We start from the raw sequence: 71,020 nt of genomic DNA on the forward strand, positions 1-71,020 counted from the left end.
TGAGCCGATTATACATCGCTTGCGGCTCTTCTCCTTTGTTGAGGACGAAACGACCGAGCTCCCCCTCGATCGTCTCCCGCTTGCTGATCTTGGTCACCTCGTCCCCTTCGTGCGTCGTTTTAAGGACGTCCCAAATTTCTTTGGCACTCTTTAACCCTTGCACCTTATTATACTCCTCTCGACACAAGGAAGCGAGGAGTATAGTTGTGGCTTGGGAGTTAAAGTGCCTAATTTGGGTGACCTCGTCCGAATCGTAGTCCTTGTCCCCCTCCTTAGGTACCTACGCTCCAAACTCAACAATTTCCCATATGCTTTCGTGGAGTGAGGTTAGGTGATGCCTCATTTTATCACTCCACATACAATAATCTTCACCATCAAAATATGGTGGTTTGCCTAAGGAACTGAAAGTAGAGGAGTGCGCTTAGAAATGCGGGGATAGCAAAGGGACATCTTACTATACTTCTTGCGCTTATGACGCTTAGAAGTAGTGGACGACGAGTCGGTCTCGTAGTAGACCACTTTCTTCATCTTCTTCTTCTTGTCGCCTCTCCGATGGGACTTGATGGAGGAAGAGGATTCCTCCTTGTGCTTGTTGCCGGACTCCCTTAAGAGAGTCCTCCCCGAGCTTGCGGGCTTGTCGCCGGTCACGATCTCTCTCTTGGCGTGATCTCCCGACATCACTTCGAGTTGTTAGACTCTAATGAAGCACCAGGCTCCGATACCAATTGAAAGTTGCCTAGAGGGGGGTGAATAGGCGAAACCTGAAATTTATAACTTAAACACACACTACAAGCCGGGGTTAGCATTAGAATTAAAACTCAAGTCTGGGAGAGAGAGAGGGAAAACAAATCAAGCGAATGAACACGGTGATTTGTTTTACCGAGGTTCGGTTCCAAAAAACCTAGTCCTCGTTGAGGTGGTCACAAAGACCGGGTCTGTTTCAACCTTTTTCCTCTCTCAAGCGGTCACTTAGACCGAGTGAGCCTTTTCCTTAATCAAACGGGTCACTTAGACCCCACAAGGACCACCACACACTTAGGTGTCTCTTGCTTTGATTACAAGTCACTTGGGAACAAGAATGAGAAAGGAAGAAAGCGATCCAAGCAACAAGAGCACAAATGAACACGAACACACACTCTCTCAAGTCACTAGATGGTTGGAATTAATTTGGGGCTTGGAGAGATTTGATCTTTGGAAATGTGTCTTGGAGTGAATGCACTAGCTCTTGTATTGAATGAGAACTTCAGAAAACTTAGATGCTTGGAGTTGTGGTGGTTGGGGGGTATTTATAGCCCTCAACCACCAAGGTAGCTGAGGCTGCTGGCGATGGGCGCACTGGAAAGTCCGGTGCACCACTGGACAGGTCCTGTTCACTGTCCGGTGAGCCGCCACGTCACCCAACCGTTAGGGTTTGGAGCTCAGTTGACCGTTGGAGCTTTGTCTTCTTGTGGCACCGGACACTGTTTGGTGCCCCTCTGACTCTGCGGCTCTGACTCTGCGCGCACTGTTCTTCACTGTTCCTCTATCAGCGACTTTTGCAGTCGACCGTTGAGCGCAGATAGCCATTGCTCCGCTGGCTCACCGGATAGTCTGGTGGCACACCGGACAGTCCGATGAATCATAGCGGAGTGCACATTCGTTTTCCCGAGAGTGGCTGGTTCAGTCTTGTACGGTCTTTGGCTCGTGAAAGCCGAAGCAAGGATACACCTAAAACAACTTGTCGCAATGTCCACTTAGTTTATTGTGACCAAAGTAGTTCAGATAATGAGCCACAAGAGGTGTATGATATTGAGCTAGTTTGGTCGACCAAGGCCAAACCCCCAACTCGCTCCTCTTTACAGCCGATTCAAAAGAATCAGCAAGAAGATGTTAAATTTACTTTTAATATTACTAACTGTGACAAGATATTTGATGAATTAATAAAAGTGGCAACAATAAATGTGACAAGATATGTTGTGGACTCATGGATGGAGAGAGAAGAAAACATTCTCTCAATGACGATACGAGAGAAAGACCATAAAAGAAGTGCTGCCTCACATCAGTAGGGTTGTCGGGATGTTGTGGAGATGGGTTGTTAAGTGAGTTGGTGAAGATTTCAAAGTTCGGACTCCACTTAAGATCTATATTAGAATAGAGAGTGAGAGGCTACAATATAAAGGAAGGTGCAAATGGGAGAGTGAAGGGTGTGAATGAATCCAACCACTCTATCTATTTACAGGGCAAATTTTAGTTTTTTTAGTTTTTTTTAAAATTTTTAAACTTCAAACGACCAAAAGCGCATACCAATCATAAAGAAACACGTGACAACAGACGTTCGATACCGATCGATTCTAACCAGTAACGACCAGGAACCTCCAAGACAACGATCGATACTGGCCGGTCCAGCTCCAACATGGTTAATATCGACCGACCAATCTAAACGACCATTGTTGGGACCTTTTGGGTTAATGGTGATCATCGACTAGGCTACGTCAACAACCGATATCGATCCTAGTTGGAACCAACCAGGTTTGTATTTTCGATCAGCATAACTTTTCAATTTTATATTGGCCTACTGTCGTTATATGTCTCATTTTTTCTTCTGCCTTGCAGATGATAAACACTAAACATATATTCAACTGAACACCAATATTTTGCAACTTTAGCTTTAACCCAACTACAACATAAAAATCTTTAGAAAGTAAATTGTAGAATGCAAAGCGAATACTAGAAAACCTTGTTTTATGAGATATTGAAGTGTGCTAGTCTTTATTATTGGAGCACGGAAAACAGTTTTTAACGAATATCTTTTTTAAGCGTAACAATGTTTCTGCTTCACAGAAATCACTGTTCCAGCATAAAAATATTTCATGTTCACTTCAAAAACCATGATAAACGTTTCTACTTAAGGAAAATATTATTATGGCTTTATGCCAATTTTTTTGGCTTGTGAAATTATATGTTACTGTAAAAATGCTTCCGATTTAATAGAAAAATGGTCGACCTCAATAAAACATATAAAAAATTATGTTTTTACTACTCTCTCTATCCTAAATTAAAATTTATATTATTTTTCACCGGATTCATACATTAGTTATATATATGTCTAGGTTCGTAATCATCCATATAAATATGAACATAGAAATATAGAGCTCAAACTACTTTTATTTAAGGGGCTGAGGGAGTATATTTTAATTTCGTTATTATCTAAAATCAATGTTGTACTGACTTCCAAGAAGAACTATAAAAATTTAAAAATAAAAAAATAAAAAATAAATTTCCGAAGAAATGAAACAAACCGGCCTGTAGAGCCCGTGCGGGTGCGCCCAACAACCCCTTCCGCTGCCTTCCCACTTCCGTCCGCAGTCCGCTGCATTGCTCGCGTGTGTTCTGTCTGTCACTCTCGCCCAGTCGCCCTCCTCTTGCTCTCCGACGACTGGTGGGCCGCCGCTGCCGCCGCCGCCGCCGCCGCCCTACGCCAGGTGCTGAGGCTTTCATCGGTCTCTTCGCCGGTGTCTTTGCCGGCGTCGAGCACCCGCCAGGTACTGCCACGGTCCTACCCCTTCTCTTCCCTTCATGCTGTGCGAGGCCGAGCATTGAAACCCTAACCTCTTTAGCTATTTGACAAGACTCCTACCTTCGAAGCTTTTGCAAAAATTATTGGGTGTACATGTGTACACCCATGCCCCTTTACTTGTTCCGCCCCCGTAAAGACTAAGCTGAAACCATGGAAACAAATTCAGGAATTTCGAGTTATATCTAATAGCATTGATGGAATTAACATCAAGTCGATCACAAGGAAGCTAATTTCTAGTTTCCCCATGCACAAGCAACCCAACCCGTCTTTGAGTAATTTCTAATCTGTATCAAACATTGAGGCTACATATCCGGTAGATCCCTTTTGTTGTGTCTGGAAGCAGATTTGAACTGGCATGGATGTAGACCGTTAAGGGTGGTACCAAGCAAAATGAACTTATTAATACATTCTTGTGTGCATAAACTTACCATTTCTTACTAGAAGGAATAGTCAAATTATATCCAATTAAACCTAATTCAAAACAATTCAATGTAATGGAGCCAACTTGTTGATTATTAAGTCACCAAATTATATAGGTGGAGATAAACTTTGGGGAGTTTTAACTGATGGCCTGTTTGGTACATGCCAATGCTCTGTATATGGTAACACACCAAGCATTTGCTAGTTGCTACTAGGATTAGCCAAATCATTATCATATTGCTTGGGATCTGTGAATTGGTTAATTAACACTGAACTGCATGCTCGAGTGTCATTTAGTGCTCTTTGCTCTTATGTTGTACCTTTTCTTGCAGGCTATCCATGATTTTTGCCTACAAAAGGTGATTGAAAAGGGGGGAGGATGGAAGGGGAGGGACACCACGGAGTTGTTTTGGCATGCAGCATCTGTGGGTTCCTCTTCGCTGTCCTTAGCCCTTTCAGCTTTTGGGTTTTATGGGCTGTGAATTGGAGGCCATGGAGGTTATACAGGTATGCTGCAGAAGTTTTATATCTTTCTCTCTCGGGCTCAACTAATATTTTACTTTTTTTTGTTGTCTGCTATCTCGTTTGTATTCTGTCGGTTCTCACTAAAACTGCATGCCTTTTCTTTGTACAATTGACTACCATAAACAAAGCAGGAAACCCATTTTTTGTTTTTGTATTAGGGATATTAGATCTTTGCTTCCTATATTTATTTGTTCACTTTTGCAAGGTCTATATCTATAATCACATACTTTTAGTTTCATAGTGAAATGATTGTGCCATTTTCATACAATCTATAAAAACTGTTTTTTTATATACAGGCGAAAGGGCCTCTAGCTGAATTGGTTAGGTGGGCTGAGTAGCACTCCTCAGGTCCTGGGTTCGACTCCCCGTGGAAGCGAATTTCAGGCTGTGGTTAAAAAAAATCCTCTTGTCTGTCCCACGTCAAAGCATAGGTCTAAGGCTTGGCCTCGGTCGTGGTCGTTCTCACATGGGCTTCGATGCCGCTGTGTATGGGTGGGGCAGGGGTTCGGGGGTTTTCTCGACCTGTGTGAAAAGGTCTTCTTCTTAATACAATACTCGGGGGCTGTCTTACCCCCGCAGGTTGAGTTTTCTTATATACAGTTATGTGAGAGACCTCTAAGTATCCATTTAGTTCTTGGATAAGTTGTTCCACAATGCAAGTCAATTGGGGAAATTAACACTTCAATAGTTCATTTATTGCAATATCTCTGTTCTATAGCCCTGTTCTATACTCGATAGAGCCATAGAGGTTGAGTTTTCATAGTATGCATCCTATTGGGACACAGGTGGTAGGATGGCCTGATTGTTACGCCCCATAGTCCGACCAGCTCAAGTGAACTACACATTTCCACCAACCCACTTACACTTTCATCCTCATTTCATGTAAAAATGGTTAAGCTAGTGTTAGTGGTATGAACTTTAGAAACCTTATATGATAATCTAATCCACCCTTACAAAGCAATGTGGGTATAAACCCCAGCAATCTCACATCAACACACAACATAGGCCACCATGGTTTAAATTCGAACTGGGCCAGTTGTCACACTGATGTTATCAACTATCCCTTTGGTTTTGTGACTGCGTGGTTTATGTGCATTGTGGACTTAACTTATATTGTGGACTGTGAAGTGGAGGGTTAGTAGGTTTGGTATGAGTAACACAGTACACCATCGTACTTTCTGGTTCTGTCAAACACTCTGTTTCATGTATAAACTTGTTACTAACCTTGGTGATTAGCGAGGATGATTTCTCCATTATAGGAGATAATCTTTTACTATATAAAGCGTCAGTTTCTATGGTTTCACGGTTCCACAGTCGTCATGTGTCCGCAACAAATCTCTACTATATAAAACACCAGTTTCCATGGTTCCACGGTTCCACAGTCGTTGTGCGTCACCCTTCCCCTTTCTGCTTTATGCAAAAATAGTGCACAAATGGGGGTTTGAACCTTGGTTGTTGGCTCCACATTCACACCCACCTAACCAACAGAACACACATATTTTTGTGTTTTATTAAAACAAAGTCTACCCATATGATATATAGAAACCGTAGCAATGCACGACATCTGACTAGTAATATATAGAGCACCTGTTGAATCGTATGACCACTTAACAGAAATATGGCTTTGAAGTTTGAACTTCTGCCGTGTTATGTGTTTACCAGAAAAATTTACCTTAAATACTGATGTTAAATTTAGCTATTGTTTTTATGCTTATTTATTTGTATTTTATTGTGATCAATTGCCCTGACTATTGGGTTGTCTCATTTCTGTCTCAATCTGTTAACTTTTTTCCTTCCGTTTTGTGACGCAGTTGGATATATGCAAGGAAATGGCCAACATATGTTCAAGGACCTCAATTGAGCACACTTTGCAGCCTTTTGACTCTTTGTGCATGGCTTGTTGTCATTTCCCCTATAGCAGTTCTGCTCGTGTGGGGAAGCGTCCTTATTGCTCTTATGGAAAGGAATATAATTGGTTTAGCTGTTATAATGGCGGGTGTTGCTTTGCTCCTGTCATTCTACTCTATAATGCTCTGGTGGAGAACACAATGGCAAAGCTCAAGTATGTTATCTTTCCTTTATCTTGATTAACCTAGTGTTTATTTCTCTTGACAACTGGAATATATATATATATATATATATATATATATATATATATATATATATATATATATATATATATATATATAGAGAGAGAGAGAGAGAGAGAGAGAGAGAGAGAGAGAGAGAGAGAGAGAGAGAGAGAGAGAGAGAGATCCACACTTAATTTCTGGTCATGGCTTCATGAATAAAAATTTTGACCGACAGAGGAGGAACTAGGTTTATGAATTAAAAATTTTGATCAACATACGAGGAGTGGCATTGTAAATAAGAAGAAATAGGCAACCAGATTCGAGCCTAAGAAGACTCGGATCTGGGTGGTGGTGGGGTTGTGCATTGAGACTTCCCACCAACTAAGGTAGGCCCAATTCTTGTGGGGTTCATGGTCTGATATTTTGAAATTTGGTGTTCACCTATAATATGCACCAAGAAATTTATTACCTCAGAAATTTGAATTATAAAGAATACTGTTACAAAACATGTTTTCCGCATGAAAGCTGTGTGCCATTTTATTAAGAAGAAGTGGAGATTTAGAAACCCTCTACCCCCACCCAAAAAAAAGTTACGTATCAGCACATCATTTAAAAATTTCTAAAATGCGATTTATAAATGTTTTCAGTAGTTGTCACTGTCATTATTGATCTTGTTGTGTTAACTAATGACATGTTTATTGCAGAGGCTGTTGCTTACCTTCTCCTCCTGGCAGTATGCCTGCTATGTGCCTACGATTTTTGTGCTATTTATGTGACAGCTGGTGCTAGTGCTTCCGAGCTTAATTCTCCATCAGGGTTCTTCTTCGGGGTGTCTGTAATATCATTGGCCATCAATATGCTTTTTATATGTAAAATACTGTTTAATGGTAAAGCTTCTGTTTTCTGTTTTTCACTTGTCTGTCAATATGTTTAACTTATCATGATTAACTTCACTTTCTTGCGCAATTTTATGCACAGTAAGTGGATTTGATGTTGATGAATATGTGCGGAGGTCATACAAATTTGCCTATTCTGACTGTGTTGAAGTGGCTCCTGTTTCATGCTCTCCTGAGCCACCGGATCCTAGTGAATTATACATGACAAAATCCAGCAGGTAAATTGACTTCTATTTTTTCCTATCATACAATATTGTAACTTGTATACCTAATTACCTATCAATACTGTTTTACTAGTAATTTTTTTGAGGAATGTTTTTTCCGCAATATATGCCCACTGGCAAAATCAGGAGTGTAGCTTTAATAAAGTTTCCAGCTACGCTCACTGGATAGATTTAGTGACTGGAATTTAAGAATAGTAGAGAAGGCCCAAAACTTATTATTTTTTCACTATTGTGTTTTTGGTCTGTGTGCATGATGTGCTTGGATTTATATGGTTATATTGTGGAATGGTGGGAGTGCTAAATTCTATCCATACTTGTGCTTCCAACTCAAATAAGTCACATGTTCTTTGTATTATATTTTTCTTTATCATTTTGAGAAAATGTTCACATCTTCTAACCTGGAAATGCAGGGTCAAGCATTTAGGGCTTCTGTACATTAGCTCTCTGCTTGTGCTTGTTGGTTATTCCATCTTGTACGGTCTTACGTCAAAAGAAGCTCGTTGGTTGGGTGCTTTAACTTCAGTTGCAGTTGTTATCCTTGGTAATGTTTTTTCTTCCTTGCATCATTGAATTTTCACTCTGTATCTGTTTCTTGACCTCTTATTTTGCTTTCTACAGACTGGAATCTGGGCTTATGTTCATTTAGATTTGAGCTTCTTAAAAGTAGGATGATAGTGTTATTTGTGGCTGGAACATCAAGGGCTTTCCTTGTATCCTTTGGAGTGCATTACTGGTTTGTATTCAATATTCATCTCTTTCTTTATATTGATAAACATTTGGGACCTAGTATTCTTCTGCCTCTTTGCTAACTAGATGTTACATTAGGTACCTTGGCCATTGCATCAGCTATGCTTTTGTAGCATCTGTGCTTTTATCTGCTGCTGTTTCTTCCTGGCTTTCTATTTCAAACCCCTCAGTTGCAAGGATAGACGCTCTAAGAAGTACGGTAATAAAGCTACGAGAGGGATTTCGAAGAAAAGGACAAAATAGTTCTTCAAATTCATCAGAAGGCTGTGGCTCTAGTGTGAAGCGTAGTAGCGGTAGTGTTGAAGCTGGTCAAAATGGTAATGCAATGGATTCTATGTACAGAAGCAACTCACAAAGCGATGGTGTCAATTGGAGCAGTATTCCTTTTGATCGATCAAACAGTTGTCAAGAAGGCCGGAGCTCCGACAAGAACATAGATAGTGCACGTGCAAGCTTAGCTCATCGGAGTAATTCATGCTTATCTGCCGTCCAAGACTCTGAAACCGCTGTTGTTTCAGTAGATAGGCATGGAGATCCCATTACTTCACTTGTTTGTTCTAGCAGTGGTTTGGAAAGTCATGGCTGTGAGCCTAGTGGATCAGCCACCACCTCAGGTAATCAACAGCTATTGGATTTGAACCTGGCAGCGATATTTCAGGACAGATTAAATGATCCAAGGATTTCATCTATGCTAAAAAAGAATGGTGGACTTGGAGATGTAGAACTGGCTAATCTTCTTCAGGATAAAGGACTAGATCCAAATTTTTCGTACATGCTGAAAGACAAAGTTATGGATCCACGTATTTTAGCTTTGCTACAGAGGAGCAGCTTGGATGCAGATAGAGAGCATCAAGATGACGTAGATGTCACAGCTACTGATTCAGATAGATTGGATACCACTATTGCAAATCAGATTTCTCTGTCAGAAGAACTAAGGAGAAGTGGTCTAGAAAAATGGTTGAACATTTCAAGGCTAATATTCCATCATTTAGCTGGATCTCCAATACGTGCTTTTATTGTTTTCACAGTAATGTTTATAATAGAGACTGCTACTGTGGCTATCTATCGGCCAGAGACCATCAAGGTGATAAATGCAACACATGAACAGGTAAATTGTTGCAGTGCAATGTAATTCCTTTGAAACTTTGGCTATTAGTTTGACCAATAGAGATTTTCTTAATTTGGCAGTTTGAATTTGGTTTCTCGATACTGCTTCTGTCACCAGTTGTCTGCTCCATTATGGCATTCATTTGGTCTCTGCGTGCTGAAGAAATGTTGATGACATCCAAGCCCCAGAAGGTGATGCACTAAAATAAAAATAGTTTCACTATTTGGCATACCTGGATATGATTGTTTTATTAATATGACAACTTTTTACCCATATCAGAACTACTGCCTCATACTGTTTTTGGTTGAACATTTACTATGACTAGCTTCTGTGTAGTGTAACATGAATATATGTCAATGGGAGAAAAAAATCATGTATCAAATGTAGTAATTCCTTACCAGTCTGCACATATAATCGGTTTGTAGTAGAAAAATAATTATTTTTTACCTGGGAGCTAGGTGCCTAGGTATGCTGAAACATCTAATCCTGTCAATAAATTTTTCTTATATTATGACATGTGCTTTATCTGCCTTTAGATACAATGCCGTATTAGTTGCTATTGTTTTAATATTACTGGTCTCAACTATAACAACATGCCTTTCTTTCAGTATGGTTTCATTGCATGGCTACTGAGCACATGTGTTGGTTTGTTTCTCTCTTTCTTAAGGTACACATACTTCTCTTGCATCTGAAACATATTTACTGTTATAGTTTTAGTTGATACTAATTAACCTTTTGTGCCTTAGTTGGTTATCTATTTACACAAAGACATAAAGTTTTATATGCATAAGCAATACATTGTTTCAATATACTCCCTCCAGTTTGCAAATAGCTGAAGTTTTTTTTACAACAACATGGTCAACATAGCTTTGATCACTACTTTGTATTAGAGTATAAATGAATATCTTAACTAAGGGATGTGTGTGTGCCTGTGTGGGTGTTCACGTGCATGTGGGTGTCTGTTGTAAGGGCTCTTAACCTACATAGCTCTCCTGCATGTTCAAGAAAAAAAGAAAGTACTTTTAAAAAATTGTATGTATAATTGTATATGATCTTCAGTTTTCTTAACTAAATATCTTTTAAAAGTTATTTGTAATGATTTTTTTAAGTTTGACTGAAACCTTGTCCAAAGCGGCAAATATTTGCAAACTGGATGCGGCATTCGTTTTATTTTATTTTGTCTTTTATGTCATAACATATTGTCATTTTTAGTATTGTACTGTTAGTTCATTTATGCAATGCTTTCTTAGTTTTTGCACAGCAAATCGTGTGACTTATTATGTGTCTAGAGTGGGCCAATGCAGTTAGTCAAAGCATGAAGATGTGTTTTTAGAGCATAAAGGTAAGCTGCGCCAAAATAGACATGAAAAGTGTCATTGAGGCAAGAAAACATAATGGATTTACCAATTTAGATATTTTAGCACATACAAGTAAGCATATTCTAACTCAGCACTAGAAACAGAAAATGTGAATATATACCATTCGTTAATTGGGAACATAAGGAACCTGTCAAGGGTGTGGTAGTTCAAGGTAGCTGGACCTCGTCTAAGGGACCTGCCAACGGAGGGCGTTCAAGGTAGCTGGCCTCGACTAAGGGACCTGTCAAGGGCGGGGGGAGGGGGGGTCAAGGTAGCTGGACCTCGGCTATGTAGTTCATAGTTTTGGTTGGTAATGGTGCGGGGTTGTTTTCCTAGACACCCTATGGTGAAGGGGTGAAATTAAGAGAGATGGGGAAGATTGGAAAACAATATGTTATTGCTTAATGTTTGATCACCACCCTTATATAGAGATAAATAGGCTATTGGCCTCTAACAACCTGAGGTGGAAACTCCTAGAATTAAGGCCAGAATTGGCCATGCAAACAACATGGCCACTTTCCTCTTGTCCAACGTGGTGATTGCGCTCGTCATGGTGCGACGCGCGGTCCCTTGTGTTGTCACTAGCGCAGGCTTGGTGAGAGTAGTGGGCCCCACAAGACATCTCTCCTCTACAAGCAGCTCTTTCTAGAGCTAAAATGAAGGATGACACTCGATGAAGTTGTCGATGTCTTCCCATCTTGTGAATAACGCAAGCTCGCCTTTCCACTGTATTAGGACCCGGTGGACAAGGTGAGCGTGTACGACGTGTTTTGGTTACCGGGCAGCGGCACCGTTGTGAATGATCGACAATGGAGGGGGTGTTTGGTGGCCTGCAGACAGACTATTGAGAAGGCCAACGTGGAAGACATCATGGAGCCGTGCCTGGTGCGGAAGAGCTAGTCGAATGGCGACATCGTTGATGAGTTTGCTGATGTGGTTTGCCCTGTAGAAGCGTGGCTTGAGCTTTCCTTTGGTCGTGGCTGGCAGGAGGCTGGTGCTCGGAGACGGAGTCACAACCACACCCAATCACCCACAACGTAGGATACTGCACAATGGAGCTTGTCATAGTGGTGCTTTTGGACGGCCTGCGCCTGCTCTAAGCGGTAGCAGACATAACATTCGCTAGAAATTCATTTCTATTTGCCATGTTCTTGGCCATCGCCACAACCTGTCTCGTTGGGTTCGTAGGAGTGGATGATGGGGTAGTTGTCGCGGTCTTAGACCGCCTTAAATGGATTGTCTAGAGGGAGGAACTGTATGTATTCTCTCAGATGTACTCGGCCCAGGGTAGCCGGCTAGCCACTGATGGGGACGATAGCCAACGAAGTGGCGCAGGTACATGACGATGACACGGTTGTCCACCTCTGTATGGGCATTGGAACTTAGTTGTCTTGTGTAGTTTGGCGCCAATCAGCCCATGAGGCGCATGAGCTCCCACCAGGATGTGGAGGTGAAGATGGGGTCAAGGTTGGAGACCATCAACTGGGGCATGCCATGCAGGCGGACCATGTTGGTGAAGAAAGCCGACGCCACAGACTGACATGTAGGGGTGAGCCAACAACATGAAGTGGTTGTAGTTACTGCAACGGTTGACCAGAGGATCACAAGCTTGCCCTTGATGCGAGGCAAGGCCTAGATGAAGTCTAGCTTGATGTCAGACCATACCAACAAAGGGAGGGGCACGAGTAGTCCAACCAAATGAAAATGTTCTTTTTTTCTCGAATACGCAGGAGGGCTGCGTATCATTAAATTAAAGTAGAGGAAAAAAAGGCCTGAGGCCCGGGACAAACAGAACACACACAACACAAAACACACACTCACACCCACAAAACACACACGACACAGACACATACGACACACCATCTCCTCAGTCTTTCAATAGGCTTCAAGACATTCCTTTCTCTACCCAGGGTCAAAAAGAGAGCGCATGTTCCTGGCTCCAGCAGAAACCCACAATCTCATCTTATCTTTAAATCCGTCCTCTAAGGTAGAAAGGCAGGGTGACTTGTAGCGCTGACAAGTAGCTCGCCCCTGGTGCATTTAGTGGTGGGTGCGCTGAAGCCCTCGTGGCTGTCGTCATGGACAATAGCCACCAACCTTGCGAGTAGGGGAGGCGTTGGGACGATTAGAGGTGTGAGTTGTAGGCCACCATGCCGTCGATGATGGATCGGGGTGCGACATGCTGGCTTGCGACAATTTTGTCGTAGAGGGCTACCAAGGCTAGGTTCGTGGCTTACACCTGGCGGAGGCGGTCGATGAAGTCAAAACGGGGGCCAAAGATGGTGAGGATGGCACTGTCGTCGGTGTTGCGCCTAGAGAAAAAGTTGACGATAAAGTTCATGGTGACGGGTTTGTACGCGATGGTGAAATTGAAGCCCAACAACTTGCCCACCCAATGATGCTCTGAAAAAGTGGCAAGACATTGGTCTAGGAGAAATTTCAAACTGCAAGTTCTCACTAGGAAGCGATGACACCGAAGATAGGGATGCCAATGGCGTATGGCATGGATGAGGTCGACCAATTCTCGCTTGTACGCGTCTAGGGAGCGGTGGGATATGGCGACATGCCTAATGAGGAAGGTGACGAGGTGCTTAATTGGATGAGCACGGCCCAAACCCGTTTGAAGAGGCGCCACACTCTCATAGAGGGCTAGTGTTGGGGCTGTCGTAATCACCGTCTTCAGGGCCTAGAAGGCCAACCACAGGAAGACGTCCTTGTGAAGGAGCATGGTGAGGGGTGTCGCGAGGTGGTTGATGCATTGCACAGGTCGAACAACATGATGAGGAACTCAGAGAACCTGTTGTGTGTCCAGAACGATGTCTTGTCGACAATTGCAGGATTCATGCGCTCTTGATGCGGAGATCGAGCTTGGTGAAGAACTTGGCGCTGTAGAGCTAGGAGTTTGACGACGACGGGTTTGGGGAAGGCATCCTTCACGACAATGGCGTTGAGGGCCCCATAGTTGACATAGAATTGCCAAGAGTCGTTGGCCTTCCAGACCAGGAGCATCGGTGAGAAGGCGCATGAGCTGCGGTGGATCAGGCCCTAGGCTAGCATGGTGGTGCACTGGCACTCCAACTCATTCTTGTGGGTCGCCGGATAGCGGTAGGGGCAGACGTCCACTGGTTGCACCCTCGGACCATGGTGATGTGGTGCTCATGAGTGTGTGGTGGAGTCCCTAGGGCTCGATGAAGACGAAGCAACTCGGCGAGTAGGGCCTCCATGTGGTTGTTGCCCGTGCAGGTCTGGAAAGCTGCGTTGGCGGGCTAGCCACGCCATGCCAGTTCACATGATGGTCCTGGTGCCAGAATGACACCGTGATAGCGCCAAAATCCCATAGGATGGGCCCGAGTGACATGAGCCATTGGGTCCCCAACATGATGTCGCAACCTACCAGAGGGAGAGCAAATAGGTCACTTGAAAAGCTTTGTCATCGATGTACAAAGGCGTCCCACGGAACACGCCTAGATAGGGAACACACTCACCATTTGCCATGATTACCTTCATGTTGTCATGGTTCTGAGCCTCCTTGACTTTGAAATTGTATGTGTGTTTATTTGTTAAACATAGAGGTCTAGTTTTGTTAATTTTTTTTTAATATCTCCCTCTGAATTATGAAAAAATTACTCTTTGTATATCTAGCGAATATCTTTATGACTTTGGAAGCTTTATGTCTGCAATCAATTAATGCATTTTATTGGTGAAACATATCTGCATTTTGGTCTAAAAGTCATCTTTTTTTGCTCTGCAGCAAATCATCTGTTATATTGGGCCTGTCTCTCACGGTACCACTTATGGTGGCTTGCCTCTCATTTGCTGTTCCCATATGGATACGCAATGGTTACAGTTTCTGGATTCCTGGAAGGGAGTTTGCAAATCGTGAAAATGTTAGTCAAGCTCCAGGAGAGAAAGAGGTTTGTTGTTCAGTTCTTTATAAGATTGCAACTACCAACTTGGAATTTTCTGGTCACATGCATAAGTGTAACGTTGATCTATTCAATCTCTTTGTTTAGTCAGAAGGAGATACCGAGATACTGAATTGCGAGTTTGCGACCCAGTCTAATGTTGAAAACTGGATTTACCTGAATATGTCAATTTCATGTCAATCTTTTCCATATGTGCTCGTCATATTTGCATGGCCATGTCATGTTTTTAGCACATCAAATAAACTGCCTAATTTGTAGCACAGATTTTACTAAGATTATTGTAGATAATTTAGAACCGAACTATCCAATATTGGCAATTAAGAAAAGACTTATTAGTGTTGCTTACCGTTTTCTTTTTCTGGTTTCAGCGGGCTCTCTTTGTTATCACCATTGCTGTTTTCACTGCATCAATTATTGGCCTTGGTGCAATAGTGTCAGCAAAGCCTTTAGACGCTCTAGGCTATAAAGGATGGGATGCTGATAAGAACAGCTCCTATTCTCCCTATGCAACATCAATGTATCTTGGATGGGCATTGTCTTCAACAATTGCTGTGATTACCACAGGGTTGATACCTATTGTTGCTTGGTTTGCAACATACCGGTTTTCACCTTCATCAGCTATATGTGTTGGCCTCTTTGCAAGTACGTTCGTTTTGATCCTTTTTTTTTGAAAAAAAATACTTTAAATATTGGATAGAAGAGATTGCAGCTGTTCTAATTCATGCTTTTCTGCAGCTGTTCTTGTGTCTTTTTGCGGTGCATCCTACTGGGGAGTGGTAAATTCACGAGAGGATGGTGTTCCTCTAAAGGCTGATTTCCTTGCAGCATTACTTCCCTTGCTTTGCATTCCAGCATTTTTCTCACTGTTCACTGGGCTTTACAAATGGTATAAAAAGGACTGTCTTTAGCATTTTATTCCCCTCTGTATTTCTGATCCACTGAGATCAAAATTGCAAATAATTTCAGGAAGGATGATGATTGGAAGATTTCTCGTGGTGTTTACCTTTTTGTTGGCATGGGAATGTTGCTGTTGTTTGGTGCAGTTGCAGCTGTTATTGTCACAATCAGGCCCTGGACTGTAAGTAAAGTTTATGTGACCTGGGACATTAGTTTTCAATTACAATAGGCTATAATTCACATGTCATCTTTATACAGGTTGGAGTTGCTTGCCTCGTAGCCATTCTGTTCCTTGTATTTGTTATTGGGGTCATCCACTACTGGACATCTAACAACTTCTATCTAACGAGGACTCAGATGTTGCTTGTTTGTTCCATTGCTTTTCTCTTAGCCTTGGCTGCCTTCCTGATGGGTTTATTTCACGGTGACTGATGATCTTCTTTCTATGCCATCTGTCCTTTATTCTACTTTGTTTATTGGTTTGAGTTATTGCTATCATTTAGTCTTGTATTTACTTGGCTTCTGAACTTTGCAGGAAAGCCTTTTGTTGGAGCATCTATAGGTTATTTCTCATTTATATTTCTTCTCACTGGAAGGGCTTTGACTGTAAGTTTTGTCATGCACTAAGATAACTGTTGCTGATCGCTTTCTAGTTCTCAGTATACTGTAGAATTTTCTTCTAATGCTGAATGGGTGTGCCCTTCTCAGGTCCTTCTATCACCGCCAATCGTAGTGTATTCGCCAAGAGTATTGCCTGTATACGTTTATGATGCTCATGCAGACTCTGCTAAAAATGTTAGGTACAAGTATATTCTTTCTCGTGCTACCTGTTCGCCTTTTTTGAGTTCAGGGTTGGTCATAATGTATTCTTATCTCTGTTCTGTCCCATCCTAAAAGTTCTAGTTTCAGTTGAGAACATGCTCTAATGTTGTCTTTTTTACAGCTATGCCTTTCTTATTCTGTATGGGATTGCATTAGCAACTGAAGTTTGGGGTGTTATTGCTAGTCTAATAATGAATCCACCATTTGTTGGGGCTGGCGTTTCTGCTACTACTCTTGTAATTGCTTTCAGTTTTGCTGTTTCTCGACCATGCCTGACTCTTAAGGTTGGTAATTTGCTGCAGCTAGTACTAGTAAGATTTCATACTCCTTTTTTATATGATTAATATAAAATAAATACATATCTTTTTTTGAAAATCAATCAGATGATGGAGGATGCAGTTCATTTTCTCAGCAAGGATACAGTTGTGCAAGCGATGTCACGGTCTGCTAATAAAGTATGTTTTATATTTGTATTATTAAGATATTCAACATAAGTTATTTGTATGCATGCTTTTATACATTTCTCCATTTTTAGTTAGAAACATTTCAACCAGTCTCTAGTTTGCTTGCTTATTAGCATCTCGTGCAGAGATCTAGTTCAGCACTGTTCATGCTTAATCTGACGCATCCAAGTTCTGTCATAGTCCTGTCATTGTGTACATTGGGATCTGTGTAAATTACTTCGACAAAATATTTTAAATCTATCTCAGAAGCTCGTCACTTGTAGGATTGCCATTGCAATCAGAATCCTTTGAAATAATTCACAATGTTTGGATCTGTACATGACAGTATGTTTTTTCCAGACTAGAAATGCTATATCTGGGACTTACTCAGCACCTCAGAGGTCCGCAAGTTCTGCTGCTCTTTTGGTTGGAGATCCTGCTCTTACATTGGACAGGGCTGGGAACTTTGTGCTTCCTAGGGCTGATGTTATGAAACTGAGAGATCGTTTGAGAAATGAAGAAATTGCTGCAGGATCTTTCTTATGTGGAGTAAAAGATTGTTTACTAATTTGCCCCCAGTCCCTGTCAAACATAGATTATCGGAGGAATATGTGTGCCCATGCACGTATTTTGGCTTTGGAAGAAGCAATTGATACAGAATGGGTGTATATGTGGGACAAATTTGGTGGTTATTTACTTCTGTTGCTTGGATTGACTGCCAAAGCTGAACAAATACAGGTATGTATTTGGTATGTTGTACAATGTTTTAGACCCCAATTTGTTAGCGATTAATGGTGTGAAGCATTTCTGTATTGTTTCAGGATGAAGTTCGTCTAAGACTCTTTTTGGATAGCATAGGCCTTTCCGATTTGAGTGCCAAAGAAATTAAGAAATGGATGCCTGAAGATCGGAGGCAATTTGAGCTTATTCAAGAAAGGTATTTTTTGTCTGTTACTATTAGTTATACTACTGAAGGGCAGGCCTAGTGCAGTGGTGAGAGCTGTCTTACCGAGTCACCAGGTCGCAGGTTCGAAGCAGCCCCTCCGCATTTGCGGGGGAAAGGCTTGTCTCAGTTTAGGGGGTGTTTGGTTTCTAGGGACTAATTTTTAGTCCTTCCATTTTATTCCATTTTAGTCCTTAAATTGCCAATTACGGGAATTTTAGTTTCCATGTTTAGCAATTTAGAGACTAATGGAATAAAATGGAAGGACTAAAAATTAGTCCATATAAACCAAACACCCCCTTATCCCTTCCCTAGACCCCAACTCATGCAGGAGCCTATGGCACCGAGTCTGCCTCCTTTTACTATTAGTTATACCATTATTGTATGACACATAAAACAAAAATCATATTGCAGCCATTGCTATTCCTTTGTTATTTGTGTCTACAGCTACATAAGGGAAAAAGAAATGGAAGAGGAGGCTTTGATGCAAAGACGAGAGGAAGAAGGGAAGGGAAGAGAAAGGAGGAGGGCATTGCTAGAGAGAGAGGAGCGAAAATGGAAGGAGCTCGAAATATCATTGCTTTCTTCCATTCCAAATACTGGAAGCAGGGATGCTGCAGCTATGGCAGCAGCTGTCAGAGCTGTTGGAGGTGATTCTGCCCTGGAAGATTCTTTTGCAAGAGATAGGGTCTCTTCAATAGCCAATCACATACGAAAGGCACAATTGGCTCGGCGAGCAGAACAGGTTATGTCCTCTGATTACCCTTAATTTCATCAAGTTATAAAACACACCTGCCATCATTTGAGCGCTGTAGAACTGTAATTTATCTTTGAGTGCATGTTTTTTTTTCTCGAACATGCAGGAGAGCTGCGTATAATTATATTAAGAAGAGGACCAAAGGTTACAGAAAACCCGAAAGAAATAGCCAGGTTTTAGGCATCTAAGGATCCTAAAACCTAGCCTAAAAACTACCAAATCTTTGAGTGCATGTTAGGCATAAACATCCCTGGGTATTTGTTGTCTGTTTTGTCATTTTGTATCTCATCTGGAGCTGGTAATCTTACAACAAATAAGTATTCCCTCCAGTCAATAATAGTTTATGCTATGACACTTCAGAAAAAACATATGGATACATGTATCTGAGGGCAAATAAGCAGCAAAATAACCATTTTGGCCTCTGATTAATTGAAGCTGTGATGCACATGAACTGCAAAGGTCAGGCCCAAGCAACGTGAGTACTAGTGATATTACTAGTTGAATGGAGTTTCCTGGAATTGCATTAACGACCATTGGGGAGGTAATGGACTAATGGGGTCACCCATATCTGTCCCCGCACACTATCCATTCCCAAATTATCCAATCCAAATATTGAGGGTAATACTTATGAATAAACTAATGGGTAATAGATGGAGCTAATCCCTGTCGCTGCCTCCACTACAACGCTACATCGTTGGTGCGGGCTTGCTGTCCACCGCCTTCCTCCAGGGACTCGTCAATCGGGTACACCGAATGAGGTGCTGAGCACCGACATGGTATCAGAGTTTGATGTGCTGCCAACGTGGATGTGCCATGCCGGGGCCAGCACCCGTGCTGTAGTTGCCCCGTGGTCCTGGCTCGAATATGTGGATAGGAAGGGGGAAGGGGATTCTAGTAGCAGTAGGTTGAGCACAAGCCGCAATGATGGCTCGACTTGAATCTGAGGATATGCAGGGGGATTCTAGAAGCAGCAGGTTGAGTGCAAGCTGCAATGCTGGCTGCTGAGCTGTGGTGCTGGTGGTGTCAGGCGTGATGGCCAGTGCGTGCAAGCCTAGTGGAGGCCAAATTGCCCCCCTCTTTGCCATAACTCCTTTATATGGTTGCTACTTTGCCAAGGAATCTGCATGTCCTCATGCATGCAAGCACGCCTTTCCCTATCCACATTAGTTGCCTATTCCTTGGCCTTAGCAATTGTCAAGCTTTCATATTATACTTTGATATTGTCCTCATGTAGCCACTAAATTTCCCCTCCTTGATTCTACCTCACCCTGCGCCACTGATTGTGTGCCCTGTGCATCCGCGGTGGCAGCGCCCAGGGGCAAGAACATATTGCGAGGTGCTTAGGGTCGGGACAGGGACAAATAGGGTCGAGATCAAGTCGACGTACTTATGCCTGGCGAGGGTGGTGGACCTAGACACCGATGGCCACTTCGACGAGGGGTTCATCTGCCTATATGCCACATATGCCACGCTTCTTGACCTTGACTGGCATGACACCAAGGGTATGTTACCACACATGTCTTCATGGCGTGGCCGTTGACCACACGCTTGTCGGAGTTCTTGAGGAAGGGCGTCGGTGGATATTTGTTGATTATCTCCAGGAGATCGTTGGATTGGTCAAAAGCAGCTGTCAATGTATTGTTTGTTTGTGGGTAGGTGGTTACCCGGTAATATCTACTAATATCATACTTGAACCCATGATTAGATGGGTAACTGATACCCTCCCTAAACTCAACATGTATTGGTTTGTATACGTGTATTAGATACGTAGTGGCATGATCAAATCACATATTTCATTCTACGTCCATCCCACAAAGAGTAGTTGTCCTAAGTTAAACAATCTTAGTCTAATTTTATTGAGAAAATTACCTATACTTATGAATTATGATACCAAATAAGTAATGTTAAAAAAAACCTCGACATGCCGGGGGGGGGGGGGGGGGGGGGTAAGACAACCCCTGTGCATTACATTAAGAATAAGACCTCACATAGGTCGAGAAAACCCCTGAACCCCTGCCCCACCCATACACATCGGCATCATAGCCTATGGGAGAACGACCGCAGCCAGGCCTTAGACCTATGCTTTGGTGTGGAACAGGCGAGAGGATTTTTTTAACCTCACCCGAAGTCTGCTCCCATGGGGAGTCAAACTCAAGACATGAGGAGTGCCACTCAGACCATCTAACCAACTCAGCTAGAAGAAAGACCTCACCTTGCCCTGTTGCTTTTTTGGCCACCTTAGGGTGTTAGGGTCAGTTTAAGTTTTGTTGTATCTGTTCTTTGGACCTTTATTCTCTCTTCTTAATATAATGATGCACAACTCTCCTGCGCGTTCGAGAAAAAAGTTGATACCTTTTTTTTTACAAATTTGTTCAAACATAGGATAATTTAACTTAGGAAAAAACTAGAATGTCACTTTGTGGGATCGAGGTAGTACTAAATAAGAACATAAGAGTAAAAGTATCCCTACCTTAATATCTCAAAACCTGTTGGAGTCAACCTCAATTAGAGGGAGTATCATGGAAAAATTTAAACCGCTGACCACCTGGAAGCCTTCTTGTTTTGCTTTTTTAGCAATGCATTGTACATGTATTCTTTCTGTTTTTAGTGTTTTTCTCCAATGCTTGTATATCTAATTTGTTGTGAATGTGGAACAGACTGGTATTCCAGGCACTATATGCATACTCGATGATGAACCGAGGAGTACTGGTCGTCATTGTGGAGAACTTGACTTGTGCCTCTGTCAAAGTCAAAAGGTTACTTTGTCTATTGCTGTCATGGTTCAGCCTGTATCTGGCCCAGTGTGTCTTTTTGGAAGTGAATTCCAAAAGGTTTGTTGGGAAATCTTAGTGGCAGGATCAGAACAGGGTATGGAAGCTGGACAAGTTGGTCTTCGATTAGTAACTAAGGGTGAAAGGATGACTACTGTTGCTAAAGAGTGGAATATTGGTGCGTCTAGTATTGCAGATGGCAGGTACCCCCTATTCACAACTATTGCATTATGCATAGCAAATAAAATCAAAAGCAGCCATCCTCGGGTTTGTTGTTTTGGTACTGGCATGTGTGTTGGAACCGAGAGGCAGTTGGGGCATATATCCTCTCATGAAGCTCTCCTGCTTGTTCATGAAAAAAACTAATTTTGTTTTACTTACGATGGCAATCCCTGATGCAGGTTCGGTGTTTTTATACCTGTTGCGAGTATGTGTGAGTTTACTTAAAGTTTGTAGGGATTTTTTGTTGATGAACATTTCTTCTATACTCGCTTTTGAATTATTACTTCTTGGGTTCAGACCTGTTCACTTCTGCATCATAAACTATGGTATTACTTTAGTTAGACTCTGATGCGAACCATATTTGGAAGCAATTATAGCTGCCATGTAAATTTGCAGGTGGCATCTTGTCACTGTAACTTTAGATGCCGACCTAGGTGAAGCAACTTCTTTCATTGATGGAGTTTATGATGGATATCAGAATGGGTTGCCGTTGCCAACAGATAACGGTATTTGGGAACCTGGAACTGATATTTGGGTTGGTGCTAGGCCACCCATGGACTTAGATGCCTTTGGTAGGTCAGATAGCGAAGGTTCTGACTCAAAGATGCAGATCATGGATGCTTTTCTATGGGGAAGATGTCTCAGTGAAGATGAGGTTACTGTTTTACATACTGCCATGTCTCCTGCTGAGTATGGATTTTTTGACCTTGCACCCGGCGATGCTTGGCATGGAAGTTATTCTGCAAGGGTATTGCTTTTACCTATAAATTCTGCACCAGTTTTTTGTGATGTCTTGAATCGAGAGGGAATATGATACTGAATGTGTTTTTCTTATGTTACTGTTTCATTCAGGTGGATGACTGGGAAAGCGAAGAAGCTTATGAGCTTTATGATCAAGGGGATGTCGAATGGGATGGACAGTACTCAAGTGGTAGGAAACGTCCGGTACATGATGCTGTAGCTATTGACCTTGACTCCTTTGCTAGGAGACCAAGAAAACCAAGGTTTGAGACACGTGATGAAGTCAACCAGCGTATGCTTTCTGTTGAAAGGGCTGTCAGGGATGCTCTTATCGCGAAAGGAGAGAGAAACTTCACTGATCAAGAGTTCCCTCCAGAGGATCGTTCTTTATTTGTAGATCCGATGAATCCACCTCTGAAACTGCAGGTATCACATGCACATCTCTTGCTCTTGTGAAAAATATTGGTTAAGTTCCTGACATGTTTTAATTTGTGAGTTTAGGTTGTTTCTGAGTGGATGAGGCCTTCTGACATAGCAAAGGATATATCTATCAGTTGTCAGCCTTGCTTGTTTTCGGGTTCTGTGAATTCCTCAGATGTGTGTCAGGTATATTTTTCTGTTTTCTTTTTTTGTGCAGCCAGAATTGTGGTAAAGGGGAATTTAGGGTATCCTTATTTATTATCAGAATTGAGATCCGGTTTACACAAACCTTTTCAGGGTCGGTTGGGAGACTGTTGGTTCCTAAGTGCAGTCGCAGTTTTAACTGAGATGTCTCGGATATCAGAAGTTATAATCACTCCCGAGTACAATGATGAAGGGATTTATACAGTCAGATTCTGTATTCAGGTACCCAATATTCCAATGTTTAAACCATTTGACTGATAAGTATCTGCTCAACTTGAATTGCTCCTTTTCTATTAATATACTAGCCTTGTGTCATCTGGTCAGTATGTTATCTAGGAAGGTTCAGTTGATTCATTTTGCAAAGTTTATAATACAGTTATCTTAAAATGTTAGACCAAAAAATCACGGTGAAGTTTACCATTTGACAATCATATGTCCAGTTTAATATTAGAGTTCTATTTCTGAAGCAAATGTGTACATCATGCTACATGCATCGATAACATATTTAACTGTGTCAGGAAAAATAAATTATTTTATTAGTTTTTTTTGAAGGGAAAACCGTAGGAAATTCCCTACAGTGAAATATATTGAATTAAATTAGGAAAAATAAGGACGACCGCTGTACAAAACCGAAAAATAGGAAAAAGGAAAGGGGGGAAAGGCAAAGAACATCCCAAATTACAACTCCAATAACTAGCAAGATATAAGGGATAATTATTTTATTAATAGTTCATTGGTCTGCAATATTTACTGGAGCCATGCTGGAGTCATCTTGGATGTGCACTGCTCTATGGAGATATATACTGCATGATTGGTTGGTTGGGCCCCGCGCCGAGGTCCCGTGCATGCGTTGACTGCGCTTGGCCGTGTGCTTGATTGGCTGCACGGCAGCGACCGAGCCTGTGTGCGCAGGTGCAAGGTAGGTTTTTTTACCCTTGTTGGCTTGCATGCGTGGGGAAGTAAGAATCATCCGTTTCAACCAATGCAGGCCTCCGCGAGTCAGGCGCGGAGGCTGCTAGCAACCAAACAGGAGGATAATGTATATTACTAAAAATAGTAGCTTAGTTATACTTCACCTCTGCAATGTAAGTACTTGCCTCCCTCAATACTTTTTATGCCCTGACCTGGTAAGTCCCTCAGTGACACACTGACACCTATCTATAAACCTGAGGTTGGTAAGAAAATACCTTTCTGTTACTGATCCCATGTGGTTTCCGTGTGTTGTTGATATCGATTTCAGGAGTGATATCTTTATATCACAATACAAATTGGCTGTAGTTGGTGTAACCAGAAGGGAAAAACAGTGCACATGAAGAGCACTTGTAATATGTTTTTTATTAGGGCTTAACACTAAGGGCTGATTTGGTGACCAGGGATCACGGAGGGACAGGGATCACGGAGGGATTGGAGGGGATTGATTTCCCCCTCAATCCCCTCCAATCCTCCCGTGATCCCCTTGTCACCAAATCAACCCTAATGCATTGTTTTCCCCTCTGACTTAATATTTAGCTTACGTTGTGGAGACTAGAGAGGTTTTATGAACTATCTTATACTAATATGATTTTCTCTGTATTTTAAAAAACTCTTCTCTGAGTTATAGTTCTTATGTTTTATATTTTCCCAAGGGTGAGTGGGTGGCCGTGGTTGTTGATGATTGGATTCCTTGCGAGTCTCCGGGGAAACCAGCATTTGCTACTAGTAGAAAGCAAAACGAGCTTTGGGTATCCATTCTTGAGAAGGCTTATGCAAAACTTCATGGCTCTTATGAGGCATTGGAAGGTGGGCTTGTTCAAGATGCTCTAGTCGATCTCACAGGAGGAGCTGGTGAAGAGATTGATATGCGAAGTCCTCAAGCCCAACTTGATCTTGCTAGTGGAAGATTGTGGTCGCAGTTGTTGCATTTCAAACAAGAAGGTTTTCTTCTTGGTGCTGGAAGTCCTTCTGGATCTGATGCTCACATCTCATCAAGTGGCATTGTTCAGGGACATGCGTACTCAATTTTGCAGGTTTGGTCTAGTTTAGATAATTCTATCTGAGATACTGGGTAACTGTCAGCTTTTCACTATTCCCGGGATAAGTTTACACAATTATACATTATTTCAGGTAAGAGAAGTTGATGGCCACAAACTCATCCAAATCAGAAATCCATGGGCAAATGAAGTTGAATGGAATGGACCATGGTCAGACTCGTCACCAGAGTGGACGGAACGGATGAAGCATAAGCTCATGCATGTTCCACAGGTACTTGTCTCTTGATATAAATTTTTTTGCATATCATATCACACTAGTTGGTGGCAAACCACAGCTTATTGATAATCGAGATAATTCATTGCACCGCTAGTAAACAAAATGTACCATGTAAGTTTGATTTCATCTCTACAGATCTTGACTTCAATCCCCCTTGTCTCTCCATCCTTGCAGTCGAAGAATGGGGTATTCTGGATGTCTTGGCAAGATTTTCAGATTCACTTTCGGTCAATATATGTTTGTCGTGTTTATCCACCTGAGATGCGTTACTCTGTCCATGGGCAATGGCGTGGCTACAATGCAGGTGGTTGCCAAGATTATGACTCGTGGCACCAAAATCCACAGTATCGACTTAGAGTAACAGGACGTGATGCACTATACCCTGTTCACGTTTTTATTACCCTTACTCAGGTATGTTGGAACCTACCTATCAACCTAACCAGGAGAAGCACAATGATGTTTTATCTGTGTAAATTTCATGCTTTTCAGGGTGTTGGTTTCTCTAGAAAGACGAATGGTTTTCGGAACTACCAATCTAGCCATGATTCTTCAATGTTTTACATTGGAATGAGGATACTCAAGACACAGGGCTGCCGTGCTGCTTACAATATCTACATGCATGAAAGCGCTGGTGGAACAGATTACGTTAACTCGAGGGAGATATCATGCGAACTGGTCTTGGATCCTTATCCCAAAGGGTACACAATTGTGCCAACTACCATCCACCCTGGGGAGGAAGCACCTTTTGTTTTGTCAGTTTTTTCAAAAGCATCAATCAGACTAGAGGCTGTTTAGTTCAAGATTGAGATCCCATGTGTTTGATGGTAGCTGCGTCTGCTGGGCACCCGTGCACGCAGGATCCAGCTGTGGGTTCTCGGGAACTAGATAATGGTAAGTGTTAGTATGAAGTGCTAGTTAACCCAGGGTGCCCCAAACTACAACCATCCTATATTTCACGTGTCGCTATATTCTCATCATTCATTCAGATTCAAAACGGAGTTGGACTAACTGGCCTTATAACCGTTTCAGGGTATAGGAATTGCCTCCTGGACAACTTCAATCAATCTTGCTGCATGCAAGTACCTAAGTTCGGTTGCTTGTTGCAGATCTGACAAACGGCAATGCTTCTTGTGCTGAAGGGAAAGGAGAGAAGGCATGATCCATGGTTCTTTGGTAGCTGCGCAAAGTGCAGGGTGAGAGGCTTGGTTCAATGTTTGTAGATAGCCGTGGTAACTGACCTGGTAGCCCATCCTATGTATAGGTGTCCCGTTTACCCTGTAAATGCTATAGAGTTAGGTTAGGTAGCCTGTCGTTCCTGTTAACGCATAGGGCTCTTATGCAGCTGTGAAATGTCTTGTTAGCAAGCTGCAGTTTTGCTGATTTGAGCGTGGAGTAGTCGGCCATAGCTGTTCCCATTGGTTTGCCCTGTATGTAATCGGAATCTGATGTCATTCAATGAACCTATTTTTTGGGTGCCATGCGAAGCTGTCTAAGGTTTGAGTCTCTTTATGCATCAAATTATGCATCATCCTCGCTGGAAAAATAAAAACTCTACCAAACATAGACGATTATTTGTCTCCTTTTCTCGTCGATGTTTCCTTATGATCAAAGTTGTTAGGTTTGATAGTTCGATGGCCAAGATAATTTGAGAAAAATATGACTTCTTCCATTTTGTTATTATTAATAACTTATTGCCAGTTTCGGGGCAATCCAAGTTTTAAACAGTGCTCACATTAGTTAATTTTGTACTGCATTTTTTTATCGAATATAAAAAAAGTAGTAGTCAAAATAGCATAAACCAACCAATAAACTAAACCATGGTACGTACATGTTAGTGCCACGTCATATCGACAACGCAGCCTGCCGATCATATATCATCTTCCTTAGATGTCAGTGTATCCTGCCCGATTGCTGCTGCGGCAGCAGCCCCGGGATGAATGGCACGCCGAGCTGTGGGAGCCAGTGCTGGCCCTGGATGAAGCTCTCGACGGTGTACTTCTGCAGCGCGTGCTGGTAGGTGATGTTCTTGATACCCCTCCACTTGACGCGTCTGGTCATGTTGGCGCCGGGCCCGTGGTTTTCCACCTCGGCGTAGTAGCAGGTGCTGAGGCCGAAGTCGCCGAGCCACGGCAGCCAGCCCTGCGGGTCGATGAACCCGCCGATCTCCGACTGGATGTAGAGCGTGCGCGAGTGCTCCTTCCACGGGCGGCCCAGGAAGGTCCTGAACCGGCCGACGCTCTTCTCGAACTCCGGGTGCGGCGCGACGGTGCAGTTGTGGATGACGGTGCCGCCCACCGACCGCCTCTCCTTGCGGCCCTGCGCCGTGACGATGTTCTGCTGGTTGTCCATGCACTTGCGCACCTGGATGAGGCAGTTCTGGAACACCACCTGCGCGTTGCCGAAGATGAAGTCGATGGTGCCCGTGATGACGCAGTCGCGGTAGTACTGGCGGCTCGTGTGCGTGTACAGCGTGTCCTGGTACCCGTCGAACCGGCACTCGTAGAACGCCGACATGTCGCTCTGCACCCGCAGCGCCACCGCCTGGTGGTTCTTGGCTCCCGCCGTGTTCTTCACGCCGATCCCGCGCATCAGGAACCCGTTCCCGATCGCCTCCATCGTGGCCGTGTCCTTGGTGGTGATGTTCATCATGAAGCTCTTGTGGCCCGTGATCACCGTCTTGGTGGCGCCGTCGCCGACCATCACCAGGTTCGTCACGTTCCGGGCCACGGACACGTACTCCCTGTACTTGCCGGCCTTCACGTACATGACGTACGTGGTGGCGCTCTTCAGCGGCACCTTGGCCAGCGCCGCGTTGATGGTCCTGAAGTCGCCGCTGCCGTCCTTGGCCACCGTCACGTCGGGCCTGAAGCCCTTCTCGCCGGGGGAGACCAGCAGCAGCCGGCGCTTGGCGTCGGGCATCCACGAGGGCGCGCCGCGGGCGTGCTCCGCGAGGAGCCGGCGGTGGAAGCTCGGCAGGCCAAGATTGGCGAGCGTCTCGGAGAACTCGTCCACGAGCGCCAGGATGTTCTCCGTCAGCTCCTGCGAGCTGTTGAGCGCCTTGCGCATCTTGCCCGCGGCGGGCGTCGTGGTGTTCTCGAACCCGTCCAGGCACGTCTCCTGGTACGTGAGCGCGGAGCTCAGCCACGTCCGGAGGTCGTCCACGGCGCTCTTGAAGTTGGTCATCTCGAAGCCGCCGAGCCTGTCGAACGTCGTCCGGAGGTCGTCGATGGCGTAGTCCAGCAGCTCTCCGCAGTTGTGGAGCGCGCCCGACGTGCGCCGGTCGTGCTTGAGCTCGTTGAGCAGGGCGGACTCGCGCACGGCCTTCGCGATCCGGTCGGACGTCACCTTGAAGATGGCCTTGGCCAGCTCCGTGGGGCTGGTGGCGTTCCCGGCCGCCGCCTCCAGCGCCTTCTCGCACGTCTCCCTGTAGTCCACGGGCTGGCAGAAGGACTTGATGGACTTCACCGACGTGGACATCTCGCCCTCCTCGGCCCTCCCGCCATCGCCGCTGCCTTTGAAGGAAACGACGCAGATGGTGGCCACCACCGCCACGACCAGGACGGTCGATGCGCCGATGACGGCGCCTTTCATCGCAGGGTACGCACGGCCTAGATGTCCAATTTGCGCAAGCTCACACACGCATACGGCATACAACACACAAACACAGTATATGTAGTCTGAGTGCAATGTGGTAGGTATTTAGTGCCCCCAATCACACCAATAGAAAAGTCGACACTCTATGTTTTGGTGTGAATTGGAGTACCGAGCAAGAGCATCGAGACGAATTTTTATACTGCGCTATAGGCAGCGTCAAAACTGGGACATGGCGAAGAGGGACGGTTGTGCATTGGCGTTGGAGCCGAAGTAAAGGGAGAGCCAAGCAACGACGACGGACGGCGGTCACTGGTGTAGCGTTTGTTCGGAAAAAAATTGTTTGCGATTTTTTTTTTCTAGAAAAAGTTTTGCCAGGCTCGCGCGTTTCGGCCTTTCAGCGGAAATGATCTAATAAGAAGGCAACACTGCTGTACAGAGATAATCTCGGTGTCTGTTACCTAATATGTAACCTAACATGCTAATTATAAGAATGCAACACACTTATATCATAATAGATAAACTGAATTATAAGATTAAATCAGATGATGAGTACCGATCGAACATACTGATTGACAACGTGGAAGCTAGCAGGGTCAACGTGGTCGATGGCGAGAAAAACATGAGTAGTCGCGTGAATACGCTTCTCAAAAAACTTATTTTTCTTCTCCTGGTACAGAATCTCGAAGGCAACAGGTTCCGGAGACATGCTCTCCCGATCACAGGTGCACATCGGTGCTCGGGATAAAGAAGAGTACATCGACGACGCAGATAACAAAGGAAAACCTAACTAGTGCTCAGGGTATTTCTAGCTAGGGTTGTCAACAGTCACCTCGGTGGTGGTGGCGGCCGCAGCTACAGGGGAGAGGAGGGGGGCGCAGGGTAAGGAGACGGCCGCTACTTAGGGAGGAGAGGCCGCGGCTGGGGCGTCCACGACAGGAAAGAAAGTGGGGGCGTGCGGCGGATGCGGTTGTGCAGCGGCGGCTACGGATTAGGGAGGGAAGGAGAAAGGAAAACCTACTTATACCATGTAGGAAACAATAATACTATCAGGATTAAATGTTGTATTAATAGCATGAGTTAGCTGTGTCTGTCCAATTATACAAAGGTAAGAGGGTAATTACATAGGATAAACCTCAAACCCTAAGCGGGTCCGTACTGTTCTAGCCGAAACTGATATTTTTCTCTGAAGCATGGATACTTCAGGAAGGAGGCATTGCTGTACAACGCTACGCCTCAATCAAAAGATGAAAAAAATGAACAAAGCATGAGATCGCGTTCTCGGCACTTGTGCCCATGTTGCAGCACTGACAGAATAAGCAATTAAAGCAAAAAAAAAAACGAAATGAGGCAGCTAGTCCAGACGAATGGCGGAACCCTGCCTGTTCCTTCGCTTTCACAGAAGCGAGCAGGGAGAGAGAGGGGGGACCAAGAACGCATTCCGCTCTGGTTGGGAGTTGAGACGTTTCCGTGGTCCACGGAGTCCCGGGACACAACTAGAGAGCTACTCGACCGGCGACGCATGCATTTGCTCCGGCTCAAGCGGGCGGCTGATGGATGGCAGGAGATCAAGCAACAAATCCCAGCACCACAGCGCTGTTTTCGCTTTCGTTCGTACGCACAGCAGATCCGGGAGGAGTCCAGAACGCGGCCCCGCCGATTTCGACGCGGACGCAAGTTGCCAATCCCAACGTCATTACTAATGATGACAGGGGTAAGTACTCTGAGCCATGGCTGACAAGGCCACGTCCACTATCGGTTACCGTAAAGAAGGCAACGTCGGTCGCTCGGCGCCGGGGACGGACGACACGTGACACTGACCGAAAATGGCAACACGCAACGCTGAGCAAAAATGGCAATGGAACAGTCAGGATCATCTTCAGTGACAATTGGGCACGAAATCGAAATGTCGCCGAGATAAAAAAAAATCAGAGTCCCCGCCGCGCGTCCGCAAGTTATTGCAGCGGCGCAGCCGGTATCCACCACCACCACCACCCAACCCCAAACCCCAGCTTACACAATCGACCACTGCTACATGAAAGGATGCGTAGATTACCATCCGAAGATGGCCTAAAACTAAAAAGAAAGGTGAAACTTTTTATTCTTCTTTTCCAGAGCCTCCCGTCCGTTGCTGGGGTCCGGTCCCTTTCGCCAAAAGGGAAGCGTACGTCGCTCGTACACGGGCTCGCCGGTCACCTGCGCGCACGCTGCGGCTGCGGGTAGGGCGCAACGCGCGTCCGTCGAGCACCGTCCGTCGGCGCCCGCCCGCCTGCGCCGCTCCCGCCCCCGCCGTCGCCCTTCACGATGTCCTCCAGCATCTTCTGCAGGTCCTCCAGCGTGTCCGGCTTCTGCACCACGGGACCCAAGGTTTATTTAATACGATGATGATGATAAACAACAAATCCGCGTGCTGGCGGTGGGTGGTTGCGTTGCGTTGCGCCTACCTCGTTTTTCACGCTATCCATCATCACCAGCATCTCCTGCATGAAGTCGGAGAAATCCTAGCCGTCCGAGAGCAGAGCAGAGCAGACAAATTAAATTCTCCCCCCAAGGTTTAATATAATATCATATCCGCGCACAAAATGGCAAAAGGATTTGGCTGATTTCGACGAGACAATAAGCAGCATGAACCCCATGGGGGAGAAGAAAAAAAGAGGAGAGGACAACAAACGAAACCGAGGCTCTGCTGATTCACCTGGTCGTCGTCGTCGAGGGGGTCGAAGAGCCCGGCGTCGTACATGGCCTTCTTCCCCTTGTCCGACAGAACTGCACCACCGCCAACCAAACAAGCAATATTCGATCAAATCTCCTAAAGCCAGGCAAAGCCAAACACGTAGGCTGTGGTAGGCCTTACCGGAGTATGCCTCCTGGATCCGCTGGAACCGCTGATTGGCCTCGCCGGCCGCGCCGGGGTCGCTGGCCCACCGGTCCGGGTGCCACTTCTGCGCGCCCACGGCAATAGATCGGAACGTGTGAGCATGTCTGTTGGGGAGGAGAAGGAGGGGGGAACACACAGAGAGAGAGAGAGAGAGAGCGCAATCAAACACCGGCGCGAGGCCGCGCGCGCATGCACGGCAACAGAACTCACCATCGCGAGCCTCCGGTAAGCGGCGCGTATGTCGGTGGCGGAGGCGTTCTTGCGGATGCCGAGGAGCGCGTAGTAGCAGCACGTCGATGCGCCGCCGCTGCCGCCGGAGGCATTGCCGGATCCCCCGCCGTCCATGGTGTTGGAAGCGCAGCAGCAAGCGGAAATCGGGGACCCGCGACGACGCGGCGAGGCAGCAGCGCTACAAAGGCATCGAATTGGAAGGGAGACAATAGATGGATGGATGGATGGATTCGGAGGAAGGGAGGCCAGAGAAAAAGCTTTTATTCCGCGGGGAGGGCCGAGGGCGTGACAAAAAAAATATCTCTTCTTTTATTCCGCGGGGAGAGTTTTGGTCGTCGGGAGGGTTGGGGCCAATGAAGGTTCCAGAGCGCGTGCGGCGGCGAGATATTTTCGAGCGCCAGCTCCCCCCTTCGCCACCGGGCTTCGCGTCTATTTACGAAAATGGGACCCCTTCCGTATTGTGGAACCTTTGCCTTCTAGACACACTGCGCGGGCCTCGATGACTTGGGCTCTGTTTATTTGCTAGTAGTTCACTATTATTGGGCCATGAAGGTTGCTATTGACGAGCCGTGCAGCTTCTAAAAGTTTTTTCTAAAAAACATTTTTTTACATTCTAAACTATCGTCACAGTATAGGTTTTGTTATCAAAACCGTCTCCCTCCACTTGTAAAACCATTTAGGACCTGTTCGTTTGTGCCGGAATTCATCTCGAAATTGTTTCAGCTAATCAAACCTTATATAAATTAGACAAGCAATCTGGCTAGGAATAATTACGGGTGGCCAATCCTCAAGAATCGAACAGGCCCTTATTAAATTGCTTCTAGCCGGACTGCAGGCTGCAAAGGCCAAAGGATGAAATTCGTATTAAGATGATTACTATACATGATTCACCGCGGAGGAAATTCGCTCGCAATAACGTTCATCAGGGTTCCGATTCGAAGAAGGCATTGATAAGGATTCTGTGCCGTTGGTTCCACAATGCAAGGATCCTAGTGAAATAATTCCTAAGCAAAATGTTAGCAACTCCTTGAACTTGAGAGAGAGGGAGAGAGGTAGTAGTTGATAGTTTCGTGGAGGAGAGGAAAGGGGAACGAAGGAGATGACAATAACTGAATTCAGTATTCTATTCTTCATAGCTTTCACAGATACAATTCCAGTATATAACGTGCCCTTTTCTAGGCTTAACAAATCACTAGCTCGACAATACAACCCAACAACCATCTACACGACCCACTGCAGCTCACTAACCTTTGAGTTCACCTTCTTGGCGCGCTCTGGCCGATGCCTTGCCCCAACAATCGCTGAATCAGACACGCCAGCTCCTGAAGACTGTTCTTCGCATGTTCCTTTCTGATCTGATGACTACTTCTTGCTGACATTGCCGACAAGTCCTCCTTCGTTGCTTGGTCTTCTTGAGTCCTTGTGTGGCAGGAGTTGACATTCCCCACCTCTTGAAATACAACTTGTCCTAAGGCTGAGAAATTGCCTTGGTTCACTATCAATAGTACTGACCTGACACACACTTGTGCCAAATGCATAAGAACCGATGATGTGTTAGCTCTACTGCCTTGAATGCACACTGGGTCAGCTCCATGAATTCTCCCATGAATCACATGCCATGTCAGTTTGTTCCACAATAAACTCCATTCTCTCAATTCTCAAATATTCAAGCAACTCCAGGGCAGTACCAATGATGGTCTCATCATGCCTTGCCAATGCACCAACAAGAGAATCCAAGGCTGATTTTGGGATCTGAATCTTTTTTCCTTCGCTGCAATGTATAATGAGTGTGTTGTCTTCTTGTCTATCCCATCAGAATTTGCAACTTTCACCAGCAGAGATTGTCTCAATATCTGCACTCCCAACCACTGAGGCCACGAGCGATCACTAAGGAAAGTATGTGAGGATCCCGAGTCAATAAGAACCATTAACTCGTGTTGCTGAATTTGATCTTGTAGCCGAAGTGTAGCAGCGCCATCAGACCCAGACCATGCGGCTACATATACTGCCAGCAATAGTTGTTTAGTAGTTTTAGGTATGTGTTCTTGAGCACCTTCCGTTGACAGCAATTTCCACACTTCCTCAATTGCATGTAATTGGATTGTAATGGCACATTGATGTCCATATGACCATTTCTCCGCACAGCAACCGCAGAGTACATGTTCTCGACGGTAATTGCTCAATGAAGCTACCATATCAATTAGGGACAACTAACGAATATTTTTAGTGTTGGGCTTGTCCAGAGAAGCAGTATGATCTTCCTTGCTAAATTTCATGGAAGTACCCCCTTGTGGCCAAGCCATGCAGATGGAAAATAGGCTCTCCTCGGTGGCGGCGACAGGACTCCAATGCTTCCTCTTGCATAAGAGCGAGCGCACAAGCAGTATCAACAACAGTTTTGATATCGTGTTTAAGGCCATCCACAAAATGCATTCTATCTATCAGAAAACCTTCCACATGGCTTGAGCGTGTAGACACTATTTCTGGTTCCAAAATTACGAGTCAGGGTTCCTCAGAATTGATTGATGGCACCATGTCAGGGGAATGGTCCTACTGGGAAGTGGCCGAGAGTAGCAGCAGCTCCCCTATTCCAGCATGCAAACTTTCTAACAAAATGGGTGGTGGCCATGAGATTTTCCAACACCGAGTGGGTAAGATCCTCCCAATAATGACCCAAGCAGCAGGGGCGCTAAGAGGGAATACCTAGAACACTTTGTGTGCAGCACAAACATTGTCATGGCGTTGACAAAGTTGCCCATTGAGGTCGCCATAGGGGGTCACAACGACATTCTGTAAGTATGCAAGCACAACAGCAATATGCACCTCTAAACTGTCTTCAAGTTGACTAGACAACCATTGATGCACTTTTTCCTAGTCTGTGAGCTCCGGCTGGGAGAAGTCTGGTAGTGGGCCTTCGAAGATGGCGATGGGTAGTCGATTCCGGATGAGTCGAGGTCGGTGCTAGAGCTGAATAATTGTGTGGCAGGGAAGCCCGACCGCTTCCAGGCGATGTGGGCGAGTCTGTCGACGGGGTTCGACACGGCGAGCAGTAGCGTGTCGGGGAATTGCTCTGCCAGCGGCGACACACGCTTGTGAAACTTCTCCTTGTTCCGCTGGAGCAGATCCAACCTGGTCTCGCTCAGAATTTGGTGTGCCTCGGCCATGACGATGGCTAGGTCAGAGCCCGTGGTTGAGCACAGGGAGCACGAACATGTTGGAGAACGCGCTAGAGAACGCGTTGTTGGAGAGGTTGAGCGCGCGCAGGTCCGGGGGGGGGGGCAGCGAGGAAGTCTGGGCCGGATGCGCTCCCCACCAGGTAGAGCCGCTCTAGCTGTAGTATATGCACGGATCCGTTGTCGCGGCACGACACCTCGTACCAGGGTGAGAAGACGTCGACGTCGTCGATGATGTGGTCGTTGGGCTCCTTGTCGAAAATAGGCTCTCCATCAAAGATGCGTTCCTCGCCGAAGATAGGCCACATATCGAAGACCGCTTTGTCGTCGGTAGGTGTTGGAACAGGAGCTGCAGTTGCCGTGAAGATGCCGAAGGTGTTCGAGCATTCCACCGAACACTTGGCAGGCGCACCTTCGATGCTAGCTGTGAGACGCTTCTCGCACGCTGCTAGCTCCGCCAGCAGCGAGGAAAAATCAGTTTCCAAGGCAAAATTAGTTTCCATGGGGATTGGTGCTCTGATACCATATTGTTAGCAACTCCTTGAACTTGAGAGAGAGAGAGAGAGGTAGTAGTTGATAGTTTCGTGGAGGAGAGGAAAGGGGAACGAAGGAGATGACAATAACTGAGTTCAGTATTCTATTCTTCATAGTTTTTCATAGATACAATTCCAGTATATAACGTGCCCTTTTCTGGGCTTAACAAATCACTAGCTCGACAATACAGCCCAACAACCATCTACACGACCCACTGCAGCTCACTAACCTTTGAGTTCACCTTCTTGGCGCGCTCTGGCCGACGCCTTGCCCCAACAATCGCTGAATCAGACACGCCAACTCCTGAAGACTGCTCTTCGCGTGTTCCTTTCTAATCTGATGACTACTTCTTGCTGACATTGACGACAAGTCCTCCTTCGTTGCTTGGTCTTCTTGAGTCCTTGTGTGGCAGGGGCTGACACAAAACAGGTAGTAAAACTGCCGCAATCTTCATTCCTGAATCTGCAATACCTAAACCTTCTCGCCATCAAAGCTGTCATGTATCAGAAGAAGACTCATAATACGTATCTAATTTGCACTCGGGCGGCCCAATATTTTCTGTCTCAGAAGAAGACTCATAATACGTATCTAATTTGCACTCGGGCGGCCCAATATTTTCTGTCTCACATCCGATGAAATTATAATTACAGTGAAACTGACAGTTTCACATGACAAAAAGTGTCTTAGCGCAACTGATTAAGCATTCTGCAAAGAAGCATTTCAACAGGAAGAAACATTAGACAGTAGCTAGAATGCAAAATGGGTTAGGAAATTCGTTGAGTTTACAGCTCCCTACTTTGAAATGACACCAAATTCAGGCTGGAGTGAATAGTTCCATCTAAACATAACAGATACCAAAAGCACAGAATTGTATTCTTGACAGAATTGTATTGTACAAAGTAGCGTAAACGTGTTGCTGTACCTAGTATCTGTATGGACTAAGTTTACACCGAAGTACACATATAATTGGTTCAGTTTTCACTAGTACACCGAGATATCAATGCTACTCCCCTAGGACTACACGAATTGCGGTGCGCGCAGATTTGCCTGGTCCTAATCATGCTGTGATATCAATGTAACTAATAAAGTTGTCTATTTAGCTTAGAATTTTACATTCCACCACTTTCAGAGCTTAGATATAAGTCTATCTTAAATTCATAGGATATATTACGGAAATTTTTTTTATGTATCAATAGAATATATTTCTATTGTGCAACTTATAAGACGCTATTCGATCCAATCCTCTATAGTAAAAATGTAATACATAAATATCTCCCACGTATTACTAATAATAGTATATAGATATATTTTTATTAAAACCATATTAACTTAATTAATCTCTGCCTAAAATGCTATTATTAAAATGGAATTCAATTTCAAGGATCTAACCCGGATATTATAGAAAAGTTCAAACCAGAGAAATGCAAGCAGCTAAAGAGAACAATGAGCCCTGATCATATCTTTCATGTCGCCAAGACAGCCAAATCAAGAGAAACGATCCAAGATCATGACCCCATATAGCCAAAACTCTCATGGAAATCATAGGCCAATCTAATAGTCATCAGAGAAAAGGTGGTTTGTTGGGACTATGGTTGTTCATCCCAAGCAATGCATGAGGAACAAGGCTCCGCTTAAGCATATGTGGACCAATCTCCATCAAGCTGCAATCACACAACAAATTCGCTACTGAATTGCCCTCCCTGTCATATCCCAACAGGCGATTCCAGAGATCAACCAGCACATCTCCCTCATGGGACACAACAACAGCATTCCACACATCTTCGAATTCATGGAAACGGCTGATATCTTCCACTGGCAATTCAATGCGGTACTTGCAGACCCAAACACGGTCGTTGTAGTCCTCCAGAAACCACAGATCAACCCTCGAGGGCCCGTCATCCCCGATAGCTTCTCTGCAGCTACCTGACATGGCAAGAACACCATCCATGTCAAGCAGCTTCACATTTGAGTCAAACAGGCTGTTCACGTAGACGGCAGGGGAAAGCATAAACCGGAGCACTTCGGCGACCGTGTCGAAGACGGCTATGGTCTCGGGCCTTGATGAGACAGGGGGCCAGTGAAGGTTGCCGTGGAGGAGGACCGGTGGTGTGCGCCGCGCACACTTGGTTGGCCATGAGGAGTGTATTAGGGATACCTGACGACTGACCAGCCTCTGCCTCTTGGTGCCGGCCTCCATGACGTAGTAGCAGTACTTTCCATCTTCATGGCGCCGGAAGTAGAGCACCCGGTAGTCGTCCGAGATCCTGTGCCAGTAAAATCCTGCGATGGTGTTGTCGCTGTGAAGGGGTGGGAGGCAACCCCAGTGGCGCGTGGTTGGGTTGTAGAGGTATAGGCTGTCGTCGGAGGATAGGAGGAGGACCCCGTCGCAGGAGCCATGGAGAGCGAGCCGTCTCTCACGGCCATGGGGCATCCACCAATTGACGTGGCTGGAGAATCCGAGGACAGTCTGCAACTCGTTGTCGTTGGTGTGGAGGTCCAACTCCTCGAGCCGGTACTCGCTGATATCCGGGTCGCGGACGTCGTCGAGGATGAAGTAGAGGAGGGGCAGGGAGGGCTGGCAGCGGTGATGGTCGACAAGGAAGATGTGATCGGAGGCGAGGCGGAGCCAAGACTTGCAGACGGCGCGACAACGGACCACGGACTTCGGGGGCAGGCGGAGGAGGATGTCGTAAATGATGTTTTCATGTCCATCGAGCCAACCGCCCTGCTGCCACGGCGGCACTCTCTCTGCCTCATCGGCCATCATCGTCGGCGCCCCGCGTCTGCTCGCTGCCCCAGCCAGGCGGAGCCAATTCGCGGAGCAAAAGAAATTGGGGATTTGGGGGTACGTTCGTTGCAATTGCAAACTAGGCAACACCTTTGCTTTTATAGGACGTACGAACAGTCTTGACAAACACCGACCACTGAAGGTAGATGCCATCGACGAGGTGATATCCTTAGTTGTACTCATGTTCATTTACTGTGAAGTTTACACTTAGTGTTTCTCCCTCGAGAACATCACGAAACAACAATGGCTGGTTAAGCATGTTGACATTGCTATTGGAACCTACCCCTTAGGGCATGTACAGTGATGTTTAATGTGGGGGCTCTTAAGGTGTTTTAGGGGGTTATTTGCAAAATAATCTTAGAGCCGTCTCTCCGTGAAGAGACGCATCTGGCTCGTAAACCAAGTAACAACAGACGCCTCACTTCCCACTGTACGAATTTGTCGTCTGTTCTATCGATCTGATGCTATACAAATACATTTAATTCTGTATTTATTAATAGACTACGTTTATAAACACTCCATTGTACAATAGAGTCTCTTAGTTGTCTCCTGTGCTTGGAGAACCGTTTTGGTGTCTCTCCACTGTACATGCCCTTATGAATCATCTAGGCCCCTTAGTCTCCTTATTGGAGTTTTAGTAATTAATGATAACTGTTTGTGGACTAACAATTCTTCGAGAAATAAGAATGCAGAATTGGACACATGAAATAGGAAAGTCTTGGAGACTTATAGCCATTGATTGTGGATCAACGGAAGGCAAATGTATAACATATATTTTATTTTTGTCGGTCATCAGGAGTTTAGAGAACAAATTGACTGGATTAGTAGGCTAGACAGTCGTACTATTAAGAGGGGTCAATGAATTTGATCGGTGTAAAACTTACTGCCTCAAAGAGTATAAAGTGTTGCATTTGCATGAGGAGTAACTTCTCTTCATTTTCTAAAGTCAAAGTCCTTTGTTAAGTGCAATCTAAAATTACTGATTTCTGGGGTCGGTGGACTATCCGGGCTAGGAGGCCGGACCCTCCGCAACTCTACCAGAGGGGTCTACTGGCGTATATGTCCCCGTGTTCTTGTGCGGACCGTGTGGCCAGGGTTGGCGGACTGTCCGCATGTGCCAAAATGGATTTGAGCAGGGACAATGTGTTTTTAAGTCTTTGTACTACGTATTGTCCGGGGCTTTTGCGTGGACATTACATGGTCCAGGGATGGATAGTCCGGCCATGGTTGACGCACAGTCCGCCCGTGTTGTTCAATATGATCAGTGCACTGTCATTTCATGTTGACAGGTCCCGGACCGTCCTGCCTAGCCTGGCGAACCGTCCAGGGTTGATTTCTTCTGACAGGTTTCAAACAAGAATTCTAGCCGTTACTTATACGGCGGAACGTCCGGCCATAGGGCGCGAACCGTCCGCGTGTGCGCAGACTGTGTGCTAGTTGCACATAACAGGTAGCATTATGTTGGGGGCTATAAATAGAAGTGGAGCTTGCGTGTGAGGGCTCTCTTGGCTATTCCTAGCACACATTGAGCTCATTTGTGATTCTCTAACTCAAACTCTCACACTCATTGCTTGAGATTGCATTCTAGTGAGTGATTGAGAGCTTCTAGTGCATTTGCATCCATTGTGATCTTTTGAGGCACTAGATGTTACACCGGGCAAGCGTCATTGTCTTGTTACTCTTGGAGGTAGCCGCTGTGTTGATTGTGAGGGGTTCACGCCCACCTCGCCAGAGCAGCAAAGGCGACACTAGTGGAACCGAGGTATTGAGTGAGTTCTTGTCCACTTGGCTCAAAGATCAAGCCGAGTCTTGATAAAGGATCAAGTGAGAGCTTGAATTCCACCTCAACGTGGATTAGGGGTGATCGACAAATCACCGATACCACGTGAAAATTTTGGTGTCATTCTCTCACTCTTTACTTATTACTTACAAGTAGTTAGTAATTTGTGTGTTGTCTATCATTTGTAGTATTGCCATAAATTGCTCATCATATTTTGTTAGCCTATTATAGCTAGGAAATTTATATCTCTTGTTGTTTTGATTAAATTTCTTTAGTGTCTTTGTTTTTAGCTAAAATCGTCTATTCACCCCCCTCTAGTCGGTGTCCTAGATCCTACAAGTGGTATCAGAGCTTTGGACTCCATTGTTTGTGGATTTAACCATCCCGGAGTTGGAAAAAAATGGCTAGTAACAACAATGTGCACGTTGGGAAGCCACCACAGTTTGATGGGAACAATTATGACTATTAGAAAATAAGAATGTCAATGCATCTTAAGGGTACGGGAGGAAAGATTTGACCTATTGTTAGAGATGGGTTTGTTGTATTGAAGAAAGATGCATCCAAAAATTGAATTTCGGACCCTGATGTGAATTTAGGGCCAAAAATTGAATTTCGGGCTTTTATAATTTCGGGCTGCCCAGAATGAGCCCGTCACGTTTAAGCAATTACGTGCCAGGCCATGCGCCGAGGGCTAGGCCCGTGGGCGGGCCCGTCAAGACCCGAAATTTAAATGGGCCGGGCCGGGCCGAAATTCAAACAATACGAGCCTTTTCGGGCTTGGGCCGGGCTGGGTGGCCCGAATGTACACCTATACCCGCACCAGGCGTCAGTTCAAGAAGGGCGAGAGAATACGAGTTCCTCCCCAGCCCTAGACCCGCTGAGGCGACACAACACCACCAACAACTCCATAGCATATGTCGATTGCTGTCACGCTATGGGCATTGGGTGTCCAATATCTCAGACCTGGACTCCCCATCGCCAAGATAACATAAGCGTGGCAGGAGACACCATGTCCTTCTCGTCGACACGCATGGAGAAAGGCTAGGAGCAAGACCGACTCGCCCCGTACCCACATTGATGAGCGTCGGTCGGTTCACGGCTGCGACCGTGGGCGGGGGAAGAAGGTTGGGGAGGAAGAATAGGGCGAAGGCCGAGAAGACGAGCGGGATGTCCGACGACAGCAAAAACGATGGTGCGTGGATGCTGTGAAAGGTCCTCGTGGATGTGCAATATCCACTGCGCGAGTCGGTGTCAGACAAATATGGGGAGGAGTCACCTACTCCCACACCCTCTGCCGAGAATGGGGTCGCGCGGAGGCGGAGGCATGAGGGGAGAGAGAAAATAATCAGGATGGTGAATGAGGTGGTGGCAACTGAGGCGAGGACCATCATTATCGTGCGGAGGTATAGATGGTCAAATGGGCCGTGTCTGGCGAGCCGGCCCGAGGCACGACCTATTTAATAGTGTCTGGGCCAACCCGACACGAGCGTTGTGTTGTGCCTGGACCGTAGCCTCGACCTGTAGTGCTAGCTCGGCCCGGCCCGACATGATTATTTTTTATTTTACAAAAAATCATATATACATATGTACAATTTATATTCAATATTATAAACGCCTGAACATGATGTTCTACTGGTTATACAGCTTCACCCAGTGTCTCCTGCCCTTCTTCCATCCGGTTGTGGGTTCAAACCCCACCTCCTGCACCGCTTTTTAAGCCGGGACGTCGTTTGGCCATCTATATGCGGAGGTGTGGTTTGGGATGTGGAGGTTGTTTGCGTGGAGGGGACGAGCAAGTTAATTTGAAATAGATGTGAGGGGTTATTTATAAAAAAATGACACGGAACGACCGTTAAACTGATGCTTTAATATAGTATATATATCTTAAACAGTAACATAATAGATCACATTGAAACAAGGTGATCTCCCATAGGAAGATGACCGGGACATCGCTAGATCTAGAACTAATCAATGTCCTCATAAAAGTCTTTAGCTTCACATCCTTCTGATCATTAATATTGTGAGTACACTTATGGATGGTACTTAACAAGTGGGGTGGAAAATGCAAGGTTAAGAAGGAAAGACTATGTTTATGCTGTTAGCATTTTAGTTGGTCAAATTTTATTAACAACACCTATTTACTAAGTATAAGTAGGAACCCAATTAATCATGAGTAATAATCAACAACTTTTAAAACACTTAAGCAAAATGCTTAAGTAAACCACTTTAAACCAAAGGATCACTATTTAATCTCCATCTTTAAGTTCAATTATCATGTGAGGTTCTAGGCTGCTCATAACCGTGAGCACGACTGATATATCAGTTTTACACTCTGCAAAGGTGGCACAACTTCACTCACAGGTCGTGTATGTACTCTATCCTAGGTTTGCAAGTCCCTTTTTTCACTTCCGAGGTGAATGCCTAGGAATCCACTATGAGGCTTTCACAAAATATACTTAGCACAAAGCAACCCGATAAGGTTTCCAAGTCGGTGTGGTGATCCTCTGGGAGAGGTAACTCTACGATAATACCAACCTAAGTTAACATGAGCTACCACCATCTACCTCTCTCCCTCTTGCGTATCTTTCAGGTAAGGTCGTTAAGCACTAAGCGTATAGAACTGACAAAGCCAGAGCCCTAATAACACTCGTGGTTGCACTGTTTTCCTAGGTGGCCACTCTATGTTCCAATTAACACAAATGATCTTATTTAATTAATGAAGCATCAACAATAATGTAAACTTAATCTTTGGAACATTAATATCATGAAAAGGAGTGTCATCATAAATCTAGTTAAGTAATAGTAAAGCAACTAAGCAAAGTACCATCCTTGAGTTGAATCAAGGTATATAGTTGGTATTATCTAGGCAATTCTTATATAGGTATTCTCATCAAATTATACACATAATAAAGTAAAACTTAGTTATAATGTGTTGTTTTGGGACCAAACAAGAAATGCAGAGGGAAAAGTGGACCACTTACCTTGCTCACAAAAGTCATGTGAATCTTCTTCAAAAAGATCCTGGTCTTCTACCACAGAATCAACTTCTATATATCATATTAACAAAAAGAAACAAACACCAATCAATAAACATAAACAATTATTAAAACAAATCTAAAAAGGAAAATGTAATGAAAGGTCCTGTGTTCACCAAAAATGTTCAAAAATAAGATTATGAATAAACAATATCCTTCTAACAAAAGGTTTGGTCTAAGTAGAGATGACAAATGGCTCGATCCATGATTCCCCGTGGGGAATTTCTCCATTAGAGCTGATTTGGTGACAAGGGGTTCCTGAGAGGGTTCGAGGGGATTGAGAAGGAAATAAACTAATTTCCCCCACAATCCCCTCCAATCCCTCCAGGATCCCTAGTCACTAAATCAACCCTTAGCGGATAGAAAAGTTCCCCCCTACTGGAATGTAAATAGGGAAAATTCTCCCCCCACCGAGTAAACAGGGATGGGGATGGAAAAGTGATAGTCGCCTAGAGGGGGGGTGAATAGGGCGAAACTGAAATTTACAAAGTTAATCACAACTACAAGCCGGGTTAGCGTTAGAAATAATAATGAGTCCAAAAGAGAGGGCGCAAAACAAATCGCAAGCGAATAAAGAGTGTGACACACAGATTTGTTTTACCGAGGTTCGGTTCTTGCAAACCTACTCCACGTTGAGGTGGTCACAAAGACCGGGTCTCTTTCAACCCTTTCCCTCTCTCAAATGGTCCCTCGGACCGAGTGAGCTTCTTCTTCTCAATCAAACGGGAACAAACTTCCCCGCAAGGACCACCACACAATTGGTGTCTCTTGCCTTGGTTACAATTGAGTTGTTCGCAAGAAAGAGTGAAAGAAGAAAGCAATCCAAGCACAAGAGCTCAAAAGAACACAACAAATCTCTCTCACTAATCACTAATGCTTTGTGTGGAATTGGGAGAGGATTTGATCACTTGGGTGTGTCTAGAATTGAATGCTAGAGCTCTTGTAAGTAGTTGGAAGGTGGAAAACTTGGATGACTTGAATGTGGGGTGGTTGGGGGTATTTATAACCCCAACCACCAAACTAGCCGTTTGGTGGAGGCTGCTGTCGACGGGCGCACCGGACAGTCCGGTGCGCCACCGAATAGTGTCCGGTGCGCCAGCCACGTCACCAGGCCGTTGGGTTCCGACCGTTGGAGCTCTGTCGTGTGGGCCCGCCTGGCTGTCCGGTGGTGCACCGGACAAGTCATGTAGACTGTCCGGTGTGCCACCCTCGCGTGCTCTGCTCCTCTGCGCGTGCAGGCGCGCATTTAATGCGTTGCAGTCGACCGTTGCGCACGAAGTAGCCGTTGCTCCGCCGTTACACCGGACAGTCCGGTGTGCACCGGACACTGTCCGGTGATTCATCGGACAGTCCGGTGAATTTTAGCGGAGCGAATTCCCGAAGCTGGCGAGTTCAGAGTCGCTCTTCCTTGGGGCACCGGACACTGTCCGGTGTAGCACCGAACAGTCCGGTGAATTATAGCGAAGCGCCTCTGAGAATTCCCGAAGGTGCGAAGTTTAGCTTGAAGTCCCCTGGTGCACCGGACACTGTCCGGTGGCACACCGGACAGTCCAGTGCGCCAGACCAGGGCACACTTCGGTTATTGAAAGGGAATCAGGCTTACACCTATTTTCCTAAATGATTTTGGTGGTTGAATTGCTCAACACAAATAATTGGACTAACTAGTTTGCTCTAGTACATAAGTTATACAGGTGCCAAAGGTTCACACTTAGCCAATAAAAAAAACCAAGAAATGGGTTCAACAAAAAGAGCAAGGGACAACCGAAGGCAGCCCTGGACTAGCGCACCGGACTGTTCGGTGTGCCACTGGACAGTGTCCGGTGCACCTCCGGACAGTGTCCGGTGCACCAGGGGACTCCAAGCCAAACTTCGCACCTTCGGGAATTTTTAGAGGCGCTTCGCTATAATTCACCGGACATGTCCGGTGCACACCGGACAGTGTCCGGTGCTCTAGAGGAGAGCGGCTCTGAACTCGCCAGCTTCGGGAATTCGCTCCGCTATAATTCACCGGACATGTCCGGTGCACACCGGACTGTCCGGTGAGCCAGCGTAGCAACGACTACTTCGCGCCAACGGTCACCTGCAGCAGCAATTAATGCGCGCCAGAGCACGCAGAAGTCAGGCACGCGCGAAGTGGCGCACCGGACATTCTACAGTGCATGTCCGGTGTGCCACCGGACATCCAGGCGGGCCCAGCAATCAGAGCTCCAACGGTCGGAACCCAACACGCCTGGTGACGCGGCTGGCGCACCGGACAGTGTCTGGTGGCGCACCGGACTGTCCGGTGCGCCATGCGACAGCAGCCTCCACCAAACGGCTAGTTTGGTGGTTGGGGTTATAAATACCCCCAACCACCCCACATTCAAGTTATCCAAGTTTCTCAACTTCCAACCACTTACAGGAGCTAGGCATTCAATACAAGACACAACCAAGTGATCAAATCCTCTCCCAATTCCACAAAAGCTTTAGTGTTAAGTGAGAGTGATTTGTTGTGTTCTTTTGAGCTCTTGCGCTTGGATTGCTTTCTTCTTTCTCATTCTTTGCTTGTGATCAAAACTCAATTGTAACCAAGGAAAGAGACACCAATTGTGTGGTGGTCCTTGCGGGGAAGTTTTGTTCCCGGTTGATTTGAGAAGAGAAAGCTCACTCGGTCCGAGGGACAGATTGAGAGAGGGAAAGGGTTGAAAGAGACCCGGTCTTTGTGACCACCTCAACGGGGAGTAGGTTTGCGAGAACCGAACCTCGGTAAAACAAATCCGCGTGTCACACTCTTTATTTGCTTGCGATTTGTTTTGCGCCCTCTCTCGCGGACTCATTTATATTTCTAACGCTAACCTGGCTTGTAGTTTATGTTTAAGTTTGTAAATTTTAGTTTCGCCCTATTCACCCCCTCTAGGCGACTTTCAATTGGTATCAGAGCCCGGTGCTTCATTAGAGCCTAACCGCTCGAAGTGATGTCGGAAGAACACGCCAAGAAGGAGATGGAAACCGGCGAAAAGCCCACTACAAGCCACGGGAAGGCTTCATCGGAAGAGTCCCGCAAAAAGGGGAAGGGGAAGGAGAAGAAAGCCTCTTCCCACAAGTCGCATCAGAGTGGCGACAAGAAAAAGAAGATGAGGAAGGTGGTCTACTATGAGACCGACACTTCATCACCTTCCACCTCCGGCTCCAACGCGCCCTAAATAACTTCTAAGCGCCATGAGCGCAAGAAGTTTAGTAAGATCCCCTTACACTATCCTCGCACTTCTAGACATACTCTATTACTTTCCGTTCCATTAGGCAAACCGCCAACCTTTGACGGTGAAGATTATGCTAGGTGGAGTGATTTAATGAAATTTCATCTAACCTCACTCCACAAAAGTATATGGAATGTTGTTGAGTTTGGAGCACAGGTACCATCCATAGGGGATGAGGATTATGATGAGGACAAGGTGGCCCAAATCGAGCACTTCAACTCCCAAGCTACAACCATACTCCTCGCCTCTCTAAGTAGGGAGGAGTACAACAAGGTGCAAGGATTAAAAAGCGCCAAGGAAGTTTGGGACGTGCTCAAGACCGCGCACGAAGGTGATGAACTAACCAAGATCACCAAGCGGGAAACGATCGAGGGGGAGCTCGGTCACTTTCGTCTTCGCCAAGGGGAGGAGCCTCAAGACATGTACAACCGGCTCAAAACCTTGGTGAATCAAGTGCGCAACCTCGGGAGCAAGAAATGGGATGACCACGAGGTGGTTAAGGTTATTTTAAGATCACTTATTTTCCTTAACCTTACTCAAGTCCAATTAATTCGTGGCAATCCTAGATACACACTAATGACTCATGAGGAAGTAATCGGAAATTTTGTGAGCTTTGAGTTTATGATTAAAGGCTCAAGGAAGATCAACGAGCTTGACGGCCCCTCCACGTCCGAAGCACAATCGGTCGCATTTAAGGCGACGGAGGAGAAGAAGGAGGAGTCTACACCGAGTAGAACACCCATCGACGCCTCCAAGCTCGACAACGAGGAAATGGCGCTTGTCATCAAAAGCTTTCGCCAAATCCTCAAGCAAAGGAGGGGGAAAGACTACAAACCCCGCTCCAAGAAGGTTTGCTACAAGTGTGGTAAGCCCGGTCACTTTATAGCAAAATGTCCTATTTCTAGTGACAGGGGCGACGACAAGAAGGGGAGAAGAAAGGAGAAGAAGAAATACTACAAGAAGAAGGGCGGCAATGCCCATGTTTGTCGCGAGTGGGACTCCGACGAAAGCTCTAGCGACTCCTTCGACGACGAGGATGCCGCCAACATCGCCATCACCAAGGGACTTCTCTTCCCCAACGTCGGCCACAAGTGCCTCATGGCAAAGGACGGCAAAAAGAAGAAGGTTAAATCCAAATCCTCCACTAGATATGAGTCTTCTAGCGATAATAATGCTAGTGATGAGGAAGATAATTTGCGTACTCTTTTTGCCAACTTAAACATGCAACAAAAAGAGAAATTAAATGAATTGATTAGTGCTATCCATGAGAAGGATGATCTCTTGGACTCCCAAGAGGACTTCCTTATTAAAGAAAACAAGAAGCATGTTAAGGTTAAAAATGCTTATGCTCTAGAAGTAGAAAAGTGCGAAAAATTATCTAGTGAGCTAAGCACTTGCCATGAGACTATAGACAACCTTAGAAATGAAAATGTTAATCTATTAGCTAAGGTTGATTCAAATGTTTGTGATGTTTCAATTTGAAAGGGAAATGTGCCCTTGGGTCATTTCTAAGTATTTTGGTGATTGAGTGCCAACACAAGTGCTTAAATGTGAATCTATGCCCATGGATGAACAAAGTGCAAATCAAGAGTAAAGGTATGTTTCTAAGCCTTAGTACATTGGTTTTGTGTACTAATATACTTGTCTAAGTGTTAGAAACAGAAAGAAGAAGAAAAGAAAAGAGGTGAAAAAGGCTTGGCTGTGTACAACCAAAACTCAGCTCTGTCTGGCACACCGGACTGTCCGGTGGTGCACCGGACAGTGTCCGGTGCGCTAGGCTGACTCGGCGTGAAGAGGCCGCTCTCGGGAATTTGCCGACGGCGTACGGCTAAAATTCACCGGACTGTCCGGTGTGCACCGAACTGTCCGGTGAGCCAACGGTCGGCCGGGCCAACGGTCGGCCGCGGAATCTGCGCGCGACACGTGGCCGGGCCAACGGTCGGAAGGGGGCACCGGACTGTCCGGTGTGCACCGGACATGTCCGGTGCGCCAACGGCTCCCAGATCTTCAACGGTCGACTGCGCTGTTTAAGGAAGGAAATCGTGCACCGGACAGTGTCCGGTGTGCACCGGACTGTCCGGTGCGCCCGACGACAGAAGGCAAGGACAGCCTTCCTGGTTTGTTCTCAACGGCTCCTAGCTGCCTTGGGGCTATAAAAGGGACCCCTAGGCGCATGGAGGAGGACACCAAGCATTCCTACAACATTCCTAAGCACCAAGACATCGATCTCGCACATTCGTTTCATTGTGATAGCATATTGAGCTCTTGTGGAGTTGTGAACTCTTTGAGTTGTGTTGCGAGCTCTTGTTGCGACTTGTGTGCGTGTTGTTGCTCTGATCTTTTGAAGTCTTGTGTGCGTTGCTAATTCCCCCTTGCTCTATGTTTCTTTGTGAACTTCAATTGTAAGGGCGAGAGGCTCCAAGTTGTGGAGATTCCTCGCAAACGGGATTGAGAAAAAGCAAGCAAAACACCGTGGTATTCAAGTGGGTCTTTGGACCGCTTGAGAGGGGTTGATTGCAACCCTCGTCCGTTGGGACGCCACAACGTGGAGTAGGCAAGCGTTGGTCTTGGCCGAACCACAGGATAAACCACTGTGTCATCTCTGTGATTGATCTCTTGTGGTATTGTGTTTTGTTGAGACTCCTTTCTAGCCACTTGGCAATCATTGTGCTAACACTTAACAAGTTTTTGTGGCTATAAGTTTAAGTTTTTACAGGATCACCTATTCACCCCCCTCTAGGTGCTCTCAATTGGTATCAGAGCCGTTCTCTTCAAGAAAGGGACTAACCGCCCGAAGAGATGGATCCTAAGGGGAAGGGAATCGTGATCAACGATAAGGAGGAGTCCTTCGTCAACGAGCCCAAAGATGACAAGCCTACCGACACCGGCTCGGGCCATAGACGGAAGGAAGGGAAGAAGAAGAAGACAAGGCGCATCAAGGAGATCATCTACTACGACGACAGCGACGAATCTTCCTCTTCCCAAAAGGACAACGACGACAACGACTATGACAAACAAAAGACGGTTAACTCAAACTTTTCTTTTGATTATTCGCGCATTCCGCATAGCTCAAATGCTCATTTGCTCCCCATTCCACTTGGCAAGCCTCCTCACTTTGATGGAGAGGACTACGGATTTTGGAGTCACAAAATGCGTACTCACCTATTTTCTCTCCATCCAAGCATTTGGGAGATTGTGGAAAGTGGAATGAAATTTGATAGCTCGGATAGCCCTTCGTTTATTAATGAACAGATCCATAAAAATGCACAAGCTACTACTGTGTTGCTAGCCTCTTTGTGCAGGGACGAGTATCACAAGGTGAGCGGCTTGGACAATGCCAAGCAGATTTGGGACACCCTCAAGATCTCTCATGAGGGGAATGATGTCACCTTACTCACCAGGATGGAGTTGGTGGAGGGCGAGCTCGGACGATTCGCGATGATAAGGGGCGAGGAGCCGACACAAACATACAACCGGCTCAAGATCCTTATCAACAAAATAAGGAGCTACGGAAGCACGCGATGGACGGATCACGACGTCGTCCGCCTAATGCTAAGGTCATTTACCGTTCTTGATCCTCACTTGGTGAACAATATTCGTGAAAATCCTAGGTACATCAAGATGTCGCCCGAAGAAATTCTTGGAAAATTTGTAAGCGGGCGAATGATGATCAAGGAGGCAAGGTACGTGGACGACGCATTGAATGGCCCAATCCATGAGCCTCAACCCATTGCTCTCAAGGCAACAAGGAGCAAGGATGCGCTACCCAGCAAGGTGGCGCAAATTGAGGCGGCCGGTCTTAATGATGAAGAGATGGCCCTCATCATCAAAAGATTCAAGACGGCACTAAAGGGTCGAAAGGGACAGCCAAGCAAGACTAAGACCAAGGAAAAGCGATCATGCTTCAAATGCGGTAAGCTTGGTCATTTTATTGCTAACTGTCCCGACAATGATAGTGACCAGGAACACGGGAGCAAGAGGGAAAAGAAGAAGCATTACAGGAAGGCCAAGGGCGAGGCACATATCGGAAAGGAGTGGGATTCGGATTGCTCCTCCTCCGACTCCGACAATGAAGGACTCGCCACCACTGCCTTCAACAAGTCATCCCTCTTCCCCAACGAACGTCACACATGCCTTATGGCAAGGGAGAAGAAGGTATGTAATCAAAACAATGTCACTTATGATTCTTCTAGTGATGATGAGTCTAGTGATGATGAAATAGATTACTCTAGTTTGTTCAAGGGATTGGATAGAACTAAAGTAGATAAAATTAATGAATTGATTGATGCCTTGAATGAAAAAGATAGACTCTTAGAAAAACAAGAGGATCTTTTGTATGAAGAGCATGACAAATTTGTAGAGGCACAAAAATCTTATGCTTTAGAAGTTAAAAGAAATGAAGTGCTTTCTAGTGAACTATCTTCGTGTCATGAAACCATTGCTACTTTAAAGAGTGTTAATGATGACTTAAATGCTAAACTAGAAGTAGCTAGTAAATCTAATTCTTGTGTAGAACATGTTGAGATTTGCACTAGGTGTAAAGATTTCGATGTTGATGCTTGTAGTGATCATTTAGTTTCAATTTCCAAATTAACTGAGGAATTGGCTAGTCTTAATGCCCAACTTAGGACTAGCAAGAATGAATTTGATAAACTAAAATTTGCAAGGGATGCCTACACGATCGGTAGACACCCCTCAATTAAGGATGGACTTGGCTTCAAGAGGGAAGCCAAGAACTTAACAAGCCATAAGGCTCCCATTCCCGCTAAGGAGAAAGGGAAGGCCCCTATGGCTACTAGTGCTAAAAAGAACCATGCCTTTTTGTATCATGATAGGAGACAAACTAGAAATGCTTATAGGAGTTATAATGCTTACGATGATTTTTCTCATGCTATGTTTGCTTCTAGTTCTTCATATGTGCATGATAAAAATGTTGGTAGAAGGAATGTTGTTCATAATATGCCTAGGAGAAATGTTGTTAATATTCCTAGGAAAGTTAATGAGCCTTCTACAATATATCATGCTTTGAATGCTTCCTTTGCATTTTGTAGAAAGGATAGAAAGGTAATTGCCAGAAAGTTAGGGGCAAAATGCAAGGTTGATAAAACTTGCATTTGGGTCCCTAAGGAAATTGTGACTAACCTTGTAGGACCCAACAAGAGTTGGGTACCTAAGTCCCAAGCCTAAATTTGCCTTGCAGGTTTATGCATCCGGGGGTTCAAGCTGAATTATTGATAGCGGATGCACAAACCATATGACGGGGGAGAAGAAGATGTTCACCTCCTACGTCAAGAATAAGGATTCCCAAGATTCAATTATATTTGGTGATGGGAATCAAGGCAAGGTAAAAGGGTTAGGTAAAATTGCAATTTCTAATGAGCACTCTATCTCTAATGTGTTTTTAGTAGAGTCTCTTGGATATAATTTGCTATCTGTTAGTCAATTATGCAACATGGGGTATAACTGTCTATTTACAAATATAGATGTGTCTGTCTTTAGAAGAAGTGATGGTTCACTAGCTTTTAAGGGTGTATTAGACGGCAAACTTTATTTAGTTGATTTTGCAAAAGAAGAGGCCGGTCTAGATGCATGCTTAATAGCTAAGACTAGCATGGGCTGGCTGTGGCATCGCCGCTTAGCACATGTGGGGATGAAGAACCTTCACAAGCTTCTAAAGGGAGAACACGTGATAGGTTTGACTAACGTGCAATTCGAAAAAGATAGACCTTGTGCAGCTTGTCAAGCAGGTAAACAAGTGGGAGGAGCGCATCACAGCAAGAATGTGATGACCACTTCAAGACCCCTGGAGCTGCTGCGTATGGACCTCTTCGGACCCGTCGCCTATCTGAGCATAGGAGGGAGTAAGTATGGTCTAGTTATTATTGATGACTTTTCCCGCTTTACTTGGGTGTTCTTTTTGCAGGATAAGTCTGAAACCCAAGGGACCCTCAAGCGCTTCCTCAGGAGAGCTCAAAATGAGTTTGAGCTCAAGGTGAAGAAGATAAGGAGCGACAACGGGTCCGAGTTCAAGAACCTTCAAGTGGAGGAGTTCCTTGAGGAGGAAGGGATCAAGCACGAGTTCTCTGCTCCCTACACACCACAGCAAAATGGTGTGGTAGAGAGGAAGAACAGGACGCTAATCGATATGGCGAGGACTATGCTTGGAGAGTTCAAGACCCCTGAGCGATTTTGGTCGGAAGCCGTGAACATGGCTTGCCACGCCATCAACAGGGTCTACCTTCATCGCCTCCTCAAGAAGACGTCATATGAGCTACTAACCGGTAACAAACCCAATGTATCGTACTTTCGTGTATTTGGGAGTAAATGCTACATCTTAGTGAAGAAGGGTAGACACTCTAAATTTGCTCCCAAAGCTGTAGAAGGGTTTTTGTTAGGCTATGATTCAAATACAAAGGCGTATAGGGTCTTCAACAAATCATCGGGATTGGTTGAAGTCTCAAGCGACGTTGTATTTGATGAGACTAATGGCTCTCCAAGAGAGCAAGTTGTTGATCTTGATGATGTAGATGAAGAAGACGTTCCAACGGCCGCTATGCGCACCATGGCGATTGGTGAAGTGCGACCACAGGAACAATTGGAGCAAGATCAACCTTCTTCCTCAACCATGGTGTATCCCCCAACTCAAGACGATGAACAGGTTCATCAAAAGGAGGCGTGTGATCAAGGGGGAGCACAAGATAATCATGTGTTGGAGGAAGAAGCGCAACCGGCACCTCCAACCCAAGTTCGAGCGATGATTCAAAGGGATCATCCCGTCGACCAAATTCTGGGTGACATTAGCAAGGGAGTAACTACTCGATCTCGATTAGTTAATTTTTGTGAGCATTACTCCTTTGTCTCTTCTATTGAGCCTTTCAGGGTAGAGGAGGCCTTGCTAGATCCGGACTGGGTGTTGGCCATGCAGGAGGAGCTCAACAACTTCAAGCGCAATGAAGTTTGGACACTGGTGCCTCGTCCGAAGCAAAATGTTGTGGGAACCAAGTGGGTGTTCCGCAACAAACAGGACGAGCACGGGGTGGTGACGAGGAACAAGGCTCGACTTGTGGCAAAAGGTTATGCCCAAGTCGCAGGTTTGGATTTCGAGGAGACTTTTGCTCCTGTGGCTAGGCTAGAATCAATTCGTATCTTGCTAGCATATGCCGCTCACCATTCTTTCAGGTTAAACCAAATGGATGTGAAGAGCGCTTTCCTCAACGGGCCAATCAAGGAGGAGGTGTACGTGGAGCAACCCCTGGTTTCGAGGATGAACGGTATCCCGACCATGTGTGTAAGCTCTCTAAGGCGCTCTATGGACTTAAGCAAGCCCCAAGAGCATGGTATGAATGCCTTAGAGACTTTCTAATTGTTAATGCTTTCAAGGTTGGGAAAGCCGATCCAACTCTTTTTACAAAGACATGTGATGGTGATTTGTTTGTGTGCCAAATTTATGTCGATGACATAATATTTGGTTCTACTAACCAAAAGTCTTGTGAAGAGTTTAGCAGGGTGATGACGCAGAAATTCAAGATGTCGATGATGGGCAAGTTGAACTACTTCCTTGGGTTCCAAGTGAAGCAACTCAAGGACGGCACCTTCATCTCCCAAACAAAGTACACGCAAGACTTGCTGAAGCGGTTTGGGATGAAGGACGCCAAGCCCGCAAAGACTCCGATGGGAACCGACGGACACACCGACCTCAACAAAGGAGGTAAGTCCGTTGATCAAAAAACATACCGGTCAATGATAGGGTCTTTACTTTATTTATGTGCTAGTAGACCGGACATTATGCTTAGCGTATGCATGTGTGCTAGATTTCAATCCGATCCTAAGGAGTGTCACTTAGTGGCGGTGAAGCGAATTCTTAGATATTTGGTTGCTACGCCTTGCTTCGGGCTCTGGTATCCAAAGGGGTCTACCTTTGACTTGGTTGGATACTCAGACTCCGACTATGCTGGATGTAAGGTCGATAGGAAGAGTACATCAGGGACGTGCCAATTCTTAGGAAGGTCCCTGGTGTCGTGGAACTCTAAGAAACAAACCTCCGTTGCCCTATCCACCGCTGAGGCCGAGTATGTTGCCGCAGGACAGTGTTGCGCGCAACTACTTTGGATGAGGCAAACCCTCAGGGACTTTGGCTACAATCTGAGCAAAGTCCCACTCCTATGTGATAATGAGAGTGCTATCCGCATGGCGGAGAATCCTGTTGAGCACAGCCGCATAAAGCACATTGACATCCGGCATCACTTTTTGAGAGACCACCAGCAAAAGGGAGATATCGAAGTATTTCATGTTAGCACCGAGAACCAGCTAGCTGATATCTTCACTAAGCCTCTAGATGAGAAGACCTTTTGCAGGTTGCGTAGTGAGCTAAATGTCTTAGATTCGCGGAACCTGGATTGATTTATAACATACATGTGTTTATGCCTTTGATCATGTTCCTTTTTGCATTTTGTTGCTTATTATGGTGCTCAAGTTGTACAAACACTCCCTGGACCTCACAAGTCCGTTGCAAAGTGATGCACATGTTTAGGGGAAGATGTGTTACAACTTGACCCTTGGAGACTAACCATGTGCTTGAGTTTGATGATTTAGTCTCGAAGGAGGATTGAAAGGGAAAAAGGTGGACTTGGACCATGAAAGACTTCCACTGCACTCCGATGAGAGGGTAATTTATTCCAAGTTCATCTTTAAACTCTTATTGCCTATTTGCTCTTAATTGAAGATTTTGGTGAGGCAATGGGGTTAAAGGGGCCAAGATTGATCCCGTTTTGGTGCTTGATGCCAAAGGGGGAGAAAATAAAGGCCAAAGCGATAAATGGATCAGCTACCACTTGAGAGATTTTGAAAATAGTAGAATAGAGCTTTTTGTTTTGTCAAAACTCTTGCATTGTCTCTTTTGTCAAAAGTTGGCCTCTTGTGGGGAGAAGTGTTGATTATGGGAAAAAGGGGGAGTTTTTGGAATCTTGAATCAATTTCCTTTGGAAAACCTCTCTTTATGTCTCTACCAGTGGATTTGACTTAGAGATAGGATTTTGAGTTTGATTTGCAAAAACAAACCAAGTGGTGGCAAAGGATGATCCATATATGCCAAATTGAATCAAAATAAATTTGAGTTTTTATTTGAAGTGATATTGCACTTGTTCTAGTTGCTTTATGTTGTGTTGGCATAAATCACCAAAAAGGGGGAGATTGAAAGGGAAATGTGCACTTGGGTCATTTCTAAGTATTTTGGTGATTGAGTGCCAACACAAGTGCTTAAATGTGAATCTATGCCCATGGATGAACAAAGTGCAAATCAAGAGTAAAGGTATGTTTCTAAGCCTTAGTACATTGGTTTTATGTACTAATATACTTGTCTAAGTGTTAGAAACAGAAAGAAGAAGAAAAGAAAAGAGGTGAAAAAGGCTTGGCTGTGTACAGCCAAAACTCAGCTCTGTCTGGCACACCGGACTGTCCGGTGGTGCACCGGACAGTGTCCGGTGCGCTAGGCTGACTCGGCGTGAAGAGGCCGCTCTCGGGAATTTGCCGACGGCGTACGGCTAAAATTCACCGGACTGTCCGGTGTGCACCGGACTGTCCGGTGAGCCAACGGTCGGCCGGGCCAACGGTCGGCCGGGCCAACGGTCGGCCGCGGAATCTGCGCGCGACACGTGGCCGGGCCAACGGTCGGAAGGGGGCACCGGACTGTCCGGTGTGCACCGGACATGTCCGGTGCGCCAACGGCTCCCAGATCTTCAACGGTCGACTGCGCTGTTTAAGGAAGGAAATCGGGCACCGGACAGTGTCCGGTGTGCACCGGACTGTCCGGTGCGCCCGACGACAGAAGGCAAGGACAGCCTTCCTGGTTTGTTCTCAACGGCTCCTAGCTGCCTTGGGGCTATAAAAGGGACCCCTAGGCGCATGGAGGAGGACACCAAGCATTCCTACAACATTCCTAAGCACCAAGACATCGATCTCGCACATTCGTTTCATTGTGATAGCATATTGAGCTCTTGTGGAGTTGTGAACTCTTTGAGTTGTGTTGCGAGCTCTTGTTGCGACTTGTGTGCGTGTTGTTGCTCTGATCTTTTGAAGTCTTGTGTGCGTTGCTAATTCCCCCTTGCTCTGTGTTTCTTTGTGAACTTCAATTGTAAGGGCGAGAGGCTCCAAGTTGTGGAGATTCCTCGCAAACGGGATTGAGAAAAAGCAAGCAAAACACCGTGGTATTCAAGTGGGTCTTTGGACCGCTTGAGAGGGGTTGATTGCAACCCTCGTCCGTTGGGACGCCACAACGTGGAGTAGGCAAGCGTTGGTCTTGGCCGAACCACGGGATAAACCACTGTGTCATCTCTGTGATTGATCTCTTGTGGTATTGTGTTTTGTTGAGACTCCTTTCTAGCCACTTGGCAATCATTGTGCTAACACTTAACAAGTTTTTGTGGCTATAAGTTTAAGTTTTTACAGGATCACCTATTCACCCCCCCTCTAGGTGCTCTCACAATTCCCAATCTTAGAAATAATAATGATAATTTGATTGCTAAGATTGAAGAATTAAACATTACTCTTGCTAGCCTTAGGAATGAAAATGAAAAATTGCTTGCTAAGGCTAAAGAACTTGATGTTTGCAATGCTACCATTTCCGACCTTAGAAGTAAAAATGATATATTGCATGCTAAGGTTGTAGAATTGAAATCTTGCAAACCCTCTACATCTATCGTTGAGCACACTTCTATTTGTACTAGATGTAGAGATGTTGATGTTAATGCTATTCATGATCACATGGCTTTAATTAAACAACAAAATGATCATATATCAAAATTGGATGCTAAAATTGCCGAGCATGAACTTGAAAATGAAAAATTTAAATTTGCTCGTAGTATGCTTTATGTTGGGAGACGCCCTGGCATCAAGGATGGCATTGGCTTCCAAAAGGGGGACAATGTCAAACTTAATGCCCCTCCTAAGAAATTATCTAACTTTGTTAAGGGCAAGGCTCCCATGCCTCAGGATAACGAGGGTTACATTTTGTACCCTGCCGGCTATTCTGAGAGCAAAATTAGGAGAATTCATTCTAGGAAGTCTCACTCTGGCCCTAACCATGCTTTTATGTATAAGGGTGAGACATCTAGTTCTAGGCAACCAACCCGTGCTAAGTTGCCTAAGAAGAAAACTCCTAGTGCATCAAATGATCATGACATTTCATTTAAAACTTTTGATGCATCCTATGTTTTAACTAACAAATCCGGCAAGATAGTTGCCAAGTATGTCGGGGGCAAGCACAAGGGGTCAAAGACTTGTGTTTGGGTACCCAAAGTTCTTGTTTCTAATGCCAAAGGACCCAAAACCATTTGGGTACCTAAAGTCAAGAACTAAACTTGTTTTGTAGGTTTATGCATCCGGGGGCTCAAGTTGGATAATCGACAGCGGGTGCACAAACCACATGACAGGGGAGAAGAAGATGTTCTCCTCCTACGAGAAAAACCAAGATCCCCAAAGAGCGATCACATTCGGGGATGGAAATCAAAGTTTGGAAGGATTGGATAAAATTGCTATATCTCCTGACCATTCTATTTCTAATGTTTTTCTTGTAGATTCATTAGATTACAATTTGCTTTCCGTTTCTCAATTATGTCAAATGGGCTACAACTGTCTTTTTACTGATGTAGGTGTCACTGTCTTTAGAAGAAGTGATGATTCAATAGCATTTAAGGGAGTGTTAGAAGGTCAGCTATACTTAGTAGATTTTGATAGAGCTAAACTCGACACTTGCTTAATTGCTAAGACTAGTCCATGTTGTCTCTGGCACCGCCGACTAGTCCATGTTGGGATGAAGAATCTTCATAAGCTTCTAAAGGGAGAGCACATTTTAGGATTAACAAATGTTCATTTTGAGAAAGACAGGGTTTGTAGCGCATGCCAAGTAGGGAAGCAAGTTGGTGCCCATCATCCACACAAAAACATCATGACAACTGACAGGCCACTGGAGCTCCTACATATGGATCTATTTGGCCCGATAGCTTATATAAGCATCGGCGGGAGTAAGTACTGTCTAGTTATTGTGGATGATTATTCTCGCTTCACTTGGGTATTCTTTTTGCAGGAAAAATCTCATACCCAAGAGACCTTAAAGGGATTCTTGAGACAGGCTCAAAATGAGTTCGGCTTAAGGATCAAGAAAATTAGAAGCGACAACGGGACGAAGTTCAAGAACTCTCAAATCGAAGGCTTCCTTGAGGAGGAGGGCATCAAGCATGAGTTCTCTTCTCCCTACACACCACAACAAAATGGTGTAGTGGAGAGGAAGAATAGAACTCTTTTGGACATGGCAAGAACCATGCTTGATGAGTACAAGACTTCGGATCGGTTTTGGGCCGAGGCGGTCAACACCGCCTGCTACACCATCAACCGGTTGTATCTACACCGAATCCTCAAGAAGACCTCATACGAACTCCTAACCGGTAAAAAGCCCAACATTTCATATTTTAGAGTCTTTGGTAGCAAATGCTTTATTCTTGTTAAAAGAGGTAGAAAATCTAAATTTGCTCCTAAGACTGTAGAAGGATTTTTACTAGGATATGATTCAAACACAAGGGCATATAGAGTCTTTAACAAGTCCTCCGGACAAGTTGAAGTTTCGTGTGACGTCGTGTTTGATGAGACTAACGACTCTCAAGTAGAGCAAGTTGATCTTGATGAGATAGGTGATGAAGAGGCTCCGTGCATCGCGCTAAGGAACATGTCCATTGGGGATGTGTGTCCTAAGGAATCCGAAGAGCCTCCAAATGCACAAGATCAACCATCCTCCTCCACGCAAGCATCTCCACCAACTCAAAATGAGGATGAGGCTCAAGTTGATGAAGTAGAAGATCAAAGAGATGAGCCACCTCAAGATGACGACAATGATCAAGGGGAGATGCAAATGATCAAGACAAGGAGGATGAAGAGCAAAGGCCGCCACACCCAAGAGTCCACCAAGCAATCCAACGAGATCACCCCGTCGACACCATCCTCGGCGACATTCATAAGGGGGTAACCACTAGATCTCGTGTTGCACATTTTTGTGAACATTACTCGTTTGTTTCCTCTATTGAGCCACACAGGGTAGAGGAAGCACTTCAAGATTCAGATTGGGTGGTGGCGATGCAAGAGGAGCTCAACAACTTCACTAGGAACGAGGTATGACATTTAGTTCCACGTCCTAATCAAAATGTTGTAGGAACCAAATGGGTCTTCCGCAACAAGCAAGACGAGCATGGTGTGGTGACAAGGAACAAAGCCTGACTTGTGGCCAAGGGATACTCCCAAGTCGAAGGTTTGGATTTCAGTGAAACCTATGCACCCGTAGCTAGGCTTGAATCAATTCGTATATTATTAGCCTATGCTACTTACCATGGCTTCAAGCTTTACCAAATGGACGTGAAGAGTGCCTTCCTCAATGGACCAATCAAGGAAGAGGTCTATGTTGAGCAACCTCCCGACTTTGAAGATAGTGAGTACCCTAACCATGTTTATAAACTCTCTAAGGCGCTCTATGGGCTCAAGAGATTTCCTTATCACTAATGGATTCAAAGTCGGAAAGGCTGATCCTACACTCTTTACCAAAACACTTGAAAATGATTTGTTTGTATGTCAAATTTATGTTGATGATATTATATTTGGATCTACTAATGAATCTACATGTGAAGAGTTTAGTAGGATCATGACACAAAAATTCGAGATGTCTATGATGGGGGAGTTGAAGTATTTCTTGGGATTTCAAGTAAAGCAACTCCAAGAGGGCACATTCCTTAGCCAAACGAAGTATACTCAAGATATTCTAAGCAAGTTTGGGATGAAGGATGCCAAACCCATCAAGACACCCATGGGAACCAATGGGCATCTCGACCTCGACACGGAAGGTAAGTCCGTGGATCAAAAGGTATACCGGTCGATGATTGGGTCTTTACTCTATTTATGTGCATCTCGACCGGATATTATGCTTTCCGTATGCATGTGTGCAAGATTCCAAGCCGACCCTAAGGAAGCTCACCTTACGGCCGTAAAACGAATCTTGAGATATTTAGCTTATACTCCTAAGTTTGGGCTTTGGTATCCTAGGGGATCCACATTTGATTTGATTGGTTATTCGGATGCCGATTGGGCAGGGTGTAAAATTAATAGAAAGAGCACATCGGGGACTTGCCAGTTCTTGGGAAGATCCTTGGTGTCTTGGGCTTCAAAGAAGCAAAATTCCGTAGCTCTTTCTACCGCCGAAGCCGAGTACATTGCCTCAGGCCATTGTTGCGCGCAACTACTTTGGATGAGGCAAACCCTTAGGGACTACGGTTACAAATTAACCAAAGTTCCTCTTCTATGTGATAATGAGAGTGCAATCCGCATGGCGGATAATCCCGTTGAGTATAGTCGCACTAAACACATAGCCATTCGGTATCATTTTCTAAGGGATCACCAACAAAAGGGAGACATCGAAATTGCATACATTAACACTAAAGATCAATTAGCCGATATCTTTACCAAGCCACTTGATGAACAAACTTTTAACAAACTTAGGCATGAGCTAAATATCCTTGATTCTAGGAACTTCTTTTGTTGATTTGCACACATAGCTCATTCATATACCTTTGATCATGTCTCTTTCATATGACTATGACTAATGTATTTTTCAAGTCTATTTCAAACCAAGTCATAGGTGTATTGAAAGGTAATTGGAGTCTTCAGCGAAGACAAAGGCTTCCACTCCGTAACTCATCCTTCGCCGTCACTCCAGGCAACTCTCCATCTTTGGGGGAGAGAGCCTGAGTCCAAAGCAAAAGGACTCCGTCTTTTGGTATAATCTTCACTCATGTTTTATTTTGCCAAAGGAGAGAAAGTAGATTGAAAGGGCTCTAATGATTCCGTTTTTGGCAATTTATGCCAAAGGGGGAGAGAGCATGAGCCCAAAGCAAAAGGACCGCACCACCACCAATTTAAAATTTTGGTTTTCAATTAGTACCAATTTTAGAAAGAGCTTTTCAATTAGTATGATTTTCAAATTGGTATCTCATTATGTTCAAAAGTGGGAGAGAGTAGTATTTTCAAAATCAATATCTTAAAACCCTCTTGAACACTAAGAGGAGATTTCATTGAGGGGGAGTTTTGTTTAAGTCAAAGGAAAAACATTTGAAACAGGGGGAGAAAATTTCAAATCTTGAAAATGCTTCGCAAAGTCTTGTTTATTTACTCTTGACTATTTGCAAAAGAATTTTGAAAAGGATTTACAAAAGAACTTGCAAAAACAAAACATGTGGTGCAAGCGTAGTCCAAAATGTTAAAAATAAAGAAACAATCCATGCATATCTTATAAGTACTTATATTGGCTCAATTCCAAGCAATCTTTGCACTTACATTATGCAAACTAGTTCAATTATGCACTTCTATATTTGCTTTGGTTTGTGTTGGCATCAATCACCAAAAAGGGGGAGATTGAAAGGGAATTAGGCTTACACCTATTTCCTAAATGATTTTGGTGGTTGAATTGCTCAACGCAAATAATTGGACTAACTAGTTTGCTCTAGTCCATAAGTTATACAGGTGCCAAAGGTTCACACTTAGCCAATAAAAAGACCAAGAAATGGGTTCAACAAAAAGAGCAAGGGACAACCGAAGGCAGCCCTGGACTGGCGCACCGGACTGTCCGGTGTGCCACCGGACAGTGTCCGGTGCACCTCCGGACAGTGTCCGGTGCACCAGGGGACTCCAAGCCAAACTTCGCACCTTCGGGAATTTTCAGAGGCGCTTCGCTATAATTCACCGGACATGTCCGGTGCACACCGGACAGTGTCCGGTGCTCCAGAGGAGAGCGGCTCTGAACTCGCCAGCTTCGGGAATTCGCTCCGCTATAATTCACCGGACATGTCCGGTGCACACCGGACTGTCCGGTGAGCCAGCGGAGCAACGACTACTTCGCGCCAACGGTCACCTGCAGCAGCAATTAATGCGCGCCAGAGCGCGCAGAAGTCAGGCACGCGCGAAGTGGCGCACCGGACAGTCTACAGTGCATGTCCGGTGTGCCACCGGACATCCAGGCGGGCCCAGCAACCAGAGCTCCAACGGTCGGAACCCAACGGCCTGGTGACGTGGCTGGCGCACCGGACAGTGTCCGGTGGCGCACCGGACTGTCTGGTGCGCCATGCGACAGCAGCCTCCACCAAACGACTAGTTTTGTGGTTGGGGTTATAAATACCCCCAACCACCCCACATTCAAGTTATCCAAGTTTCTCAACTTCCAACCACTTACAAGAGCTAGGCATTCAATACAAGACACACCCAAGTGATCAAATCCTCTCCCAATTCCACAAAAGCTTTAGTGTTAAGTGAGAGTGATTTGTTGTGTTCTTTTGAGCTCTTGCGCTTGGATTGCTTTCCTCTTTCTCATTCTTTGCTTGTGATCAAAACTCAATTGTAACCAAGGCAAGAGACACCAATTGTGTGGTGGTCCTTGCGGGGAAGTTTTGTTTCCGGTTGATTTGAGAAGAGAAAGCTCACTCGGTCCGAGGGACAGTTTGAGAGAGGGAAAGGGTTGAAAGAGACACGGTCTTTGTGACCACCTCAACGGGGAGTAGTGTAGCATCCCAAAAATCCTAACCCAGGTTTGAAACCCTAATCTATCCTTTCCCCTCCTTTCATCCTCTAATTCCAAAGAACTCCCCTAGTTTTTCTTTCATCATATGCATACACCTTGTTTGATCACAAGCACCTCACCTAGATTCTATTTTCTAACACCTAGACCATCTACAAAATAATTTGTTCAAAAGAAAAAGGTGCAAAAAGGGAAATAAGAATTAGAAAGTAAAAAGAAAAAGAGAAAAACCCTCCCCTCCCCCTGCTGGGCCGACCCCCGGCCCAAACCCGCGGCCTCCCCTTCCCACGCGCCCGCGCTCCTCCTCTCTCGGCCCATCTCCGGCCTGCCTCCGCGCGCGCGCGCCAGCCCGCTCCGCACCCCGCCTCCCTCTCGCTGGCAAGAAGTCCCCACCCGTCAGCCGCCCTCTCTCTCGCGCGCTCGCTCCCTCTGGCAGAGTGGCCCCGCTGGTCAGCTGCTTCGTCGTCCTTCCGCCGTCCCCTCACCGCAGTCACCTCCGGCCGTCGCCTCCGTCCTCCCCTCCGTCTTCTCGCCGCACAGGGAAGTTTGGCACCGCTCCGTCCTCCCCTCCCCTTGACCAGTGTCCTCGCCGGTACCGCCCCGCCGTGGTGTCCCCTCGGCGGCGCTGTGCGGCATTTATGGGCAGCACTGTGTAGCTCGCCGGAGCCAAGAAGCTCCACCGCCCCCCTTCCCTCGCGCGCCTATAAAAGGCTCGCCCCGAGCTCCTTCTTCCTCGCACCAGCCTCGGCCATCCCTCTCCTCCCCTCCCCCAAGCACAATTCGCGAAGCGCCGTCGTCGTCCTCCTCTCCGGTGAGTCCTTTCCTCCTCATCCCTCTCCTTCTCCGTTGGTCCCGCGAGAAATTAAGTGAGCCGAGTGGCTCCCTCACGAGGCCACGAACCCGAAGCGCCACTTTCCAGCCCTCGTCCCCCACCCAGAGCCCACCGGTGGCGATCCCCGACGCAGAACTCCGCCCCTCCCCGTGGGCAGCCGCCTCCCAACCCTCTCCGACCGAATTGAGCTTACCCTTAGAATCGCCAGCCTCCGCCCGTGCTAAACCACCCTCCCTTGGACCGAGAACCGGGCCACCGGCGGCAAGCCGCCGTCAAGCTCACCGGCGACCGGCCCTTCTCCCTCGCTCGGCCGGTTCGCCACGCCGTCTGGCCGCGACGCCGTTTTCCCCCCCGCTCTCGCTAGCAAGTGGGCCCGCAGCGACGCCGTCACCCTCGCACGCAGCGTCGTCTCCCCCTCGCTCTTGGGCCGCCGCTGGGCCGTAAGCGCTCCCGCGCGCGCGCTCGCGCCCGGGGTGGGCCAAAAGCCGTGTCCTCAGCCCAGGAGAAGAAGAATTCTCTTTTCTTTTTCCTTTTCCACCCTTTTTCTATTTAAATGGTTTTCTCACTATTTTATGCACCAAAAATTATCAAAAAAGGATTTCCAAGGTTACATACAATAATGATGTTAGAAAATGACACACTATAATTGATAAACCACTATTGATGTATTGTTTTATTGCATGTTTCCTAGAAGAAGCGGGGACCGCAGATCCGGATCCCGTAGCTCCGGAAGAAGGGCCGGAGCCCGAACTTCCGGAAGTAGATCTTCTGTGCCAGGAGAGCTTCAACGAAGGCAAGTCCATCCTTCCCTTGATGCATAAATTACCTATTCTCTCTACCACTGCCTAGGCCGGGAACTATGGGAGAATATTGCATTGTGAGTGAGAGATGGCCCACATTAACATATACATTCTGGATACGAAATGTGGATTGGGAAGAAGGGCAATGTGTTTCTCCAAATAAAGTCTCTTTTTGAAAAAGTTTTGCGATGAAGGGTACTCACCCTCATCACCCTGGGAGTGGGATGATCAGGGACTCCCTGGTTTAGGGGAGGGCCTAAGGTGTTGGCTCAGCTGGTTTAGGCGTGAGCAGAAGGATTGTCCCCTCATATAAGGACCGGCTTGTCATTTTCACTACCCGTACTCCTTTATCGTACAACCACTCGAGACTGTGTGGGCAGTCACTCAATCCGAACTCGTGCGGTCCAACCCCAGGGTTAAGAAGGCTGGGGAGCACCGGGAGGATAAGGAGGGGGAAAGTTTTGTCCGGTTTGGACATGGTGGTGGCCTGACTCCTTCCGGATAACCGTTAAGGTTAGGACGTACGAGTAAGGAAAGAGATCCGGCATTCGGGTCTCGCGACGGTGAGATCGCAGAAACCGGGCTAGTGGGTAAAGTGTACCCCTCTGCGCAGAGTTGAAACCTATTCGAATAGTCCGTGTCCACTGGTATGGACGAGTCTGGTATGGTATGGCAATTAGAGCTTTTTCTATGAGTTTCATGAAAAGGGGAATGTGTGAATAAATAGGTGTTAAGAAAGAAACTGAGGCCACGGGAGCGGGAAGCTCAGTGGCGGTTGAGTTTTTGGTTATTTTTAAGACTATGGGAAAAACCTTCAAGTAACTGCCTTTCTCTAAGAAAATGATGAGTGACCACAACTCCACCAAATTGAGCATGTATATCATAGGTCTCTTTCTCTCTACGGGAGCGGGGTGGGCTTGCGGAATACCTAGTGTATTCACCCAGATTTATTTATGTTTTTCAGCAGCCGAGGACTTCTTTTCTGCTATGCTTGATTAAGAGGGCTGTGTCTGCACCCAGTTCTGCCTGTGGCTTGGGCTAGTATATTTTCCTACTGCGTTTCTTAATTTGGCTCTCTCGAGCTTGTACCCCGGTATTGTAATAATTTTTATCTAAACTCTGTACTATTTGAAGTAAGGAATGTGTTTACTAGCCTCCTGGGACTAGTAATTGTATCACATTTGAGTCCCAAAGGATCGGGACGCTTCACGTAGGTTTGCGAGAACCGAACCTCGGTAAAACAAATCCGCGTGTCACACTCTTTATTTGCTTGCGATTTGTTTTGTGCCCTCTCTCGCGGACTCATTTATATTTCTAACGCTAACCCGGCTTGTAGTTTGTGTTTAAGTTTGTAAATTTCAGTTTCGCCCTATTCACCCCCCCTCTAGGCGACTTTCAGTTATCCCTTGCTCTTTTTGTTGAACCCTTTTCTTGGTCTTTTTATTGGCTTTTTTGTGAACCTTTGGCACCTGTAGAACTTATAGACTAGAGCAAACTAGTTAGTCCAATTATTTGTGTTGGGCAATTCAACTACCAAAATCATTTAGGAAATAGGTGTAAGCCTAATTCCCTTTCAATCTCCCCCTTTTTGGTGATTGATGCCAACACAAACCAAAGCAAGTATAGAAGTACATAATTGAATTAGTTTGCATAATGTAAGTGCAAAGGTTACTTAGAATTGAGCCAATATAAATATTCATAAGATACGCATGGATTGTTTCTTTATTTTTAACATTTTGGACCACTCTTGCACCACATGTTTTGTTTTCGCAAATTCTTTTGTAAATTCTTTTCAAAGTCCTTTTTGCAAATGGTCAAAGGTAGATGAATAAGATTTTGCAAAGCATTTTTAAGATTTGAAATTTTTCTCCCCCTGTTTCAAATGCTTTTCCTTTGACTAAACAAAACTCCCCCTCAATGAAATCCTCCTCTTAGTGTTCAAGAGGGTTTTAAGATATCAATTTTGAAAATACTACTTTCTCCCCCTTTTGAACACAATAAGATACCAATTTGAAATTTACCAATTGAAAATCATTAGTTTTAAAACTAGGTGGTGGTGTGGTCCTTTTGCTTTGGGCTAATACTTTCTCCCCCTTTGGCATGAATCGCCAAAAACTGATAGTTTGAGTGAAATATAAGCCCTTATAACTACTTTCTCCCCCTTTGGTAAAAGACATATGAGTGAAGATTATACCAAAAACGGAGAGTTGCTCGGAGTGACGGCGAAGGTTGAGTTATGGAGTGGAGTGGAAGCCTTTGTCTTCGCCGAAGACTCCAATTCCCTTTCAATATACCTATGACTTGGTTTGAAATTCACTTGAAAACACATTAGTCATAGCATATAAAAGAGACATGATCAAAGGTATATTTATGAGTTATGTATGCAAGACATCAAAAGAAATTCCTAGAATCAAGAATATTTAGCTCATGCCTAAGTTTGTTAAAAGTTTGTTCATCAAGGGGCTTGGTAAAGATATCGGCTAATTGATCTTTAGTGTTAATGTATGCAATCTCGATATCTCCCTTTTGTTGGTGATCCCTTAGAAAATGATACCGAATGGCTATGTGTTTAGTGCGGCTATGCTCAACGGGATTATCCGCCATGCGGATTGCACTCTCATTATCACATAGAAGAGGGACTTTGGTTAATTTGTAACCATAGTCCCTAAGGGTTTGCCTCATCCAAAGTAATTGCGCGCAACAATGGCCTGCGGCAATATACTCGGCTTCGGCGGTAAAAAGAGCTACCGAATTTTGCTTCTTTGAAGCCCAAGACACCAAGGATCTTCCCAAGAACTAGCAAGTCCCCGATGTGCTCTTTCTATTAATTTTACACCCCGCCCAATCGGCATCCGAATAACCAATTAAATCAAAAGTGGATCCCCTAGGATACCAAAGCCCAAACTTAGGAGTATAAGCCATATATCTCAAGATTCGTTTTACGGCCGTAAGGTGAGCTTCCTTAGGGTCGGCTTGGAATCTTGCACACATGCATATGGAAAGCATCATGTCCGGTCGAGAAGCACATAAATAGAGTAGTGAACCTATCATCGACCGGTATACCTTTTGATCTACGGATTTACCTTCCGTGTCGAGGTCGAGATGCCCATTGGTTCCCATGGGTGTCTTGATGGGCTTGGCATCCTTCATCCCAAACTTGCTTAGAATGTCTTGCGTATACTTCGTTTGGCTAATGAAGGTGCCCTCTTGGAGTTGCTTCACTTGAAATCCTAAGAAATACTTCAACTCCCCCATCATAGACATCTCGAATTTCTGTGTCATGATCCTACTAAACTCTTCACATGTAGATTCGTTAGTAGACCCAAATACAATATCATCAACATAAATTTGGCATACAAACAAATCATTTTCAAGTGTTTTGGTAAAGAGTGTAGGATCGGCCTTTCCGACTTTGAATCCATTAGTGATAAGGAAATCTCTAAGGCATTCATACCATGCTCTTGGGGCTTGCTTGAGCCCATAAAGCGCCTTAGAGAGCCTATAGACATGGTTAGGATACTCACTGTCTTCAAAGCCGGGAGGTTGCTCAACATAGACCTCCTCTTTGATTGGTCCGTTGAGGAAGGCACTTTTCACGTCCATTTGGTAAAGCTTGAAGCCATGGTAAGTAGCATAGGCTAATAATATACGAATTGACTCAAGCCTAGCTACGGGTGCATAGGTTTCACCGAAATCCAAACCTTCGACTTGAGAGTATCCCTTGGCCACAAGTCGAGCTTTGTTCCTTGTCACCACACCATGCTCGTCTTGCTTGTTGCGGAAGACCCACTTGGTTCCTACAACATTTTGATTAGGACGTGGAACTAAATGCCATACCTCGTTCCTAGTGAAGTTGTTGAGCTCCTCTTGCATTGCCACCACCCAATCCGAATCTTGTAGTGCTTCCTCTACCCTGTGTGGCTCAATAGAGGAGACAAAAGAGTAATGCCCACAAAAATGTGCAACACGAGATCTAGTGGTTACCCCCTTATGAATGTCGCCGAGGATGGTGTCGACGGGGTGATCTCGTTGGATTGCTTGGTGGACTCTTGGGTGTGGCGGTCTTGGTTCTTCATCCTCCTTGTCTTGATCATTTGCATCTCCCCCTTGATCATTGCCGTCATCTTGAGGTGGCTTATCTTGTTGATCTTCTCCTTCATCAACTTGAGCCTCATCCTCATTTTGAGTTGGTGGAGATTCTTGCGTTGAGGAGGATGGTTGATCTTGTGCATTTGGAGGCTCTTCGGATTCCTTAGGACACACATCCCCAATGGACATGTTCCTTAGCGCGATGCATGGAGCCTCTTCATCACCTATCTCATCAAGATCAACTTGCTCTACTTGAGAGCCGTTAGTCTCATCAAACACAACGTCACAAGAAACTTCAACTTGTCCAGTGGACTTGTTAAAGACTCTATATGCCCTTGTGTTTGAATCATATCCTAGTAAAAAGCCTTCTACAGTCTTAGGAGCAAATTTAGATTTTCTACCTCTTTTAACAAGAATAAAGCATTTGCTACCAAAGACTCTAAAATATGAAATATTGGGCTTTTTACCGGTTAGGAGTTCATATGATGTATTCTTGAGGATTCGGTGTAGATATAACCGGTTGATGGCGTAGCAGGCGGTGTTGACCGCCTCGGCCCAAAACCGATCCGATGTCTTATACTCATCAAGCATGGTTCTTGCCATGTCCAATAGAGTTCTATTCTTCCTCTCCACTACACCATTTTGTTGTGGGGTGTAGGGAGAAGAGAACTCATGCTTGATGCCCTCCTCCTCAAGGAAGCCTTCGATTTGTGAGTTCTTGAACTCCGTCCCGTTGTCGCTTCTAATTTTCTTGATCCTTAAGCCGAACTCATTTTGAGCCCGTCTCAAGAATCCTTTTAAGGTCTCTTGGTGTGAGATTTTTCCTGCAAAAAGAACACCCAAGTGAAGCGAGAATAATCATCCACAATAACTAGACAATACTTACTCCCGCCGATGCTTATGTAAGCAATCGGGCCAAATAGATCCATGTGGAGGAGCTCAAGTGGCCTGTCAGTCGTCATGATGTTCTTGTGTGGATGATGAACACCAACTTGCTTCCCCACTTGGCATGCGCTACAAATCCTGTGTTTCTCAAAATGAACATTTGTTAATCCTAAAATGTGCTCTCCCTTTAGAAGTTTATGAAGATTCTTCATCCCAACATGGGCTAGTCGTCGGTGCCAGAGCCAACCCATGTTAGTCTTAGCAATTAAGCAAGTGTCGAGTTCAGCTCTATCAAAATCTACCAGGTATAGCTGACCTTCTAACACTCCCTTAAATGCTATTGAATCATCACTTCTTCTAAAGACAGTGACACCTACATCAGTGAAAAGCAAATTGTAATCTAAAGAGTCTATAAGAAAAACATTGGAAATTGAATGGTCAGGAGATATAGCAATTTTACCCAATCCTTTGACCAAACCTTGGTTTCCATCCCCGAATGTGATAGCTCGTTGGGGATCTTGGTTTTTCTCGTAGGAGGAGAACATCTTCTTCTCCCCTGTCATGTGGTTTGTGCACCCGCTGTCGATGATCCAACTTGAGCCCCTGGATGCATAAACCTACAAAACAAGTTTAGTTCTTGACTTTAGGTACCCAAATGGTTTTGGGTCCTTTGGTATTAGACACAAGAACTTTGGGTACCCAAACACAAGTCTTTGATCCCTTGTGTTTGCCCCCAACATACTTGGCAACTACCTTGCCGGATTTGTTAGTTAAAACATAAGATGCATCAAAAGTTTTAAATGAAATGCTATGGTCATTTGATGTACTAGGAGTTTTCTTCTTAGGCAACTTAGCACGGGTTGGTTGCCTAGAGCTAGATGTCTCACCCTTATACATAAAAGCATGATTAGGGCCAGAGTGAGACTTTCTAGAATGAATTCTCCTAATTTTGCTCTCAGGATAACCGGCAGGGTATAAAATGTAGCCCTCGTTATCCTGAGGCATGGGAGCCTTGCCCTTAACAAAATTAGACAATCTTTTAGGAGGGGCATTAATTTTGACATTGTCCCCCTTTTGGAAGCCAATGCCATCCTTAATGCCAGGGCGTCTCCCACTATAAAGCATACTACGAGCAAATTTAAAATTTTCATTTTCAAGTTCATGCTCGGCAATTTTAGCATCTAATTTTGCTATATGATCATTTTGTTGCTTAATTAATACCATATGATCATGAATAGCATCAATATCAACATCTCTACATCTAGTGCAAAT

General features: G+C 45.3%; 4 protein-coding genes across 5 annotated transcripts; 1 reads left to right on the top strand and 3 right to left on the bottom strand.

The window, feature by feature from the left end:
* The first annotated feature begins 3,260 nt into the window (after positions 1-3,260).
* On the top strand, positions 3,261-26,802 carry LOC542509 (defective kernel 1). 2 transcript variants are annotated; one of them, XM_020540535.2, is made up of 32 exons: positions 3,261-3,521; positions 4,309-4,483; positions 6,313-6,563; positions 7,278-7,460; positions 7,552-7,687; positions 8,104-8,234; positions 8,312-8,426; positions 8,519-9,548; positions 9,629-9,739; positions 10,157-10,215; positions 14,658-14,820; positions 15,201-15,474; positions 15,568-15,718; positions 15,799-15,910; positions 15,988-16,153; positions 16,265-16,335; positions 16,438-16,529; positions 16,673-16,835; positions 16,935-17,006; positions 17,355-17,732; positions 17,816-17,931; positions 18,385-18,682; positions 21,352-21,668; positions 22,084-22,435; positions 22,540-22,854; positions 22,930-23,034; positions 23,146-23,274; positions 24,678-25,058; positions 25,156-25,293; positions 25,474-25,710; positions 25,789-26,190; positions 26,329-26,802. In XM_020540535.2, exons 2-31 carry the CDS (start codon positions 4,356-4,358, stop codon positions 26,092-26,094), a joined length of 6,480 nt encoding a protein of 2,159 aa, XP_020396124.1. In that variant the 5' UTR covers positions 3,261-3,521; positions 4,309-4,355; the 3' UTR covers positions 26,095-26,190; positions 26,329-26,802.
* A 283-nt stretch (positions 26,803-27,085) lies between these two features.
* On the bottom strand, positions 27,086-29,049 carry LOC107648854 (putative pectinesterase/pectinesterase inhibitor 58). Its single transcript, NM_001323628.1, has one exon. It carries the CDS (start codon positions 28,888-28,890, stop codon positions 27,190-27,192), a length of 1,701 nt encoding a protein of 566 aa, NP_001310557.1. The 5' UTR covers positions 28,891-29,049; the 3' UTR covers positions 27,086-27,189.
* Positions 29,050-30,788: 1,739 nt separating this feature from the next.
* Positions 30,789-32,211, bottom strand: LOC100273261 (Chaperone DnaJ-domain superfamily protein). Its single transcript, NM_001147703.1, has 5 exons — positions 31,979-32,211; positions 31,745-31,832; positions 31,586-31,656; positions 31,335-31,391; positions 30,789-31,238 (listed from the first exon to the last, which is right to left on the bottom strand). The coding sequence occupies exons 1-5, from the start codon at positions 32,111-32,113 to the stop codon at positions 31,083-31,085; spliced, it is 507 nt and encodes a 168-aa protein (NP_001141175.1). The 5' UTR covers positions 32,114-32,211; the 3' UTR covers positions 30,789-31,082.
* A 4,927-nt stretch (positions 32,212-37,138) lies between these two features.
* LOC100283165 (F-box domain containing protein) lies at positions 37,139-38,564 on the bottom strand. Its single transcript, NM_001156067.2, has one exon. It carries the CDS (start codon positions 38,471-38,473, stop codon positions 37,268-37,270), a length of 1,206 nt encoding a protein of 401 aa, NP_001149539.1. The 5' UTR covers positions 38,474-38,564; the 3' UTR covers positions 37,139-37,267.
* Between the last annotated feature and the right edge of the window lie 32,456 nt (positions 38,565-71,020).

The sequence above is a fragment of the Zea mays genome, chromosome 1, assembly GCF_902167145.1.
Source record: "Zea mays cultivar B73 chromosome 1, Zm-B73-REFERENCE-NAM-5.0, whole genome shotgun sequence".
Taxonomy (NCBI): Eukaryota; Viridiplantae; Streptophyta; class Magnoliopsida; order Poales; family Poaceae; genus Zea; species Zea mays.

Excerpts from the sequence above, each read along its gene's own strand:
- LOC542509 (XM_020540535.2), top strand. The coding sequence starts at position 4,356 with ATGGAAGGGGAGGGACACCACGGAGTTGTTTTGGCATGCAGCATCTGT. Across the intron at positions 6,564-7,277 it reads AACACAATGGCAAAGCTCAA|AGGCTGTTGCTTACCTTCTC; the intron begins GTATGTTATCTT and ends TGTTTATTGCAG. Across the intron at positions 15,475-15,567 it reads ATGTGTTGGCCTCTTTGCAA|CTGTTCTTGTGTCTTTTTGC; the intron begins GTACGTTCGTTT and ends GCTTTTCTGCAG.
- LOC107648854 (NM_001323628.1), bottom strand. The coding sequence starts at position 28,890 with ATGAAAGGCGCCGTCATCGGCGCATCGACCGTCCTGGTCGTGGCGGTG.
- LOC100273261 (NM_001147703.1), bottom strand. The coding sequence starts at position 32,113 with ATGGACGGCGGGGGATCCGGCAATGCCTCCGGCGGCAGCGGCGGCGCA. Across the intron at positions 31,833-31,978 it reads CTTACCGGAGGCTCGCGATG|AAGTGGCACCCGGACCGGTG; the intron begins GTGAGTTCTGTT and ends GTGGGCGCGCAG. Across the intron at positions 31,239-31,334 it reads TGGATAGCGTGAAAAACGAG|AAGCCGGACACGCTGGAGGA; the intron begins GTAGGCGCAACG and ends CCCGTGGTGCAG.
- LOC100283165 (NM_001156067.2), bottom strand. The coding sequence starts at position 38,473 with ATGATGGCCGATGAGGCAGAGAGAGTGCCGCCGTGGCAGCAGGGCGGT.